Genomic DNA, 72,089 nt, shown 5'->3' with positions numbered 1-72,089 from the left:
GAAGGAGGTCAAGGACATAAGAAGTAGGTTGATCTTGAAGAGGAGGCATGTAGGAGGTCAAATACATAGAGGAGGAGGTTGATACTAAAGAAGAGGCAACTATGGCAAAGGAACCATAGAATGTAGTAAACTTCAAAACTCAAATCATTATTGAAGAGATCCATGTAGAGAAGGTTGAAGGGCCCCCCAAAAAATTATTATTCTTCCTACTTTGCCAAGCTTTCCCATCAAGGATAGGGAATATTTTGTGGTGTTAGATATTGACAAGATCTTCAACTTTAGAGAGGATTCTTGTTTGGCTATAATTGCAAAGTGTTATGCTATTGTTGATGGAGTCATTGATGTTGAAAATGATTCTAAGGAGGAATATCTTAAACTAGATGTCCAAACTTCAAAATGATAGGTTAATTGATGCAGCTGATGCCTTGTCTTTTTTACAGACTAAGCTAAATGGGAAGAGAGTGCTTTTGATAACAAATGGGAAGAACCAACTTTAAGAGAGGCTTGGAATTTCCAATTGTAGAAGAGAACTTATGAATGAACTCCCAAAATGGATTGTACTATTTCAAAAACTTATTATTATCTTTGAATTTATTAATGTGTGTATAGTTTAAACAAAAATTAATTAGTGCCAAATGAATGTTCTAAGTGCAACATGTCTAGTGGATTTCATGTTTTCTCCACATCTATATGAGGTTCCTCTAAGTGACACATGTACTCACTAAGTATTGTATTCTCTGATATCATTTGTCAAGCCCTTGTTTGGTAATTTTGTTTAGATATTACTAGTATTCGAGCATACTTTAAGCCTCTAGGTTATATCCTAACTTAATTGGTCATTATCCTTTCAATTGTCACCTTGGCTCTACATATATGGTCATACGTTGTTTGAGTGTATTCTCTCTCATGTCTTGAACCAAGGGCACACTTGTAAGATGGCTAGATACTAGATTACTTGTTACAACTAGTAAGACATTTCTCAATTATGGCTAATGATGATTTTAAGCCGTAAACTAGAAAGCTCAATGGTGATGACTTCCATTCATGGCAAGTGCTCATAAAATATAAGATGATGGAAGAGGACTATGGGTCTATTGTCAAAGGCACCCAAGCCATAAAACATAAAAATTAGAGGACATGGGAGATGATGAGAGGGTCCAGTCCATCAACATGCTACATCTTGATGAGTCACTTATTCATCATGTTGATCAGCTTACCATAGCCAAAGCTAAGTGGGATGAGCTAGAGAAGCTCTATGGAGGACCCTTAGAACTCTCTCAAAATTGAATTTTTGCTCATGATATTTTTTTCATATAATTCCACTCTCATTATTTCTCTCTCTTGTAATCCACATTGGGTTGGTATTTAATTGCAACATCACTCATGTCCATGTGGAACCAAACTTAGACCATGAGCTATGAAAGTGTTGCTAATAAGAAGAGAGCTTTGGAGATGGACATTTTAGCAATGGCATTGGGTGGAGATAGAATATAAGATAGAGACATTGTAGTACGATGCTAATGCATGATGGTATTCTTAGGCTCTCCATTGCCAATCGAACACATGGAGATGAGTATTCTTAGGCTCTCTAGATGGGATGAATAGTCTAATATTGACATCACGAAGGATAAGCTAGCTATATACTATGCTCTAATAACATTGCCACATATAGGTATGTTTTTGTGCACAAGGTGTCTAATTATTCAATTGTTTTGATATTGAAAGAAAATATAGCATAGGAAAAGATAACAACGAACACAAAGACAAGATAGAGAATAGGATAGAACAAAATTTTCCTCTTTTACCGATCTAATACAACTAATGGTTGAAGGATTTCTTAACCCACCCATGTACTCCTACGAGCTTTGATGGTGACCTAGAGGATAGTGAGTGTAGAAGCTATCAGTGCTACTCAATATCTGTGTTGTGAAGGATGGTAGCATTGCCTATATATAGTGCTAAAGATTGACTATTCATAGGCACACATGGGTGGTTCACCTTAACTCATTGTCTACATGGACCGACCGACCCATTTGCTAGTGCTCACATATAAGACTCTATGATATTCTAGGAAATACTGAGTTGGGGGCTCCCACCCTCGAACTCCTGCTAATGTGATTGCTAACCCCCTAAAAACCTTGGCCCTGGATCCCATGGACTAGGTGCATCTAATAACCCATTACCCAATGTATACCACTACATTCATTAACTCTTTCTTGCCTCTACGTAGGCCATCTCATAACCATTTGGTCTTCAAAGTTGGGCACGTTCCAATGTCTAAGCTAGGAACTGTGCCAATGCCCAATTTCCATCATGGCTTCTCCTCGTTGGGGGGGGGGGGGGGGGGGGGGGGGGGGGTCACAACAATTGGCACTTGGAGCATAGGCAAGTGACTAAGAGGTGGGCATTAGAGTGACCTCCAGTAGATGTACAAGTAGTAGTTGGGGATGAATAAAAAGTGTAAAACTTCTTAGCTTCTTAACATGTCCCCTAATATGTCTTAGAATGTAGGAAGAATGGATTTGTTCTTGTAATGAGATTTTCCAAACCCAAAGACCCCAGTGCACTCTATCTCAAGAATGCATATAAGTTTTATGACTACATGCGCAAGGAAGTCTAGTGGCATCATCTTTATTATTGAGGCTTGCTTACAAACAAAGATACTTGAGGTGTATGGGCCTACCTTGCCAAATGAATTCCAACCCTTTTTAAGAGCTTAAAGGTGTATGCATGTGCTCAAGCTCTACACACACTTACTTGGTAATGTTAAGAATGTAGGAGATGTAGAAAGGATGTCTAAGTTGCTGGTGCATTCCAACAAGCATTTGGTCTACATGTTTGTATTTATTATGAGTGGGAAAAATGTCACAAATTATTACTATGCCACTATGTTGTGTGACAAAAGGTACTTAAAATACATTGATGCCTTTGATGGAAGGATGGCTAGATCTACAGGGTGAGCACTACATGTACTCCATAACCATTTAGGAGAGGAGCATGACTACTTGGGAATGCCAAGAGTGCCCTTGGTTGCTAGGGTACCCACTAGGGGAGACCCCCAAACAAGAACTATATAAAAGTGATTATTGACTAAGCCCTTTATGCATTATAGATTTCAATGTGTTTTTCAAGACAATTTTACTTTTGATTTGTGCTTTAGGTTAGATTACCATTTAAGGAAGAGCAAAAGGTGGAGGAAGAGAAGGAAGGGAAAGGAAAAGGAATAAGAAGTAGAAAACCAAAGGGGAAGCACATTGCAGAGGAAAGTTCTTCAAGTTGCCACCCGATAGTAAATGGTTGTCATTGCGCTTGGGGCAATTTGAGCTTCTAGAGAATTCAGATAGGCATCCCCTCTAAGTGGAAAAAACGTAAAATAATCTACTACATGAAGCAATGTTTTTACAAGCCCACTCACAATTACCATCTAACTTATGTGTAACACCAAGCTTTCCATATTGAAAATCATAGAAGCTAGTTTAGCTGGAGTGAATTCTCTTGATGATTTACCTTTGGTTGTTATAATTGGTGTCATGCCCCTTTCATGATTAGATGATAGTCACCTTGCATTAGTCTTTTCTTTCTAATTGAATCATATGTAGCATTCAACAGTTCTTGGAAAAGAATAAGCATCACATGTATATGCTGAACAATGTTAAAGAAATTTCCATATTTCCTTGACTATTAAAGGGATTGACAATTAAGGTAATTCCAAATATTTTTATGTACCATTTAGTACTCTTGATTTATGTGTTTCCTACTACTTGGCATTGTTTATCTAATATTTGTTAGAGGGTGTGCGTAATTGAAAGGTATTCTCCACAAGACTTGTTAAGGGTATTAGGGAAGTACTAGACCCTCTTAGATCGCTAGGGATCCCATTGACATGTCCAAAAAACACATTTGAAGGGATCTATGATACAATGCTCAACCAAGTGCCTATTAGGTGATGGGACCTAATCCATATCTTCCCACATGAAAATAAGCTTTCCAATCCATGTTGTGTAGGCATGAAAAATCATTGCCTTTTGTGAAATTGATGATGCAAGCCAACTCCATTCTCTAGGATCCTAGTCCAACCCATCCAAGGCTTTGAATGTATATGATCAATAATTGCCACTCCTACATATTTGACCAAGCAATGTCTAGGTCAAGCTACCATGACTTTCCTTGGAATTCTATGACTATGGATCCTCCTCCAAGGAAGGTCAAAGAAAACTAAGCCATGTTGTCCTTTGTTTACTGCTAATCAACCTTTTCCTACTCCACAATGAAGAAAGCGTCTAGCAACACCTATGAATCTACATACTACATGCACAAGGATGTCCCTTAGAGAGGACTAGGCTACCCAAATGATGCTTGCATACACTCTTGATGGGGAGGGGCAAGGACACCCCTTGGAGGGGTTGGACTGCCCAAATGTCTCGATGGGGAGAGGCAAGAAACTCTGATGGAATCATTGCATCAATCTTAAGCCATCTACTCCCCTTTTGCTTTACACCACCTCTACTAAAGAATATCCAATTCTACACCCCTTTAGATGTCTCTCCAAACCTTAATGGAGGAGTCCAACCCAACCTCTCAAATAACCCATTGAATGTATATACACCCAAGCTATAATCCTCCTAACAACTTGGGGCATTTTCTCTACCACCTAGTTGACAAACAATAGAGCTTGGCCAACTAGGGGAAGATGAGCTATGCTCCAATAGTTCAAGATAAAACCTAGCATTGGCAAAATATGTTGGTTGCTGCAATATGGACCACCACTTGGAACCTAGGATATTTAATTGTTTGTCCTCTACTCATTGATTCGAAGCCTAAACAAACTCTTTCCCAATTTATGCTAGAGTCAGAATTTGTAAGAAAACTAACTTAAGTCACTTGAAATTTTCACATTTTGTCATGCAAAATGCCAATCTCACACTCTCCAATGTCAACTCACCATTCCCAAAATATAAGGTTGTGTCATATGCATACTCCAAGTCTAGGAATTCTACCTACATTTGCACACACAGCTTCAAAACCCTAGACCTACTAATGCTCTTGTGAGGAAAATATGACATCACCTCTAGAGAGAGTAAAAAGAGGTATAGATAGTGAAGCAAGTATGGTGCCCTATCGATCAACTTGGATAAAGGTAACACAATAGAGGTAGTAACAATGATAGGTATGCTTCCTTGCTCATCAAGTTGGATAAAGATAACACATAAAGCATGGGGAAACCTAAAAGCCCCAATGTTGAAGCAAAGTTAGACAATTTTGATGATGGATTATTGACAGTACCCAATTCTTTCAAGATAATCCAACGCAAGAAGAATCTTTTGAGAAGGACATTAATGAATTTTAACATAAGTAAGTTGAAGGAGTAGAAGGGCTAGAAGATTTTAATAGATCACAAGTGGAAGAGGAAGTACTTCCAACAAGTTTGGGGCCTCTTCCTAAAGAAAACATTATTGATAAGATCTCTCCTATCCCTCCTCCCCATCCAATCAATAATTCAAGAGGTAACAAGAGAGGATTGTCCAAGGGCAATCCAAGCACTAATAGCCCCTTGTCTAATAGCAAAGGGTCCAAATGTAAGAACACCACCCAATTCTCAATCTAGTAAGAAATGATGTGCAATATATTAAGAATTCTTTCATGTAACTCTAAGGGGCTAACTGACTCCACCAGAGCCAATATAATCAACACTTGGTTGTTTCAAAAGAACCTCAACCATGAGTTTATCTACGTCAAGGGGTTCAAAGTAATTGGGGCCACTTTACTCAATAACCTAAACCTAATATCTGGAGAATATGAGTGGGTTTCCACATAACATGAAGGGGGGTAATGGGAGAACTATAATTGGATATCATAACAAAACCATTATGATGGTTTTAAAAGTAAGGACCACAAGCATAACTAGGTGGTTATTCATCTGAACACAAAAGAAGAACTAGCCATCGTTTCATTGTATGTTCTAGGTGCCAATACTAATTGTGTGAGGATATGGATCTTCTTAAATAGCATAGTATGCCCTATCATCTTGACAAGTGACTTCAATATGGTAGAGACTCTTGCTAATCGACCTAATGGGCTAGGTAGTGTTGTTGGTGGTATGGAAAAGGAAGCTTAGGAAAGCCTCAAAGGCTTTCATGGATTAGTTTGATGCCAACCCACACTTGGGATTCACCCGGTTCAATAACCAAAACCCCCTATCTTAGGAAAGCTAGGCTAGATATATGAACTACCATCAAAAGTTACTATACACAATAGTCCTCTCTAACCATACACCGATTCTCGTAACCCTATCCCAAGATGCATCCTTGACACCTAGAATGGGATGGTTACGTGTGGACTCCGACCTCTTTAAGATTAGACATGTTTTTGTAGGTATGAAAGAGTTTGGGGAATCACATTACCTAGCCAAAGGAAGCCTAGTAGAGCTTGGGTGGTAGCAATCAAGGATTCCCAACACTTTCTAAGCCATGCTAAGCACACTCTAACCAAGGTTAGATAGGAACACAGAGTCAAGACCTATTTAGAAATAATCACTCTAGAAAAAAAGGTTGAAGAATGGGAGATCTAAATAAAATCCCAACTCCTTAATGCCAAAGCCAAGCTCAAGAAGGAGGGGCTAATAGAAGCCAAACACTTTCAATTATATGTTAGGGGAGTGGTGAGCTACCAAGGGTGATAGACCATCCAAAGAGAATTTCAAAGTATTCAGGAAAAAGCACGTACTAAGGACAAAATCCCTCTCCTTTGAAAGAAAGATGGAACATTTGCAACCAATCAGGAAGAAAATCTGGCAATAGCCTATGAACATTTTTTTGACATTTTTAGCATGCCTAAGGCTAACTTTAATCTTCAAACGTCAATGAAAGGCTGGGTATCTGTGTGTGTGTGCGCGCGCGCGCGCGCGTGTGTGTGTGTGTCAGGGATTGGGAGTGAACAAGCTCTCTCCATCTAATTCATCTCCTCTTCATAGGGCACTTGATGCAGCAAAGGAGCAACGGGAGCAAATCAAGGTGCACCATCTAGATTGTGTGGCATCACATGCTTGCAAGGGTAAAAAGGTGAGCCTAGTACAATCTTGTAGTTATTGCTTCTTTGCTTGCTTGGGAGAGTGAGAGAATATTGAAGGTGATGAGGTCAGAGTCAACCATATAATAGGTGGTTGATCCCATGAGCATTGAAGCTCTTGAAATAATAGGTGTTTCGTACAAGTGCGGCATGTCTTGAGTGTGGCTTTAATAGCAATGTGTTGAGTTAGAAGCATGAGTTTGAGCAACAAATGCAAAAGGTTACTAGAGTAAAATAGGATGAATTGGTCTTATTAAATACATATGATGAAATGACATTGAAGCCAGTCATGATTCGTGCTACCTTGGATCTCGTATTTTGTGATCAATTGGTTTCTGTACTTTCTTTATTTTAGGAGTTTTAGGATGCCTTATTCTAGGATTATTTTGATATGAATAAGTCAGATGCTTAGTTTTACCAATAGTCAATTTCTCAAGCAACCGAATTCAATCCCTACTCATGTCTAATAATACTATAGGGTAACTCCACAAATGGCAAAACTGTTTGAGGAGGAAGTCGATTCTTGCTAGGAGTCAAATTCATTGCTCTAGATGAGGATTGGGTAGAATGGGCATCCCCTTTTAGCATTGTTCTTGGAAAATCTAGAGCTTCAAATTTGTGTAGAGTATAGGAAAATCAATGAGGCTGCTATTCTAGATCTATTTCCACTCCCTTCCTAGGCATTATTTTGGATGAGGTAGTAGGTCATGAGATAAGCTCTTTTCTAGATGGATTAAATGGGTGTAATTAAATATGAACCCATGTTGTTTACTTGCATAACCAATTAAACAGTGGAAACATGAAGGAAGGTGACTCTATGGACATTTGATAAAGATCATATATATGAAGGAGTATCTAATTACTACATATAAGATTTTGTTAAACAATTCACTTGCACAAACTGTTCTCATCGGCCTTCTTGATTTTGATTAGAGTTTTATGTCTACTATTTGCTTAGTGATGAAAGGCAATCCCACTACTTTGTCATGTGATAAGTTGGTTTTGTTTTGCTAAAATAAGAACAATTTAATGAGGAATTTTTTGGTTTGCTAACAAAACAATCTCTGCAAAATAGGAACATTTTACATGGTATAGATCAAACCTTTGTGGCTAGTTAAAAAGTTAAAGGCATATGAAAGGCAAACCCAATGCTTTGCCATTTGATGAGTTGGTTTCTTTTTTGCTAAAAGAAGAACAAGAAAAATAGGCTCATTATGCATGTTACGAATCAAACCTTTGTGGATAGTTAAAAAGTTAAACAAAAAGTTGTCTTTTCTACTAATAAGTAGAAATTTGCAAATATTATTCAGATAGAAAAGTCTTAAAAGGACGAGACAAAAAATAAAAGTTAAAGTTTTTGCAAGTATTATAAGTCAAGAGATCATATAGTTAAGGAGTATCCTAAATTGTTTAAGAAAAAGGCTAAGAACTTAAGAGGATATTATGTTTTTTGCAAATGCCTCTCCTTCTATTTTGAGATCAACAAAAGTTATGAAAAATAAAGAGTGGGTATTTAGTATACAATGCAATTACGATCCTTGTTTACATGATCCTTGCATGTTTATTGTTGATTCAAATGTATGACAGTTTGATAATGGTGCTACAAAGCATATCACTTTGCAATGCAATTTGTTTAGTTCTTTCAAGTCTGCCCCTAATGGCACTACTATCACATGCACCAATAACTCCTCTTTTCTTATAAAAGGAATTGGTAAAATTGTGTTGATTATTGCTAATGTTAGTGCTTTCACAATTTCAAATGCTTTATGCGCCAAAGATTAAAAATAATTTCCTCAATTTTTTGCACTTGCCAAGATTGTTTTCATTATCAAATTTATGAATGATAGATATACTATTCATCACGATGTATCAAGTGGTGATCACTATATCATGGGTTATACATGCTCAACAATTATGGCAAATCTGCAAAACATATGTCATGTGTAGTTGCAAAGCTGTAGGCTATTTTAGGTATGAAACTTTGGCATCCACATTTTGGTCATCTAACTATGCTACTTTGGTACTCTACAAAAATCTAACATGGTATATTCATTGCCTACTCTTGAGGCACCTATAAAAGGCATTTGTGAGGGCTGCATATTGCGTAAAATATAGTGCGCTTGCTTCGTAAAAGATGGTTCGGTGAGAGTTGTTTCAGAAACTATACCTTGTACACAATGATATTTCTATTATGATGCAAACACTTTCTTTTGAAAATTGCCTATACTTTGTGACTTTTATTGATGATTTGTAGGGTGCCCGCCCATCGACTGTCTAGGCACGCTTTTAGCGGTTTATCGAGAAACGAATCTAAGCGTCACTGCCCAGCACTCCCATGGAATATTCCAGGTTTTGTCGCCTAGGGTTTTTCAAATACGCCTCGCAACAGAACGTTTACAGCTGAACCCACTAGGATCGACCTAAAATTTGGGCTCCTAGTGGCCAAGGTCTCCTAACAGCATTCTAGCGTCGGATCTTGGACATCCTACTTTACGCAGAGATACCCAAGCCGAAGCAGACCCATGCCGCACTTGGTTCAAAGAGAATGGAAAACGAGAGGGATGCACCGCTCAACCTCTCTGCTCGTAGGGATCCTACTTTACGCAGAGATACCCAAGCCGAAGCAGATCCATGCCGCACTTGGTTCAAAGAGAATGGGAAACGAGAGGGATGCGCCGCTCAACCTCTCTGCTCGTAGGGTATAGTCCCATTCCGGTCCCCTAAAACGGCATGAATCGAGGTTCTATCCTAACAATTTCTAAGGTCGAAGACGGTAAACCTTGTGAGAAGCCTCCCAGTTCTCTGGGACCACCCTGCCTTAGGATGGACCCGTCGGGGGTTCCGCCCACCCGCTTCCCTTAATAGCTTTAGTTTTCTAATTAGGTCCTACCACATTTATGTGCGACATTTAAAATCAGCTTCATTAATTAAGCCTTTTAGAGAACAGGGTTCGTTCACATAACTTATAGCACAAACACGAAAACAGAGCAAGCAATCTATTGACAAACAAGTTCAAACAAGTTCCTTAACTTATCTTCAAGTTAATCTTTGTCTCCCGCCCATACAGGAGAAATTATTTATCCCTTCTGTCCAATAGAAGTATCTCTTCTGCCCTGCAGAAGTAACTGGTTCAATTCACATGGCATCACAAACTCAATCCTTTATCTAGAATAGGATATCCCAACATACCCAGACGTTGGGGGCCACAGAGGTCTTCAACTCCATAAATCACAAGCACTTGGAATAATCATCCAAACAACAACTAACAACCAGTTGAATGTAAAAGTATTTAGGATGTTGTCCGATCAACTAACAAAACCAATTGCATTCTTTCCAAACAATGTAAGAATAGACGATATAACATTTCCATCGCATATTTGCTCTCCCCCTTGGGATCTAAGAGCAATACTATGCAAAATGTTTCTTAACACTTCCTTCCTTTGGCTAGGGCATATGTTAAGGGTTCAAACACTATTCATGATGTAAGTTCTATAGGTCACTTACCTTGATCAATAACCCAACCCTGAATTTGTATTGTCAAAAGTCGTCACTATCCGACGAATCTCAAGACATCTCAGTTTTAACCCTTATGATTAATTTCTTGTACTAGCTCTTAGTCGAGTCATGAGGAAAATAGGAAATTATCCTCATATATCAACATGTTGTAGGTATAACGTGTAAATACTTGATAAGATAAGTGCGAGATGATCTCAAGTAACTAGACTCCAACAAGCCTTGCCTTGAGCTAGAATCTAGTTCTTCTTAATATTTGGGCTCTTAGGCTAAGTACTTTTAAAGTATCTAAACTTTAAACTAGTACTCTCTATTCATGATTCTTAATATCATATTCTTTTAGCAATTATGCTATTTATAACCCTTGACTATGCTTTAACCTAGCACTTGTATGCACAATCTTTTAATGTCGTTCTTTTGACAACTATACCATTCATAATCCTTGACTAATTCTTCTTTGTAATTGCTCTACTAGCAAATAAGCCATATGCAACTAGGTGCAATTAACTTCCCTTCTATATGCACTTCACAAACTCCATCTTTCGAGTAGGTGAGATGAAATTTATCCTTTCCGATGACCTATACTCTGCATCATAGTATGGGGCCTAACGTATCTCATACGAGAATCAAAGCAAGCATCTATGAATTTAGAAATACATTACTTACGACCGGAACCGCAGTTGGATTGACAGTGATGCCTTCGCCCGAAGCTTCGTTTTGCTAGTTAGGATTGCAATCCGCACGCGACATTCTTCCCATCGTCCGCAAGTAGACTCAAGAGATTTAGAAGGCATAGTAGATTCGAGATGGGAGAGTGTAGGAGAAGATGACTAAGTCACAGATCAAGATAGAGGAAATTGAGCAGCCTCTCGGGGTGACTCTTCTCTCTCTCTCTCTCTCTCTCTCTCTCTCTCTCTCTCTCTCTCTCTCTCTCTCTCTCTCTCTCTCTCTCTCTCTCTCTCTCTCTCTCTCTCTCTCTCTCTCTCTCTCGGAGAAGTATCATTCTCTCTTCCTCTCTCTCGTAGCCTCTCGGGATCTCCTTATGCTCTCTTGTGCCTCCCCATGTCTCATATTTATAGTGAATTAGAGAATAGGGCTTGTGGGTGAGAAGTGGAGCTCTTTGTGGAGGGGGGATCTTGGAAAGATCAGTGATCTGATGCTCAGATCATAAATCTAATGGTTCCATTGGCTCCGAAAGGGGGGTAAAACCCCAAGACACTTGTTTAGAAAGCTCTCAGTTCACTCTTTTTTTTCTCTGTTCGAAGTGTTGTCTACCTATAGACTGTGATCGCGGCGCGCGCAATTTCGCAAATCCTCTCTTTGTTTTTTTCTTTTTGTAAGGATAATATCTAAAATATCTAAAATATACTAGTGTTGCCCAAAATCTAATATTTTTGGACCATCCAAACTATACACATTAATAATAGTGATTAATATAGCTCATAAGTCTCATTCACGTTGTAACTTACGTGAAGGGTGGCTACGGTCCTTGTGAATCCAAGAAAAATATCGGATTTATGACTCTCGATTTTTCTAAATAAAATATTTTTAATTAAATAAAAATTATTCGTTATTAATGTTAGTTAGCTTTTACCTTAGTTAGTCTTTAGTTAGCAATCTTACTAACTTATTATTTGACTAACTAACTTTCGAACTAACCAACTAACTTTTATTGCGTGGAAATATTACATGATTACTCTACATATGCATGGGTATATCTTTTAAAAGCTAAGTACAATGTCTTTGTACTTCAAACAATTCATCTGTATGACGAAAAATAAGTTAGGGTCTAAAGTGGATACTCTTCGTTCAAATTGATGGGGGAGCATATATATATAAAGAGTTTAGTGTATTTCTAACTGAATATGGAAAAAAACACCAATGTAAAGTGATGTATCACATTAGAACAAAATGGCATGGTTAAGAGAGAGAATAAATCTCTCATGGATATGGCATGATATGTAATTAAAGGTCAAGCTTTGCCACATGGTTCCTGGCTTGGGGCAATTATGTGCACAACTACAACCTATCACTCCATATATGGCTTCGCATGGAAAAAAACTATCTTTTGCAATTCACTTGGTTTTTTTTAAGTTGCCTAGATTCTACATTATTATATTCACAATATCACAAAAAATTGGATGACGAGGTTGTAAAATATACCTTCATTCATTACAATTCTAAAAGCGAAGGTTACAAGTTATATCATCCATAAACCAAGTGTATTTTGATTAGTTGTGATATGGTCCCTATTAAAGATGTTGTACAACCTTTACTTTCATGTACAAAGGAGATGAATGTACACTTACAAGACATATATAGTACATTGTTACCTCTTTTCAATTGTAGACAATCAAATGTAGCATCATTCGAGTAGTTTTTTAACCTATGCAAGTTTCTCATGAATCCATAGATAAGCCTATTTTTTATGTAGATGTAAATGATGCACTTGTTAAGGAGAAAGCAAAGATCAAGAAGTCTAGGGCTATGCCAAAATGCCTAGTATTGATGTTACGTGATTGTAAATTGGATACACATTTGTCTAGTCGTACTTGTTCTTGCTATTATAATGTCTTGTGCATTATACTATTATGCATTGATTATTTCCAGACTGTGTGAGCAAGATGAGTCTATTTCTTTTGAAGAGGCATAAAATTCAAACATTTGCATGGTTACTATGAAATCTAAGTATGGTGCTATTTTCAAGAATGGCACTTGGTTCTTGTATGACTTGCCTCTTAGAAAAGATACCATTAGTACTAAGTGGCATCACAAATTGAAACACAAACTAGATAGTAGAGTTGATCACTATTAAGGCTAGACTTGTGGAAAAGTATTATGCTTACCAGAAGGGGCTTTGATAACGCATTTGCTCCCACTTGTCATATGACAATAATTCATAGCATTTGTGCATTAACACCTCAAAATGGTTGAAATGTACATCATTTGGAAATTGAAACTACACTTTTGAATGGTGACTTTTATGAAGAAGTATATATGTTTCATTCTCATGGATTTCTTTAATGCGGATAGGAAAAATACAAAGTGTTTGGATTCAAGAATGAGTTGTATGATTTGAAGCACACAGCTCGGGCTTGGTACACGAAAATGCATGCATACTTGATTGCACTTGGTTTTTTAGAATAGTTTAACTAAGAGCACCTTACATGTCAGTTCACGTACCTCTAATCATTCTAGTTTATGTTGATGACATGATGCGCTATAGTTGTAATGGGATGCAACCGTTGATTTTAAGATTGATTTTAATTCAATTTCTGCTATGTTAGATTTGGGCCTAGTGCATCATTATTTAAGCATCATTGTGATGGAAATATTATTTTGTGACAAACAAAGTATGTTGAGACATTGTTGCAAAGATTGTCTTAAGGACTACACACCTATTGCTACTTCTATGGAGACAAGTTTAAAGTTGAGTCTTCATGTTGCTTGAGATTACTTCGATGCATCTCTCTATCAAATAAGTTGTTGGATGCTTTATTTATGTATGCATACTTGGTGTAACTTTCAATCCACAATTTCACATATGAGCAGGTTTATGCAAGGTCCAAGCACCAAGCATTGGGACGCAATGAACTCTATATTTTTCTATTTGAGTGGTACTCAGCATAGGCTCATTACCACCATACTTATATGATTTCTTATGCTTTTGACTCAACAGGTTGTTATGACACCCATATCTCCACAAGTGGTTTTCACTTCATGCTAGGTAATTCATGCATATCGTGGTTGAGCAACAAAAATTTTCCCACTCTAGCTACTTCTAGTTATGAAGCTGAATACATAGCAACCTTTATAACTACAATTGAGTATGTTTGCTCAAATGCATTCTCATTGATTTGGGTGTTAAACAACCACTTGCCACCACCAGCTTCCCTAGCAATCCAAGTGCATTGGCAACTACATGAAACCCAATGTTTCATGCTCGCACTAAGCACATTGAGGTGCATTATCATGATGATAGAGAGAGAGAGACTCTCTATTGAAGAGATCATCTTAACTACTATCCCAACAAAGGACAACCTTGTAGATCTTTTCATCAAGGCCTTTCTTGTGATAAGTTTGAAGATTTCCATAAAGCCTTACTTCCCTATATGGATTGATCATAGTCCATTGAGCTAGGCACTTTTCCATATAAGAGTGTGAGCTCTTGGCATTCGTGTGGACACACTTAGGACCTATCAAGGTACTTATTCCCATCACTAAAAGGTTTTTTTTTTCCTTGACCTTGCATATATGTCCATTTCACTATAGGGAAAACTTTACTTTCACAAAATCGCTCCCAAGGGTAATTTATTACCATGTTTTGATAGTGGTGTCTGGACACACCTAGAATTGTCAAGGCACTTTCTTCCATCACTAGGTCTTTCTTTCCCTTGACCCTGTATATATGTATGTTTCATTACATGGAAAAACTTAGTCTTGTAAACCTTCTACAATGATACTTATCACACTACACTCTGTTATGTGCTCTCAAGCTTGGTCTTATAAATCTTCTACATTGATACTTCTCACTCTACACTATGGTATGTGCTCTTTAAGCTATGTGTGCATATTCCTACAACCCTAAAACCTAACACTTGATTGAAGGGTTTTATAGCCAAAATTTCTAGAGCAAGCTAGATTTGAATGTAGAACTACTACCAAGAAACAAAAGACTTTCATAGCTTAGAGCCAATACACCATCAAGTGGAAACATCCCAATACAAATCAAGCTTTGGCACCTAATTGTTTGCTATTTAGACAATATTGTAAGAGATTAACATCATTGTGGTCTATTTTTCAAATACAAATCATGATCATGCATCAATTATGCAAGTCCATGACCATATGTGAATGCATCCAAAATATGATAGCTAAACAATTAATAATAAGCCGTCTAATTATCAGTTCAAGTACTTATAAGATAAAAACCTCTAACATCCCTATATCTCATAAGAAAGCATTACTAACATGCATGTGATTTTATAGAAAGCCTTACTAATGTGCTTGTTATAAAGTACAAGAGAAGAGAGAAAGACAAAATGGAGAGAGAAAGATAGGAAAAAACAGAAATTGATAGCCACCATGAAATGACAAAAGAAAAGTTGTTGAGAGTGAAAGGACAAAGTTCTATGAACATCTGCTAACACCATGTCGCCTAAATCTTAAAGACATCAATGTCCACCACCTTCTCTTCTTTCCAAATTCCTAAAGCTCAAGAAAATCAAAGTTCCCAATCCAACAAGAAGCAAGTACTTAAGAGTAATAGTAATGAGCATCGATCTTAAGCTTAAGGTCACCCAACATTATGTAACTCTCTTCTATTATCTTTCACTTATGTCTATCACACAAAGTTACACCTCACATCAAAAAAAACTTGCTTTAATTGCCCCTCGATCAAGAGCATGGAGGAAGTGAGTCTCCAAAGCTCAACTCACAAGCTATTGGCTATAAGTGTGCGTATGGCTAATATAAAAAGGGCTTCATAAGCATGTCAATGGGCTATTTTGCTTGCTTAATAGCAACAAAAGGCTTTCCATATTGAACCACCTACTTTTAAAGATTGCCATTTGTCCCCTACCACCCATAGTGCCCTCTCAACATTTACCATGAGTCTCAATGTGACAACCTAGGTATGCACATCAATCCACACAGACCTAGCTATCAACTCTTCAATCTGACAACACCACAAGCTTCTAACTCAAACTTGTGGTGTATAAAGAAGTTCTAATAAAATGCACAAAAACATCGAAGGTCTCCAATAAGCATATCAAAGCAAAGACCATGATTTATACGAAGTGTTGATGATCATCCTATGTCATCAAAACCTTCAGCCATTACCTTTGGGATGAGGCGTAATTTGCTATGAAACGGCTTTAAAATTGCATCATACTTCTACCTCCTTACTTAGGTTCTTTGTGGTCATGCCCATCTTCCTTTCAAGGAAATGGGATGACCTAACTTCTTCAACTTGCATTATAAGGGAAAAGAAACTCCCATGGTCCCTCTTGCCACACGAAACTTGCTTTCAAATCCTAATGCAGAGGAATGTGAGAAGACTAGCACAAAATGTCGAGAGAATATATAGGCAAGGATCGCCTAGTATAAGTTTATAATAATGATGGATTGGTCAATTATATCAAAACATTATGACTACTAACCATACAACCAAACACAACATACACTAGAAAGAATACTAGCTAGCACAATCCCAACCGTGACGAGGTTGTTTAGAAAAGAATTGTCAACTTCTTTATACTATCGATGCCAACAAAAACCTCACAAAACACGAGTCCTTATATTAAAGGCAATCCACGAGTTGACTATTCTAAAATTCTACTATTTTGACAAATTATACTTTGACATGAATTTCACATTACCAATCAAATTTCAGGGCACACCACAACATGAAAGCCATCCCCTTATCCCAAAACAAAGATTCCAATCTCAGCATTAACCTATACAAAGGTAGCACCTCCTATCAGTTGTTACGATACACAAAATCATCTAGTTTACTTCCCATGCCAACTCATTGTGATACACTACAACGTATGGTTCAATGGGAGGTTCAAAACCAAAAACTTCCGATTGGGCTCTTCACGTGCGTCTCAAACAATGGCATATATTGAGTGTCTACTTGATATGTGGCACAAAGCAATACTGAGAATTTCACGTTTTTAGCTACAGAGATTCTTTGGAAAACCGAGACATGCAGGAAGGGCCTTGAGTTGATGAAGTAGTTCATGCAACAAGAGCAACTGGTCTACCATGCTACTACCATTGTGCAATCGAATGCCGATGCTAGCCTTTGGGAATTGGGAATAGTTTTTGCCATCTTTGAAGCAAAATATCGAACTATCCTACTTCCACTATGCTCATTGAGAGTTGGCAAAAGATTCCTGTGCACCTCAATTGTACTCCTTCATAAAATGTGGCAAGCCGACTTCTTATGTAGGAAAGCATCCATTGCAGTAGAGTATCTCCCAAATCATTCATTGTTCAAGACCTGAGAAGAGCTTTTACTTCATGGCGAAAAAATGCCTTAACTTTATCGACGATGTAGTTGATGACAAGAGTCAGTGTTTGCATCTGTATAAACCTGACCAGCTTTATCCACATGCAAATGGTTAGTAAACCACCGCTCACTTGCCTCTGTATACCCTTCCATAAGAAACCATCATTGTCCCTTAATAATAGCATCCGTGCACTGATAAACCTTAGATGCCTCAATAGATCCTTATGAGTCATTTCACTTTATGATACTTCAAAGTGTGTGCATTTACACTGCTCCACTTTGTTTTAGCAAATCTTGTTCATGCTTTTAGGAGTGAAGGTAAGCATGTCAGCTATGGTGTTGCGTCCTTTTTCCAATCTGCCCCTGCTCTATTATGATCATACATTACCTTTCTATATGCCCCACCCATAGCCACTGCTTTTCGCCGAGCATAACACCCATACACCAAAAAATGAGGTACCTTGAAGATGATGACTTTGGTATGGATCGTTTCACTTCAGGACACTAGGGTGTGCATCTGCAACCACACTGCCTGCTTTTTCACCAGAAGCATAATTTTAACAAGCACTGAGAGTAGTCCAAAATCCCAAATGACAAGGTGCAGCAAAAACATAGTAAGAACAATTGATCATGTCAACATAGAACAGCTCCTTCACCAGAAAATACGTTTTTAGATACACTACAGAGAAGCAATCCAAAATCCTCAATTATGAAGTACAGTGGACGTTGAGTTTGATCAACAAAGTGTAGAACCCCAAAAATCAACACTTCGCACTATTACCTATATGGTAGAAAGAGGGTGTAACTGCTATCTCTTGTCACATTATTGGATGAAGGACCACATTAATGGTCACACAAATAGGACTCTTCTCGGGGCTTATTGTTGCTTTAGCAATGATTGTAACAGCTCATGCGGGATGTGGGGCTAAAAATGATACTCATAAAATAAGCAAGACCAAGGAAATACAAGAAGATTTCTAGCTGTAAGCCACACCTGCTCCCTTTACTACATGGCCAATTTCAAATATTTTTTTCTCTCCTTCCCTGGCAGTTATAGCTTCGGCTTTTTCAGGACTAGCCACAATCACCATGCCAATACCCATGTTGAAGGTCCTTCGCATCTCTGCATCTTGAACATGACCTGTCTGTACTCGTCAACAACCAGTTTTGTGGGTCAACTCCCTATTTTGAGGTACAAATTAAAACATGAGCTAAACTTTTGAAGCAGCACTTACCTTTTCTATCCACTTGAAAATGGGTGGTACTTCCCAGGATCCTACAGTAACCGATGCTCCTAGTCCATCAGGAAAGATTCGTGGTATGTTGTCTGTAAAGCCACCTCCAGTAATATGAGCTAGGCCTTTAACCTCTCCTCTGTTTACGAGGTCTAGAACCTGACAGCAAAGTCATTATTTCAAACATTGTGCCCAAAAGGAGTAAGCAAAATCAATTTCAGGTAAGTTCCAAGCTTGTGAGAACCAACTCTACCTGTTTTACGTAAATCACCGTGGGTGCCATCAGCGCCTCACCTATTGTAGTCCTGCCATCTGATCCTGGTAAGATGTCATCAAGTGAAGCTCCACAATCAGCAACAACCCTGTTGGCACAAAGCAAAAATTTTAAGATACAGCTCATGTGATCAGCTTTAAAGACCTCTAAAAACCTAATTCAAGAAACAAGCATCTTGTAAACACAGCAATCTTCAATTCTGCAAAAGAGGTGAAAATATTGATGGAGTTATGAATCTGTTGTGATACAGGGGTAGTAAAAAGAATTTCGATCAGCCCAACCTTGTCAGTATCCTCGACCCACATTAGACACTCATGAGAGAGACAAAGCATTGAGACAAATTGGTTACTAAACTAAGGAGCATCCTGTTACATCCAATAGCAAATTGCAAATTGCGAGAAGTGATTGCCCTGTAGAATGTTCGGGTACATGGAGGTTCCTTTGAGCAGTATGCTCACTCTGCTAGCACATGATCTTGTTCACAGCTAAATGGTGGCATGGAACCTTCAATGATGTACTTTGGGCTACAGCAAACAGTAAGTCTTTAGAAACACAGAATGCTGTATAGAAGGTAAGGGCCTCAGAGAAATAGAATCTAGAAGCCCAAACTGTTGCAAACTATCTAGGAAATGTTGTAAAAAAGTTTCAGGGAAGCCTAACACCATGCAGAAATGGAGGAATTGTCAAAGGTTACGTGGGAAAGTCTGAGTGATAGTAGAAAAGTTTTAAGGAAATTGGGAAGTGTTGTGGGGAAGCAGGAGGGGAGAGTCACATAAAAGACTTGGGCAAACTAGAAAACGTTGTAGGGAACTTGGGTTTAGGAGGAGCTACACCACCACGTGAGGGTGTGAGCACATGAAACCATGTGCACAAGAGTCGAGTAGAGAGATTGCTTGTGGACTGTCAAATGTCAAGCCTATCTTCAAAGAAAGACCCAAGATGGCATTTATGTGGGTGCCCAATTTAAAAATATCAACCAAGACATCACAATTAGGGGGAAGGCAAAGAGAAAAGCTAGCTTATGTTTTAGGGCAGACTTGTGTGCAAGTAAAATATAAAATATGATCAAGCATGTCTTGCAAGCAGATGATTCTTCTATTGGTAACCAACCATGAGACATCCAGGGATACATGCATATGTGACTTTAGCCCTAGACAAGACATTTCATTTGCTTAAACTGATAGAATTCAGCTTTAGGAAGAATCATTCACAGGAAATAAGAACATGGTGCATATATTGAATCACATAGTCTAATGTTTATTATTAACAGCCACGATCAGGCTTCAATAAGATAACTTCCAAAGTGAACTTGATACAGAGAACACCAGAAAATGCACATAGGCTATAAATAACAGACCTCCTTACAAGCGAGAAGCCGTTAGAATGTACACCACTTGATGGAATTCCAAGAAGCACATCTCCTTCTTTTATAGATTTCCCATCCACAACGTCACTTTTCTTGACAATGCCCACAGCAAAACCACTCAGATCATATTCTCCTTCAGAATAAAATCCTGGCATCTCCGCAGTCTGGAATCAGGTCAAACTATTCAAGTTTTAAAAGATGGACGCAATATTCTTAATGTGTGCCACCCAACAAACCACATAATAAAAACTTGTTGCCATTGATGTCATATGAAACTCCTGCAATGCAGATAAAAAAATCAAATAACTAATTGTTTGACAAGAGAGCTAAAAGTAGAGAAGTATGCCTCACTTTTTCTACCAAAACAGATTTCCAATATAAGATTTCTCTCTGACAAAACAGAGATCTGTATCTTGTGGCAACAGTCACAATGACCACAGATCCGAATAATCCAACGGTTTTTAAACAGCTCTAGAGCTTGGCAATGCACTCAAGCCACTGAGTAAATAGAGATCTGTTAGCATTCAGTGTGTCTCTACTATCAGCTCCTGGCTGTGGGCTCCAGCCATCAGAGACAGACAAAGACACTGGAGCTCTGTCCTGGCCACGTACAAATTGTGAATCCACCTCCAAACTGCCTAGCACTTCATGTTTGTCTACCCACCCTAAATTTGGCTGCCCCACCTTGTTTAAGGAAATGCATGCTGGCTGAACCACATCAATACGTCAGAAACTGAACTGTTGATGCAACAGGTGTGACTCTCTCTCTCTCTCTCTCTCTCTCTCCCTTGGTAAAAGGTAATTGTATTAATTACGAAAAAAGGAACAAGTTTACATGATTACAAGATACACGATGGCTATAAACTCCAAAAGAGTTACAAAAAGTCATGGCAACGACGCAGAGGAAATTGCCATATGCCAAGGAAGCAAGTCCTCCCGAGGAAGTAAGTCAGAGTGCCGAATGAGATCTATCTGCCAATGCAAGAGGCCTTTAAGCCTAGCAATATGTCCCTGAACATTGTAGGCTGAATCAAAAAGAAAAGCATTCCGAATGGTCCAATTGTGCCAACAGCCCCAGTATCTAGGAATCTCTCTCTCTCTCTCTCTCTCTCTCTCTCTCTCTCTCTCTCTCTCTCTCTCTCTCTCTCTCTCTCTCTCTCTCTCTCTCTCCATTCATTACTCGACTCTTAGGGTAACACGGGTATCAAGTGGCCACTCCATAGCTATCTCTCTCACAACCATTGCCATTAAGGAGTCCGTTCTTGTTATCATCAACAAGATTGTCAACTTCAATAAGCAAAAGGAATATGCTTTCTCCATCCAATTTTAGTATAATCCTTCTACTCATGATCAATGTTTATCTCTAATGCTGTTTCTATTTTGACAATGGTGCTTCTCAAGCTTAAGCACATTACCTCTTGTCAAAAATTATTTACTTCTCTCTCCCATACACCTAAGGTGGCCACCATTATGTGCCAACAATACCTCTTATGCAATAAACAGCATTGATCATGTGCACATTGCTATTGCTTTTGGCACTTCTATGACATCGTCGGATGGACTTTATGTGCCAAGCATTAAGAAGAACCTTTTCCATCTCAACTATTGCGATTTCCAAATATCGAGCTATTTATGATGATCCTCGATGTTTGGTTTACAATGATCAGATATGTTATTCCGTTGTATTGACGGCACTCACTTCAAGACTGTATTGTCTTCGTTCTTATGATCAACAATATGTTGAAATCTCTATTGATCATGCTCTTTCAGCAAGCAATTCTTTTATGACGCTTGTTCTTTCTAGGCATCATATTTCATAGAGGCTGATTTTTATCTCACGCATTGGTGATCTGCTTATTATTACGATCAGTGTTGTCCAAATCGCAACACTATAGCATAATTTACAGCATCCCCCTACTGTCAATTATTTTGGTATACTTCATCCTCCTTTGGCTGCCCAATTTGTCCAATGTCACCATTGACGAGGCATCCTTACATCCTCTAAACATTATTGAGTATCCTAGTCAACCAAGATATTTTACAGCCCTTACGTGAATCATTGGCAAGCAGTGAAGAGTGTATACATAGATGTCAAAGACGCCAAGGATTTAAACCTTCTCTTCAAGGACACTTTGACAAATCTTATTATGAAGGCTCTTCGTTCATCGGAGTTTCAAGCTTTGCAGCTATCTCTACATTTGATACCTTTTCAAACATGACCTGTCATTTATTGCATTGTCACAGGTTGCTACATCCATCAAGATGAACATGTGCGACCATGACCACATTTATATTTTCTAGGAATATCTATCTCCTCCTAGATTGGTTTGTCTATACTATGGAGGGCAATTGGTAGGCTATCTCATTGGCTACCCATTAATGCCCTTTGGTCAATGGTTGGGAAACCCAGCTGGCCTAAACTGTCACTTAGGACAATTACAATACTTGAGACCTTGGTACCTTTAGGGTTGGTGTTTCTTATGATGGTGAAGATATTACCCGATATTTAGGGCTAGGGTTATCCATAAATAGACACTTTGTGCAACTCTAGCATATTAAGAGTGGCATTATTCATTGTGGTCTATCAAGCATTGTACTTTCATTCAATCATTAATATGTTGCTTTCATTGTGATTGAATCACACACACACACACAACTACTCTACTCCTGGGTCAACATTTACACACACATTTTGATAGGCAATCTGGAAATTTGACTTTAAGAAAAGTACAATATCAATGTTCACAAAGAGTGGTACAATATCAATGTTCACAAAGAGTGGAACACACACTCAGGATGGAACACAATTAAGGTGAAATCCCAATACAAAATCTACTAGGACTATCAAGAGATATATTCTACTAAAACTTCCATTTCTCTGAGAAAATGCTTTCAGAAGCTCATACATGATAGATAAAATAACGTCAAACTACCACAATTGAAAAATTACAAGATTATCAGTTAAAAAAGATTACAAGGTTACCTCTCCACCTAAAAGGACACAATCAGATTGCTTACAACCTTCAACAATTCCTTTAATAACCTGCACAAAAGATGTATGAGACTACAAGTCAAAGTTACACATAACAAGAGGTATTGCAATAAATGACTGTGAATACACATTGTATAATTGCTAGTAAGCAATAGCCAAAAAGTAGTGTCATAAAAGGAGCTAACCTGCTCAGCCAAATCAACGTCAAGGTGACTCGTAGCAAAGTAGTCAAGAAAAAACAGTGGCTTTGCTCCTGATGTCACAATATCGTTTACACTCATGGCAACCTGGTTAGTGCCGATAAATATCAGATGAATTGACTATACAGTAATGTGCAAACAGACCATACAAGTCATACCAACAGAATACCAAGTCTATTCCAATTGTATCATGCTTTCCGGTCTCAAAGGCAAGTTTTAATTTGGTTCCAACTCCATCGGTGCCAGCTACCAAATATGAATCTCCTGTTCAAAGATCAAACAATTCCAATCCATCAAATAAATAAATATCGAAACTCGGAAAACAGCCCACTGTAAAATGAAGTTGAAGGCACCTTTAAAAAACAGCAATTCTACAAGACAACTTAATAAGTGTTCCAACCACCTAAATATGCTAAGTGTATGCAAAACTGTTAAGCAGACAGGGTGTTTGCTGTCTAAAGGGCAGCACTAAATGACTTACACCTGTACTTTTGCCCAAATTCTGCCGGCCACCTGCTGCATGTCCTGGTGCTTTGTGCAGCTAAATTTTCCCAAACAAAGCTGAATGAGAGAGCCAAATCTGCTGTTTTTGAACAGTTTTTCACAATCTTGCCCTTTATTGGTTGACTGCTGGGAGCACTGCTGATGACAACTCCCACAAACCATGATTTTAGGACTCCCCAGTGTAGTCTCAGAGAAGACTCAAAAACTGCATGGAGATCCAAACCACTAAACCCCCAACCCCCCCAGAAAAGATCTGCCCAGAGGAGTATTTGTGCTGCTTTATCTGTTGGAAAGATGTACAAAATGGAGCATCAAGAGCAACGTCAAGCAGAGTGGAGAGTGCTTTGGCTGAGGTCAAGGCAGTGTTGTACGCAACAGACTTTCAACTTGGCCTACATCAGAGTGATATACTTACCTTTGCAACCACACATACCATTAGCTGAAATCTGTCCTCTGTCATGCAGAAGGGAACGGAGAAGTGTTGTGTAAAATTACACAAGAACTTGCACAGAAGCACACAGCAAAGTGATGCAAGATGCATAGAAAACTCATGGTAGAGAGAATCTGAACATGGAACAGCAAAATATGGCAAAATGGGAGCAAACACAGAGGACGACCGATATACAGTGAAAATGAAAGCAGTTTCAGCACTGACCTGAATGCAACAGGGAGCACATTGGCACAAGAGCTGTACCTTTGAGTCTAAACTTCAAGCTGACACAACTGACAACAGTTTAAACAATTAGCAGTTTGGTCATCTCCTACTTGTCATCCCTACACTAAGGTCAACGAGGGACATTACTAATTCTGAGCTCTGTCCACTTAGGCCCCAGTCTTAAAGCACTGCCACTTTTTAATCCACTTGTGACAGACTAGTCTCCTAAGCACACAACCAAAAGCAAAAGGAGAATCCAGAGCAAAATGGTCCTGCTATTCATAGACTACAGCATTAAGACATTAGAATGACGTATACAAAGCGAAAAGGGCAGCCAACAGAAATTCCGCACTATGCTCCAGCCCTTATGCACTTCTACACACTCTTGCACTCCATATACTCAGAGTACCCTTTTTAACCACTAACATTAGTGCCTTGCACTAATCATAAATTACGCTGCATTGACCCTGAATTAGTTCTCCTTAAAACACCCCAAAAAGCAAGCAAAAGGAGAATCCAGGGCAAAATGATCCTACTATTCATAGACTACAGCATTAACACATTAGAATGATGTATACAAAGCGAAAAGGGCAGCCAACAGAAATTCCCCACTATGCTCCAGCCCTTATGCACTTCTACACACTCTTGCACTCCATATCCTCAGAGTACACTTTTTAGCCACTAACATTAGTGCTTTGCACTAATCATAAATTACACTGCATTAACCCCTAATTAGTACACCTTAAAACACCCCAAAAAGCAATTGATGCTTATTATCAAAAATTAATGGCTTTATTTTTGAACAGTAGGACAATGCACCAAAATCCTATGTAAATAGAGTCTGTTGTTAGTGCATCCCTTTATCCCTCATTATTACACTCAATCCCAGCCGTCAGCCCTCTACCCTCACACTGCTGCCAACACCCATGACATCATTCAGAGATGCTGCTGGTCCATTGCAGCCTGCTGCATGTTTGGAGGACATCTCCATCAGTGGAGGACACATCAGACTGCTGTCAGCCACAAACTGCTACAGTTTGTATTTTGGAGGCTGATCATCACCCAGAGCTCGTAGACAGGCCATCCTTGCTGCATATTCACTGTTCCAGTCTGACGACCTGCACAGATACCAATTAGACCTGCTGCCGACCTGACACAGTCACCAAGCTGCTGATGGTGTCAACCATCATCCCAGACCTGTGTTTTGCTACACAGCAGGCTGACCTGCCATCATTTTGCTGCCCAGCTGCCATACATGCTGGAGACGTCATCAAGATAATCCTCATACCTGCATTCTCTACTGCCATTTTAATCCAAGACTATCAAAGTCACTGGTGGACTGCTGTTGCTGTATTTCAGGATCTGTCTTGAGTTCAACACACTTCAACACCATTCTCAATCACCTCTGCCCCGATCCTTGAGACATGGATGTTTGAGGCGGCCTGATAGTATCACCCATATTCTCATTCATTCATTTTCATTCCACGTTCTACGAATAGTGTTCTACCTGTTGTCATACACTTTGCATCTTCTCTCTGTTTGACTTACCATTTCTTTACATCGTATAAGAGATTGATATTCTCTGTACATCGTATAAGAGATTGATATTCTCTGTACACTCCTAAGATGAAAAGGGTAGAGGTTCCTCCAAAGGAAAGCCTTCCTTACAAGCTCCACCAAGTGAGATGTACTTTCTCACCAAAACAGAATACATGTTTGTCTTAAGGCAAAGATTAGAGAGAGGTCGACACAAATTAAGCCCCCACACTCATGATCCACCTCTCACATCACCTTCAACTTATCACTCACTGATCAAGTCTACAATCTAGAGAAGCATGTGCATCAATCAGAAATCTATATTGGCGTGGATCCAAAACACTCAATTGAAAGAGGACACACTGGTTTGGGAACTAAGAGCTATCCTGTAATCCTTTTCATCAAATAACTACGATGCAAGGTATGTATGAATCATGATACAAATTTTGCAAGTCCTTTCAGTTCTCTCCTTGAAGCACAAGGAATGGGTATAACTAAGCATGAAGACCCAAACCCATACCAGTACATGAACACAATGAGAGGTGATTACAAAAGCACAAGGTCAAGTAATACCTCTATGTCACATGCTCATTCTAATGATTTTACTTTCGGTGCTTCATCACCACTTAATCAAAATCAACATTCACGATTTAAATTCCCGCTGACCCATTCAAAAAGTCCTTCTTCTTCTGCTGCATACACACACTCACCTTTATCACAGTTCTCCACATCGAAAGGATACTATTTCATCGGCATATATCCCATAGGTTTAAATCCTATCCCTCAACCGAGTGGTGATGATGCAACCATGGTGGCCCTTTGAAGCAGCCACACAATTTGGCAACACGTCAATGCTTAATGGGCCATCCCACACTTTGCCGCACATGCAACTCACAAATCAAACACCTTCCTTGGGGCAAACATCTAGACTCACCATGGCATGCCCTATGATGTTGCATGCAACATCTAGTCAATCACTAATCTATTCAATGCAGCCCACCTATCCAACACTTCCATTCATCCACTACAGCCAAGCATGCATTTACCGACAAGACTCCATCCATCAATGGGTCCAACTTCATAACCTGATCAAATTTAATACCGCATGCTTTGGATTTTCCAAGACTTGTAGGACCTTATTCAAGGGTTGGATCCCCAACCTAACTGTCATTGGCCTTCATATGAGGTAGTCCACTCTTGAAAGAAGAAAAACACCACACCTTGTCAAGCTGATGAAACATCTCATGCTCAAATTTCAATCACAATTACAACATTTCAAACTTGCATCTGTGCATTGAGCACATTTAGTTGACCACTATGTAGCAAAGTATCCAACATATCAATCTCGACCATAAGCTCCAAGAGTTCAAGATCACTGAGAGGTATGACTAGACAATCAAGTTGGTAGAATTTTGACTTTTTATTCACTAAAGTCACCACCACTGACCCACCAAAGTAAGATGATGACCAAGTCACTTTGTTCATGCATGAGCTACCCCCCCAATTATTCTAACTTCACACAACAAATCCTCTCATGGCCACAATAGCCCACCTTCTATGAATTTGAATATCAACTTTTGTATTTTGCAAGGTTGTTCAATTAGGTTTACAAGAAATCCCCTTTGCCACATTCATAGAGGGCCCTTGTTTCCACCCCTCAAAATGGGAAGTAAAAGATGAGAGAAAAACAACAATAAGTCCCAATCAAGTAGTGAGAAGCAAAGTAACTTGCCCCCATGATTGAAACCACGTTACAAAAACGTCTCTAAGAAAAATAAGTACTCCTAACATTGCCAAAAGTCTAGACACTTTGATGGTGAATGTTATTCACAAGGCAAGGACAATCCCACCCTCTACTCAACTTAGAAACTCGAGCGCATCAAGAGAGAACAATGCTACCCATCCTCCACTCCTTTTGTAGTGGGACCTCTTAACCTAACATTGAAAATGCTTTAGGTGCTTTATTGTTACACTAAAGAGCTCTAGTTACAAAACGGGTAATATCCTAACCCTTTTGTACTGGGAGCTCTTAGCCTAAGACTGAAGCATGTTCTATTGTCTCGTGTGGTGCTAATGCTTAATCCTTGTGTTTCAATCAAGAGCTAACAAATGTAAGAACTTAATGCTTTTTATCAAAGTGGAGACTCGAGTAGTTCAACAGCCCTTTATCAATTGCTCCTCTTTGTTCAAGACTGACATAGAGACTTCCCCTCTCAAGGCCAAGTTACAACCTTCCTTGAGGCTACCATAAGGCCATTTTAGCTTGATATGAACTTCACTTTTCTTCGTTAAATGCTTCTCCTTCCTCCCTTCAACATCGACACGATGGGTTGAGACATGGTGTCAACTTTCCCTTTCACCATCCAATGGTGAGAGTAGGATGGTTTCATACATTTGGTACAATGCGTTCAATACATAAATATGTACCATATGAAACATACACAAAAAATTTTAAAATAAAATACGTTGTTTCGTACATTCATTACAAAAATACCTATAAAATTATATATAAAATTAGCCTGCACATATAAAATGTGAAACTTAAAGATAGATCATGAAGAGACCTAGGCATTGTGAAGATGAATAAAAAGAAAGGAGGAGAGGGAGAGGAAGAGGGATTTGGAAAAGGGAAAGGGTGCAATATATATGAAAGATGTCATTAAGCTCTCATGAATCCAAATTTGGCAATTCCTAAAATTTAGGACGCTGCTTTTTTTAATAGTTATTCAAATAGAAATTATGTTCACGTCAAAGACTTTAGAATTTCAAGAACAATTTTGTCTTCAACAGCTATCTCAAATTCTTAAGCATTTGAGAGATTTCTAGAGTAGAAGGTTTAGAAGCTTCTTTCTCTAGAAAAGTGACATATGATATCTACAATAGAACATGGGTCATTTTAAAAAGATAAGGATCCTACACTTGTCATAATACTCAACGCTTATCATTTTCAACAAACACTTGTCATTTATAGTCTCTACTTTCCACTTTTGAGCACCCAAGCCCCATACCTATGTTTGCAACTCTCTCTCTTCATTTCCAACGAGCTCTAAGACTGAAATTTCAACGACATACTTTGTACTCTACTATCTATCACTCATCCAAGAAGCACTTTATACTTAGCTTGGTCAAGTCCAAAGCACTAAAGAAGAAAATCAGTTTGTTGCCTAGAGTGTAAAGAAATTAGGATTTCAAAACCCTAATTTTCAGGATAGCAACAAATAAGCCCATTGCATAATTAGGCTACTTGAAAAAATATATCATTTGCCTTTGCAATCCTAGTAGGCCCTTGGGCAGCCCATTGAAGCACCCTTGGTTCAATAATTTGGTTCCTTTTGGGTGGGACCTTTCCTCACTGTTCCAGCCTGATGGCTCCACAAGAGCTGATTCGACCTGTTGAAGACCTGATCTAGAGCATTCCCAGCTTGCATATTGCTGCCTGCAAAGTCACCCAGCTGCCGATGGCATCAACCCTCACCCCAGACCTGTGTTTTACTGTACAGCATGGTCATTTTGCTGCCTGGTTGACATACATGCTGCAAATGTTCTCAGGATCATCAGCATCCCTGCCATCTTCATCAGAGACTGTCAGAGCGACTTGTGGACTGTTGCTGCTGTGTTTCAGGATCTGTCTTACAAGTACAATGCACTGCAACACCACTCTCAACAGTCACCTCTGCCCCGGTCCTTGAAACACCAAAATTTGAGGCCCTGTGACTTTATCATCTATATTCTCATTCATTCATTTACAATGAGCATTCTATAGATTGTTTTCTACATGTTGTCGTACACTTGGCATTTTCTCTGTGTTTGCTATACCATTCCTTGACATAACCATGTTACCCAATCAAGGACAAATCTCCAATCTGCCACCAGCAATCCCAACCTGCAAACATCTAAATCCTCCAACCATGATCCACAATCTCAGCAACATCCTGCACTACTAGGTGTGAACACATGCAAAGGAAGTCATTAAAAACAATTGGCTCACTAACAAAGTGAGGACCAAAAGTGACCTTTAGTAGCCCAAAAACTCTGGTAAGTTGCAAAATACACCAAACTTTTAAAACTAATACAGCGTTGGCCACACTAGCTTTTTGACCATTAAAACTATCATCTACCACCACTTATACTATTTAAAACCTTTGGCTAATTAGTTGCTCATGGTCTGAAATTGTAGTAGAGTTTTGGCTTGTTCTTCAGTTCTAAACCAATCAGCAGTTTATTTATTGCAGCCTATGTTTACAGGCGGCTGCTGCTCCAACCAAGCGCCCTGTTTTGCTTGCGTTTTCTGCTGACGTCAACATCCGTACAGCCTGTGCATTCGTTTCAGCCTGCGTTTTGGTGTCTTAGCATCTCCTCCTGGCTGGGCGCTTGCATTATTAGGCCGTTTTTGCTGTTTCTGACAGCTTTTGATTGATTTTTTGACTTTTCACAGCAACTTTTGTCTTACTTTGGTCAGATTTTGGGTTATACTATATGTGAACTCTTGCTTTTTGCAGTCTGTGCTCGTGGTTTGGCTGTGTTCCCTCTCCAAATCTCTTCTTTTCTAAATCCTCCACAGATGGCTCCTCCCTGCACATCCATTGATGACAAGCTCCATGGCCCTAATTATTACACGTGGAGTGCGGTGATGAAGGCTTGGTTTATCCAGAAGTGGTCATGGTACGTGGTTGGCGGAGCTATGGCACTTCCTCAACAACCTTCTCCTATTCCATCTGATTTTGATAAAGACAACCATGAGGAGGCAGGGCCGTTACTCTCTATGGCCAGCTCCAGCAACTGAAGTTTGAACCCAAAGATACGATTCAATCATTCCTACTTCGTGTTACCTAACTCCAAGACCAGCTTCGCACTATGCAGTCTGTCCTATCAGAGGCACATCTTGTTGGTACGGTACTCTACAAGCTTCCTTGGGAGTTTGATGGAGTGGCGAATGCTTTACGGGCTGAGGCTACTTTGCAACTACAAGGGAGGCTTCCGTCACATTATGGAGGTTCAAGTGAGGCTCTTGCCGCTTTAGAGCGGGGTTTGAAGACAAAGAAGTAGAGGGCCCAGTGTTACCATTGTGGCAAGAAAGGTCATTTAAGGAAGGACTGCAAAGAGTTAGCAGCTTCCAAGAAGAAAAAGGAGCACAAGACGAAGCGGGATGCGGACTCCTCCGACAATCATCATCTGCCTCAGATTCCGACTCAACTCCTCCGACCAAGGCGAAGTCCAAGGCGCAAAAGGAATCTTCTTCTTCCGATCGTGGGAAGGACTTAGTGGCCCCTTCCTCAGCTGCTTTCTAGTGGTGGTGATCCCCAAAGAGGGAGTGTGAGAGGGTGGTGAGATGGGGCAGCCGTGCCTCATCTATATTTCTATACAGATGCACAGGATCCAGGGAGGGACATCCCTGACGCATCAAGCGAAGTCTGGCAGGTACAAATCCTGGAGCTGGGATTGACATTCGGGTTCATGATGGGTTGGTTCTTTGACAGAGAGCGGGTGGCTTTCGTCTGGACCTCACATGAGGGGACACTCTGGCGGTCTAGCCAAAGAAGGGGAATTCATGGCCATTTATGCACTGCGGCATTGGTGGCAGGATGGTCACGTGTGCTACTTCAGAGGCATTGTTGACAGACATTGAGAGCTGCAATGATCTTCTCTATCTTTAGAAGCTAGTACGATCGACATCGACATCGACATCAGGTTCATTCCGAGGCACCTTGGTGGTGGCTTGCGCACCCACTACTTGGGTATCCATGGTTCTACTTTGGTGGACATTGTTGTATGTACTATGATGCAACATTATCATTGTATACTTGATAGCATAGGGGTATAATTTAAAGGTATATGAGATTTCATGGTCATCTAAGATTTGGAAACAAGTATTTTACATGGAGATATTATCAAAATAGTTTGGATAGATCACATGGATGGGAATTTAAGTTAGAAATACAATTGTCTAGGACTAATGAAGCATAACACCCATGTGAAAGTGGATCAAGTTGTCAAGTGATCAATTGCATGAGAATGGGAGACCTAAGTTTTTTATGAAGGTCTATGATAAAATGCTTAAAGCTTAAAATATTGCATTCTTAATAAAATGCAAACTTTAAAGCTTGCGTAGCTCCTAGGATGGTACCAAAAGTTTCAAGGCGGCGATCATTGATGGCATCGAGGACTCAAGGATGCAACAATGCTACTTTTAAACTAGATAGCCTTCACAACAAGTGCTTGGATGCCTATAAAGGCGATTCGATGCTTATACAGTGCGCACATGGTGAGGAGGAGGTGATGCCATAGCTAGTGGCAATCGACTTATTGTTGCAAAGGGTATTGTTGAAGTACGTGGTGTTGGTGGAAAACCATGGAGAGGGTCGTATTGAAGAAGTATTCTTGTGAGTATTGTTGTTGTGATGGCTAAGGCCTAGATGGTGGCCCTCCATCCATTGCCTAATGGTGAAGAAGAGAAGCCAAGGCATAGGCTAAGGCTACTCGCATCAAAGGCTTGCTAATTTCAAGCATGCTAATGGATGTGCGGAGGCAACTTTTGGAGTGTAAGTCATTGCCAATTGGAAGCATCTTAGAAGAAGACCCACCCGAAGATGCTCTGAGGAGTTCTACTTGTCCACTTACTGTGGAGTTACAATAGAATTGTAACGTTGATACTCTTAGTCTATGAACCTTGAATAGAGAGCTTGATGCTTTTAGACAAAGACTAAGTATGAAGGTGCCATCATGTTAGATGTGGAGAGTTATTTTGTGTTTACTGTTTTCAAAGAGTTGGCCTTGCCAAGGAGTTATCCTCTTGGTGTGATAGCTATTAAGTTCATCAAAACGGGGTTATAATGTGGGCACACCCGTATAAACTATGTACCACTGAAACCTAAATAAAAAATTTGTAATGCTATACCCAATATAACATCCATCAAAAGTGTTTGTAAGCCATTCAAAATACAAAACTTCCTTAGCTAAGTAAACATAGTTACCAAGGACAAGGAACGGGGGACGAGGGACTCGGACTAGTATGGGGACCTAAAAAATGCATGTTTTTTAGACATAATTAAAATATCTGAAAAGAAACTATACAAATACAACAACTTAACTCAAAAACCTTCTAAAAATATCCCATAAAAGTTTAAAACAATGCATGAACCATGAGAGTTGCAACATAACGAATACTCAAATTAAAGAGTAAAAGCAATAATTGTCAATGCCAAATGGCGACTAAGAAATGTTGTGTGACTTAAAGACTAAAGTACAACAGTAAACACTAAACAAGAAACAATGCAAACTAACAAATATAGTAAAAGCTAAAATTGAGGAATCATAAATCCCATATGAGACAAAGACTAAAGTACGACAATAACCAACAAATAATGAGTCCTCGGACCAAAGACTACAAGAAACAGTACAAGCTGAGACACAATAGAACTAGTGGACTAAAGACTACAAGAAACGGTGCAAATAGTACAAACACTATGACATGTGGCATCCCCTCCATCCCATCCCACATGTCCCCCGTCCTGAGACGCATTCCCTTATGATGAAACATTGCATGGAAACGCAGGCATCAAATTGTCAGACACATATAGCTGCAAAACTAATGCCCCAAATGATACTATACTAGTGTTTATTTTTGCCACATTCACAACACGATTTCCATGACCAGCACTAGTACCTTGCATACCAACAAGCCCTTGAAGGCATCCCATGCCATACAAGGTCAAGTTCATTGATTGCTCTGGTGGTGATTCCCATGAGGCGATTGCTTGTGAGGTGAGACAATGGTTCCGAGGGGAGAATTGATGTTTCAAGTGTAAGCAAAGCAGTCTTATGTGTCACAATTGTCCTAAACGAGTGACATAGCAAAAGTTTGATACATGGGTTAGTTTAAGAAAGTTACAATAACTTCACATTAGATTCTAGTGGTAAATGAGGGTTTTATTGCGACAAGCACATGAACTTACTCTAAGACTTGGACACAATATACATTGCATTGGAATTTAATAAAGTGTTGGACATGAGCAAGGTCTTCGAACTTGTGGACTTTCAAAGGTTAAATGTGAGAGTTTTAATGAGGGCCAAGAGAGTGGTTTCTAACCTTCATTTAAGACATCATTGCCCAAGGCTCGAGCTAAGTTCAAGTGCTTGTCACGATCAAACCCTCGTTTGCTACAAAAAAATGTGTAGTATAACTTATAACTTTCTTAAACTAACCCATTAATCAAACTCTTTTCCTATCACTCATTCAGGACAGCCACAATGCATGAGACCACTTTGCTTATACTTGAAACATCAATTCTCCCCCTGAAACCATTGTCTCACCTCACAAGCAATCACCTAATAGGAGTCATCCTCCAAGCAATCAATAAAATTGACCTTTACCTTTACTTGCTTCATTGCAATCCCACCTCTCTTTTGTTTCTCCACTCTCGCAAGTAGTAGCCAACTCCATCACGTCCTCTAACATAGATTGCAACTATGCTTTAATATAAAAGCATCTAAAAAAGTCACAAAGTTTCAACACAACATCTTTCATGGAAAAAGAAAAAGAATACATGCACGAGAACTTTGAAAACCTTGTAAACAATATATCCATAAATTCATATACCTTCTAATTAAAGAATTCACACTACTTATGAAACCAATTCTCATGTTTACAAAAGTTCATGGAACCCATACCAAGCTAGATTGCCCCATCAAATTGGACGACCGATAGACCAAAATGCTAGCGCCCCTTGCGATATTTCTTTTCACATTAATCCCAAAACACTTGATGTACAACCAAGAATTAACTGAGGCAATTCTCCAACAGCATTTGGAACAATACGTTGTCTTCTGTAACCAACAACCACCAAGTTCGATTTGCCCCCCTAATCCAATGTGCATCCATGCACAAATTGGGTCTTAAACGCTTGCATGTAAGTCTCATATGACCAACCACATCATGCCCCATATTAGCCCTTAATTGTTGTATGCAAATCAACTCATGTATACATCCAAAATCTCATCTATTATACTATCCACTAATTGAATTTGCATCGAAAGCCTTCCTCAACCATAAAGACATGCATGCACACATTCCAATGCTCCTATGCAAACCCCAAATCCTTGTTGAGGCTCAACGATCACATTGAGATTGGTAAATCAACAATCACAAAACAATCAATTTCAAATCTAAGGTCAAATCTTCAATTTTCTTTACCATTTGGCGCATGCATCTGACATAGATGTGGAAAAGTGAAGCACAAGAGAAATTTCTACATTTACAATCCTAAAACAGTGACCAACATCAAAATCCCCAAATTTACTACTAATTTAAACAAATGCTGGCACAAATTATGTTTGCTACACTTGCATGCAAGTCACATTGGGTGTAGATGAGCAATCCTTCTCAAATCTACTACAATTTCTCAAATTTCCAACAAATCCTCTTATTGCAAGGTTAAGATTTAATGCCACACTTCTCAAGTCAACTAAGAAACCCTAATTTTTGTAATGATCCAAAGTTGTACCAACAACAAATTAGGATTGAGAGAACTCGCATCAATAGAGGGAAAAGTGAGGGAAAAGTGAGGTGTCACGAGGATGTGAAATTTCAATGTTGTGCTTGGTACTTGGCTTAGACATTAGTGAAATGTGCGCATGTGAGGTGCACACATGATGTGAAAGTCAAGTCACAATGATAGATCAAGGACCCCCACCTCGAGATGCCAATGGTGGCTGTCAAAGGCAAAAGTTGTAATTAGTTATACTAGTCAAATGCTAGGTAGTGCCTAGTATCAATTTTGGCCTTGGGTATTCAATTGACTAGTAAGTATCAATGGTGACACTAGGAACTAGGTATTCATTATCTAATAAATACTAGTTCGAGGATCAATTAATACACGAGGCTACCTGGGAGTCAAAATGGCCTAGCCAATTTAATTGTAGATGGGCATTACTAATTTTTTACACAATGACAAATGACTAAATTAATTTTTAGAATTATTAATTCTAAAGGTTAATTAAATGGCTTAAAATGTTATTTGGCAAAATCTACCCATGCAAGTGAGCAAAAGGTTGTTGGGGACTAGCTAAGTCTCATTCAAGCATTGTGGAGTTTGGAAAAAGGAAAAGAGAGCTGCTATTGCAATTTTTTAGCAAATCTTGATCAACCCAACCATTGGAGACTACAAAGAGCTGCAGCCAACTCTAACGCGACCATTAGAGGTAAGCAACAACCCCTATAGATCTACAAGCAAAGCAATATTAATTTTAGGGCCCATAGGGGCAAGTGACTGCATATGGGACTCTTCTTGGTAGTGGGCTACAATCATTCAACCATTCTTTACAAGGCAGTAGCAAATTTGAGCACTTTCTCACAATAGAAATTAGAGATTTCTCCCTTCTCAACTCTCTCTCTCTCTCCTCTACAAGAGATCCCTCAATCGATCTCAACCATAAAGGGTGGACAGCAAAGCCTTTGCTACTGTAAACCCTAATTTATAGCAAAAACTAGGGTTTAGTAACCACCTCGAATCTCGTGCCAAAAATTTGAAGGCTTGGTACTTAAAATCGGCAATTGGGATTCATGCAATGGCCAGAGATTTCAAAAAGCCAACCATCCCAATTGGATTTGGGGTTAGATTTGACCAACCAAGGGTCAATTGAAAGCCAATCCTTGGGTGAATCAAACGAGTTGTCCATCAGTAGGAAGATGGAGATGCAACCTCCGCCTAGAGCATCACATAGTACTCACAACCCCTTAGCTCTACTAAACCTAAATGAGCCTGATCCAACTTCGATTGAGACCCATACAAGCAAAGTGCAATACTAAAGATAATATGCCAAGTCACCCTTTTTTGCCCATTTCTCTCAATAGACGAAACAATCCTAAAATTTCACTAGGCAACACATGGAAACTTTACCTCCCCAAAACTTGCACCAGGTTCTAGGTCTTTTTCCAATTGGATTATACTAAGATTATTAGAGCTATCACATTGCTACAAAAATAATACATTTGCTATAATTCCAACTTGACAAAGACACAATATTGCACCTAGTTGACCAACCTCAATGTCATGTGTACTAGGCATGCCAAGAGCACCATATGCCTTGCCAAACATTCCAATGGGTTAGACATGAGATTTTACGCTCCACCAATCGTTCTAGGATACATTTGTTCCTCCATTTCATGCACTATTGACCATGTACCAAAAACGTTTGTGTCATATATACCAAATGAAGGAGTCTCATGATCAACAAAAGCATGAACATAGATCTTCCACAAGTGACGACAGTATTCCAAATGGCCCATATTTGGATACATGCCTTCCTGTCCAAAAGGTATAGTGTTTGCATTATCAAGATTCCTATGCATTTGAAACCTCTGTTTCTTATTGATTTTCACTATATCTATGCATTTAAGTCTAAATTTTTAAACGAGCATTTGCAACATACCGCTCATTCTGAGAACCCATACCAAGATTAGACATCGCATTACTTCCATTGTCTTTTGATGAGGCATCACTATAAAGCATTTCTTCATTGCTTAAGAAGAGACATGCTTGCTGAATTTTATAAAAATTGAATAGAATTTTAGCAAATTGCTTGCAATCCTAACTTGCAATCAAGTGCCTCAAGCCCATCTACTTGTGAGAATCAATGTGTCCTAATACTAGAACCTCGATACTACCCTTTCCTTTTACAAAAGGGTGGTGGAACCCACACTGAGCTAAATTGTCCCATGAAATTAAAATGAGCTAACACTTGATCGACCCCAAAACACTAGTCGCCTTTGCAATATTCTTTTCATATTAATTTCAAAACACCTATTGTACAACGAAAAATTCTTCAAGTTGATTCTCCAACAACATGTGGAATAATAAGTTCTCTTTTATAACTAACAACCACCAAGTTCAATTAACCCCTTGAATCTGATGCACATCCAAGCACAAATCGCATCTTCAACACATGTGCAAGACTCAAATAACCAACCGCATCAAGTCCCAAATTACCCTTAGCTATTGCAGCCAAATTAGCCCGCCTGTGGATCCAAAAGCTCATCTATTCTGCTATCCAATAACCAATCCGATTGGCATCAATAACCTTCCTCGATTACAAAGGCATGTATACACATTCAATGATGCCATGCAAACCCTAATCATTGTTAGTTACACGCTATGGTCAACAAATCGACAACCACAATATAATCAAGTTCAAATCTAAGGCTCAAATTTTCAATTTTCTTTACTATTTAACACAAGCATCTAACATAAATGAGGAAGAATAAAGCAAGAGAGAAAATTCTGCATTTCTAAACCTAAAACAATAACCAACACTAAAATCTCCAAATTTACCACTTAATTTTGAGCACATGAAGGCACAAATTGAATCTTCTACACTTGCATGTAAGTCAAATTAGTTGTAATCCTTCTCGCATCTACTTTAATTTCTCAAATTTCTAGAAAATCCTCTTGTTACATGATCAAGGTTTGATAGGATGCTTCTCAAGATAGTTGAGAAACCTTGATTTCTACAAAAAATTCAAAGATATACCAACGAATTAGGGTTGAGACAATTCACATCTACTAAGAGAGAAAAGATGAGCAACAAATTAGAGAAAATTTTGACTTTTCAAATGCTTACACAGCAATTGCCCTACTGTTCAAGCCCTAGAAAGTGTTGTAGATTATATCTCTTTGATATTCCTAAAGGCTCAACTGCACTCTCTCCAAAGAGCTTACCCTCATTAAAATAACATTAAATTGTCCCCATCCTCAGTTTTAAGTTCCTAACCTCTTTGAGCCTAAAAGTCTTGAAACTTTCCACAAACCTTAGTTTAGGACATTGAATCATTTAAATCTCTAACCTCCATGAGAACAGAAGTCATTTCCAATGAGGAAATTCAATGTCCCTAACAAAGATCTAATCTAGATACCCCACTAGCACGTGTCCACAACTCCTTCTACCAACATCTCCCACTACCAAAGCTAGGATTATCTATCACCATGACACTCATTTAACTTAATCTTGCAGGTGCAACTCAAGTGTGCACAACCTAAGTGTCCAAAGAGCATTAAGTTAAAATTTCATGTTCTCTTTACAACTTTCTTAGCCACATTTCGTAGTTCATTTGAGAAAAACTCACACTTTGGTACATTTTATAGTCTATCCATATGAAGTACTAGAGAATGGTTGAAAACATCTCAAACCGAGTGATACTCAAGTGCTCACAATGTGTATACACAAATATGAATCTCACCATAAAGCCACTCGATCTATAAGACTCTTCTATACATAAACAATCTTGAATCCCTCAAATTGTCCCACTAAAGCAAAGATATCATCCATTTTCTTCACTCAAAGGAAGACAAGTCTATCTTGGAGTCATGAGTTTCTTTGGTATTATCATTTATTGGTAACTAAGATTTGCGAAACCATTGAACCTATATGTTGTTTATGTAAGATACAAGATTATTATGTAGCAACTTTGTTTTCATTTACCAATCTTTGGCTCTTAGCTTCTTTCCCCAAGCACCAAGTTGACTCTCAAAACAGTTGTAAGACACTAATATTCTAAAATGCTCACACAATATGTGAAGTGAGCAAGACACAACCTCACAAGCTTCACAATAACAACATTCCAAGAAGCACAGCTAGCAAGACAATTAGTCTAAAGTAATGATGATGGATACAAGGGGAAAAGACTGACAACAATGGATCCATGTTGCACTCTTAACTCACATACCATCTTGCTCCCACACTCCTTATCTATTTTGTTCAATCTAGAACTTAACCATGTACTAGGGACCAAATTTGGCTTTAAATAGCCAAAAATATCTTAAATAAGTTACAAAGTAGACCAAATCATTCAATCCCTCTTTTTGACAAGCAAAGCACGAATTTATGGTCATTTCTTACCTCCAAAACATAGAGCAATTATGTACTCATGGTCTAAAATCATCTTTTAAAAGGTTTTGGCTCATTTTGTCACCACAACGATAGAAAAATTGCTTCCATGATCTTAGTTGCATTACACCACTTGGACTGCTTCCATCTCCTATCACCAACTTATCACTTTGCCTTTATATGGCAGCCTATACTCTGTATACTGCACTTCATACCCTTTAGCCACTTTAATCTACCATCCTTTCATATTTCCAAAATGAAATCAGCAAACTAGTTAAAATCAATAAGATGGCATAGTGATGAAAATTTGTACAATGTGCATAACAATACCCACATTGGGAGTCCCTAGTTATTAGGATCCTTGCATTGGCCTACACATCAACCCCACAAAATTTGGAAGATATACGGTTCTTAACATTCCAAAAATGAAAAGAGCCGCATGTGACAATGGGTAGGAACATTGATCAGCTAAAAGGGCACAATAAGATATGTTCATCCTTTCATGAAGCAACAAGAAACAGACTACCATTGCTCATTAGTAGAGGTAGAGTAAGAGGATGTATATGCAACAGCCTAAGAGGCTATATGGTTGAGTGAACATTGACTCTGTACAAAGGCAAAGAATAGTTCTTCTATGTGACAATGGTTTAGCCATAGCTATAAACCCAACACATTGAGTCTAGTACTTGACTCAAGAAGCCAAAATTTTGAACAAGTCCCTTTGTAACTAGGGTGCATGCTAGGACTACAGAAGTGACCCCTGATGAGCAGGTCAGCTGGTCTTATGGACTAACTGTGGGGTGGAATAAATACTTTTGGGACATGCAAGGTTGCCTCAACCAAAAGTTACTGCAAAACAGTTTGCATCGCTGCTCAGACAAAACACAAAATTGACCACCTAGTTTGAGCTAGTCAAATGGTCCTATGGACTTCGCCAAAGATAATCGTCTTAAAACATGTATCCTGGGCTTACATGTAGCACGCAGTGAACCAAATCCCATCATTTACTACACTCCCAGGATTGTCCCAGAAGACTCTAGAAGCTTAATGCTTATCCTGCTCAGTACCTGCCAACATTATTACCTCAGTGGGGTGGTGGCACATACAAAACAATCTTTGCCACTCCTCGACTAGCTCGTGCACAAATATGAGAAACGACACCTTCAAATGAGGTCTTCTTTAGCTCCTCGGACTGTCTATCAATTCTTAAAATCCACCATAATTGCTTCGATGTTAGATTGATTCCAATGCAGTAGCTTACCGAGGGGAAACAGGCCTCCAAAACCACCAATGCCTGGTGCCATTGCTGCGATCCTGCGAACAAGCTCACTTCCAGCATCGATGTCGACTCCTGCATCCTTGTATGACAGGCCAGTGCTAGCCCTGTCATTCATAAGGGCCCTGCAATGAAAGATGCCACTCGAACTGCAGGATGCGGCAGGTCTGACGGCAGAAGGATTGGCCCGAGCACAAGGGAAGCTCGAGAGACCGAAACAACGCTCAGGAGCTGTGGAGCACAGCTGACGAGCTGAAATGGCGAGGCCTTCCATTGAGAGGCCTGTGCAGGATATGAACTAGGGTTGCGGCTGGTACAGGAGGAGTGGTTCACTGATACGAAAGCCCGCCTTAAACCCCTGGCGCCAAAGGAAGACACAAGAAAAGGAGAATGGGCTCATGGGGAATGACAGAACGGAAGGCCCGGTTACGCAGGGCTACATTATTAGATTTGTTTTATTGTAATGCGGTCTTTCATAGTAACAAAGTAACCGCTAGGACCGCATATAAGTATGGGTGATTGGGGTCCTTGTAAATCGATGGTCCCCCTGCCCACCCACTAGCAAAATCTATACTATCTCTTATTTTCGTATTTCACGACTTGCAGATGATGTAACACACCATCGTTGGGCTCCCAAGGCCCCTTCTATTGTTGATGAAGTCTCACCCTTCCTTGTCATGCATATCCTTGGTTCTTGCCTTCTCTAGCACTCGCAAGGTGCATCACATCCTTCCGCTCCATCTATGAGCTCTATCAACCATTTCTGAGGGCCCTACAGTAGTAGCATGTGGTGCCTACCCATGTCATCGGACTTCTTCTTGACCATTCCCTGCATTGAGTCAAACCTCCTGCCACCTTGGTGTAGCCCTCGGTTGCAACGTTAGCATGAGGGTCTACCCACCCGTGTTGTCACCTCCTTCTTGATTGCTACCTACACCAAGTCTACCGCCCCCTTCTTGATCTCCTACTACCCTAGTGCAACCCTCGGTTGAGAAGCAAGTCAACCCCTACCTCGCATGGTTGGATACACAAGCCCATGCCTCCGTTGTCTTTGTGGCACTTGGTTTGAAGGAAAAGAAGACACGTGCAAAGGCAGAGGAGACATGTGTGATGGTGTTTGGTTGCAAGTGAGTGAGTGGGAGTTTGTGTGGGTCAAGAAATGCCACCACAGCACTAACGGGAAAGGTCCAGCTAGATGAAGGGGCAGAGTAGCTGGGGGCTACAAGGTAGAGGAGTTAAAATGTGTCAGCATTGTAAGCAACTTGCCCCCATTATCCACCATCGTTTAGATGATCAACCTCTTGCAAAGCTAGATATGTTGTTTAGCCATGCTTTGGTCAATAAGCACCTACATGTATGTGAATGTCTAATTGAATTTAGAATCATGTTTACAAATTATGAGCATAAGTGAAACCACATATGAGTATGGATGTAAACCATCAAATGTTTAGTTCTTGAACCCCTTAAAAAGTTCATGCCTAATTGGGAAAAATAAAGAAATGAGTGCAAGTAAGAGAATCTACAAATGTGTGTGTGTGTGTGTGTGTGTGTGTGTGTGTGTGTGTGTGTGTGTGTGTGTGTGTGTGTGTGTGACCTACACAATCTCATACATGAGGTAATTTGACATATTTATAAGATCCCAAAGAAGCACTCTAAATCTTTTGAATATTAAGTTAAGCAAGGTTAATACGTATAGATACTCACTCCATAGTTGACAAAATATTACATTCTCTTTCTACATTATGTAAAGGAGTGATAATGAGATTTGTTTTTGAAGGAAAACCCATTGCTCATCTTAGCTACAAATTTGCTATATGAGTGATTGCTTTGTAGAGAGAAATGAGTTGTATGTGCATATGTATGTGCACACCTACATGTGCACGTGTGTGTGCATGCCTACATGTGCATGTGAAATGCTAAATGCTAAATGTGATTACCTTGTAGAGAGTTAGTAACTTGTAGGTGCACATGTCTAGGTGTGCCCATGCATGCATCCATGTAACATCTATGGATACAAGTACCTCTTTTCATGCTTCCATTCTTATGGATGTATTTTACCACTCCCATTGATAAACACAATATAAGCACCCAATTTGATACCCAACATGTTACATTTTCTAGATAACATATCTATACCAAATACACATGTGTGACTATGTGCATAAACATCTTTATCTATTGTGGATCTTATCAATCAAAATGTAACACCCTGCCAAATTCCTCTCCTCATTGGAAATTCAAGTGTCTAACATTGATAAAGTAACCAAATGGCCCCAAAAGCAATGTATCTAATTTACTCATGCAAGGAAGGAAGTGGTGAGCAAGCTTAGATAAAGAAATGGTTGGCCTTAAGGTAGTTTGTCTTCCATATAAAGTTCTTTTAAAAAAATAGGTCATGCAAAATTGAGAAGGGAGGGAGAGTGTCTCTGTGTCCATGTGGTATGTCAAGGGATAGCTAAAACCACATGGCATATGCTTGTAGATGGAGTGGGGAGTTGTGCATGCATGGCCACATGCAACTTTTGTTTCATGTTTCAAGGTCTCCAAAATTTGACTTTGTAGTATTAGCCAAACCCATGTATTATTTACATAATAAGAAAACTATAATAAACCCAAAAACAAAGAAAAGGCAATGCACATCATTTAGGCCAATCTCACTCATGAAGATCAGGTGCAGCTTAAACACCATCGCTTTTACATGTGCCTTAACAACCCATTCTTGTGCAAGTTCTAGCACGGAGTGCTAGTATATACAAACAATACACCACCATCTCATCCTTTCTTAGTATTAATCAAAGGGCAAGGTGGGACACGTGAGAAGCCCCTCCTAGTTTGCTCGTCTATGCCACCATATAGCACCTTTGCACAATTTTATATATAATTTATTATTTTGTGCGTGTGCCTCTCTGTTCCTTTCCATGATGTGAGATTTTTCTCCAAAAAAAAAAAAAAAAGCACCCTTGCTTACATTTGTTTAAGTGTGCGTGAAGTGGGTAAGGTAGAGTGTAAGAGCATGAGATAAAGGCATCTCAATGAGAGATGGATAGGCCAAAAGTGATTGATGCTCTTGAAATAATAAGAGCATTTCATCATTGTCTCATTGTTGAGCTTGTAGAGTCCAACATTGCGAGGGTTCTATAAGTGACACATATTGCTTGTATGTTTTCCCATTTGAATTATTTAGTTCATTACATTATGCTTTAGGAGTTAGGGTGCTTCAAACAAATTGAGAACACATTGGGCAATTTTCCAAGTGAAAACCCTTACATTGTGTGTAAGCATATCTCCATTTTAGCTCTTCTAAATGAGTGGTTGATCTAGATCAACACGTGCATCGGCCACAAATCACAACATTGCCAAAATTCCCTTGTTAGCTTGGCCAAGACGTAAGAGGTGCAATTTAAACATGTGCTGACTTAAGACTATTAAGGATGCATGACATGAGACACAAGGTCATGGATGTGTCCCTTGTTAGCTTGGCCGAGGAGTTGTATGCCCTAAAGCCTAGATGATTGCACAACTTCTACAATTGCAAGGGAGGCTCCTTATTTTGAGGGTGCATGCTTTTGCAAGCTTTTGTGAACCTAACCTTGTGTACAAGTGTAAGCGCATGCATGCATGCCTATTCTTTTAATATGCATGGCCAAATAACCCTTAATTTGGTGATGGAAGCATGCTAGGGGTAGGTTTTAGTACTTGATAGGCCTAAGGCTACTGATTGTAAGTGTGGCATAAAAATTAGAGCTTGTTCTAGGTGTAGCCATTGCACCCAGGGAATTGGGGGAATGAGAATACTTGGTACATAAAACTAGGAGGTTACAATATGTTAGTGTGGGTGACTAAGAGGTGCACCTAGGGTTAGATGATCCCTAGCTAAGGCTACTTATAGATGGGTTACCTAGATTGAAGTGTAAAATGGTACTAATGTGCTAAAGACCTTAGGAGCGCCACAAGGTTCTATTATGGTTGATTCACTTACTTGATGGAATGGCTACAAGGTAGAGGTAGTGTCCCTAGGGTGAGACACATATTTAATGGAATGATGTAGTTGTGTGGGACCTAAACAAAGGTTATGGGGTACATGTGTGGTCTTAGGTTTGCAAGCATGATTAAGTATTTACATGCCCTTAAGGAGAGGTAGGTGCCTATGCCTAATATGTGAATGGAAACTATGCACAACGTGCTGAGGTGCTCCCAGTGCGTCACAGTAGTGTTGTTCGAGACACACTTCATGCAACAAGAGGGTTCTCACATAAGTATTGTATTTTGGTATTTTGGCTCACACACTAAATTGATTTTATTTCCCATACTCTAAATCACACAAAAACTATCATAAGAAACAATGTGTAATTTAATGTCGTGCTTCTACAATAATTTCATTATATCACACTTGTGTAACGTATGTGTGATACACATTCAGTAACACTTAATTGATCTCTCATCTATTCATGCCTTGAAATATACATCTCCCCCTCTCCGACTCAATGCACTTAGCTTGGCCTTCTACTATCCATCCCATACTAAGTGATTCATCCCTCTTGTGACTGCTAGCATGAGAGGTGGATCCATACTTCCCCCTTGAGTCTAGAGAATTAACAAGGTACCGTTAATTATCACACTTATTAAAGCATCTAATTAGTTAATGTATTCACATCTACACCTATCTCAAGTATTATCAAATCCTATCTCTCTACTATATGATATAAGCAATCTCTTTATTGGCATTTTCGATCCCATCGTTATACAACTTTTTTTGTGATAAGACCATGCTCAAAGGCAAAATGCAATAGCTTTTTGGCAAGCTCTATGGCTTCACAATCTTCTAATCATGTACAATTGACATGGTGTGAAGGGGATGATAAAGAGGTGGTCCCCCAACACTTGCAACCCATGGTCCTTACAAACTAGTGTTTTCAGTTGGCTTATAGGTACCAAGATCATCTCTTCACCATGTGATTTGTACTATGATTTGAATATTGTAAGCTTTTTTTCGCTATAAGCTTACATCAATCTTTAACTTACCACATAATTCCAATGTACCCTCCTATTGTGAATGATGGTTCACAACTACGAGCTTACATTTCATATCAATATTTATTCCTTGTACTTTATTGAAATGCTATTCCTTGAATAATTTGCTACAACTATAATGCAATCTACATTGTTAACTTTCTTCCTTGATATTGAGAGTAGCAAGGTAATTATATATTTTTAGTGATGAGCTTGCTAATAACACATACATGAGGTGAAAAATAGATGAGAGGGAGAGAGAGGACACAAACTTATGAGACCGCATGAATGGAAACACATACATTTAACATATGCATCCATATACCTATACACATATACACATGGATACATGCATATGTATATACATGCACATCCACGTGTACACATGCACGCACATACATACACAACATGTACACATATGAGGTGTAACAAGAGAGACAAGGGACTTGGGAAAAAAAGGAAAGGAGGAGAGAGAAAAATGATGAGAGAGTGTGTGTGTGTGCGTGTGCACTTATAAGACCACACAAATGAAACACACGTATTAAATAAACACATACACATATACCCACATGCGCTTGCATGCACACTCAATATATAGAAACGATAAGAGAAGGGAAAAGGAAGGGGGGTGGGTGTGTGTGTGTGTGTGTGTGTGTGTGTGTAGAGAGAGAGAGAGAGAGAGAGAGAGAGAGAGAGAGAGAAATCATGAGCTCATGAGGCTAGACGAATGGATACACACATATAAGTCACATACTTAAAAACATATACAATTGATTTCTTTATCTCAATCACCCACGAACCTTATTGCCACATGAAATGAGCATTAGAATGTAAAGTGTCCTAGTTGTTACTAGTTGAGCCTTGATATGAAGTGCCGAAAGAACAGTAGTATGAAGCACTTTGAGAATCTAGGTGTGGAGTGCCTAGTAATTATGTACATCACACAAGATTAAAGTTGGGTGTCTCTTGCCAAGTAACCACTACATAAGCTTCACCAATTTCTTGGCAACTACTTTGAAAACAAAATACTTACACTTAAGTTTCTTACACATTGTTACTATCTCCTTTTTGGAGAGACTCAAATCCATTACTATGGCCTTTGTAAGTATCCCTAGAGTGGCCATTATTATTTCTTAATATCCAAATGGACCAAATAGTTAGGCATCTAACAAGGTTCCATAGCTTGCAAGTCTCCTTGCTATTAACCTTTCCTTGATCACCAAAAGAAAAATTTTGATAATCACCCTACCACGAAATCCTACCATCTCCATCCATTTTGTTAGTTTAGACCATAAAGATTGGACCTCTTTGCACACCCAAAAGAGGTGTGACACATGCTGCTCCTATCTTTCACGTAGCAAACACAAAGCAAAAACCTCCATTCACTTGGACAACTTGTCCTTTATGGAAGCTGCAAGGTACTACTTTCTATAACAGGAGGTTGATTCCATGTGAGGGATTGGTAGACCAAACTCTCTTGAGCCTATGTTTCCAAGTCCTCCACTTGGTCTAAATGAATTTTTCTTTGCCACACCTTTGGCTACCAAAGTCTTCATAAGTCACAAGTCAGAAAAAAGGACACATTGCCCAAGTTAATGGAGGTTGATTCCATGTGAGGGACTAGTAGACCAAACTCTCTTGAGCCTATGTTTCCAAGTCATCCATTTGGCCTAAAGGAATTTTGCTATGCCACACCTTTGGCTACCAAAGTCTTCATAAGTCACAAGTCAGAAATGTCTTCCCTTACTAATGAACCATATATTAGATCATTTTATCTAGGCCTAATGTAGCATGTGGGCCATCCATCAATCAATTGTTCAAAGATAGCTTGAACCCAATCCTTCTTCCATAATGGACCGAATTTGGCTACAATCTCCTCAATTGGAAGGAAGGCCAACCAACTATTATGCTAGCAATATTTCCATCTCATTAGCCCCCTAATATGTAACCTTTGGATATGCAAATATTGGCTAGGATAGGAAACCAATTGTCTCAAAACGTTGAATTCTACAACTAGATAAAAAGCAATCACGATTTTTGCCAGTAGATTTATGCCATTTAAAGGTCTTCTAAGCTTTTAAAAAGCCTCGACTGCCTTAATTGACATGTTAATTGCACAAACATTTGGGCATAGAATTCTTGACCAGTTTGGGAGGAGGGTAAGACTCTTAATGCTCCTCTCCATTTCTTTGTTGTCAATATCTCTTATCAAAGTCTTAATGGCTATCACAAATAACAAAGGTGCAAGAGGGAAAACCTAACAAATGGATATTTTAAGTATAAAACTAAAAGTGAGGGGACCATTGATAGAAAACTTGAAGGTAACATTCCTATCACATAAGCCTAACCCAAGCTAGTTAATCACACTTAGAATTAAATTCCAACTAACCCTATCATAAGCTCTAACAAAATCCATGTTAATAACACCAATTTCCCCACCATTGGTAGAATCATAATCAATGGCCATCATGGTAGCATCATGACTTTTCTTGCCATGCACAAATCTACATTATCTTGGATGAAAAAATTTTAGGAAGCATAATCTTGATTCTAAAAGTTAGAGCCTTTTCCATGGCCTTGTATGCCACTTCAAGCATAGGGAGAAGCCTCAACTACTAAGAAGTTTCTTGATGATGATATTGGGAATAAGCTTCACAAACCCTTCATTAGCAAAAGATGGGATTTTACCACACCTAAAGCAAGCATTAATAAACTCACACAAATCATTGTTATCAAGATCCCATAACTCTTGAAAGGAATCTATCAATAGGCCATCAAGCTTGAGGGATATACCTTGCTTCATATTGAAAATTACATGTTTGATTTCTTATTGGCAAATGACTTCATTGATGGGAGCCTCCATGTTATATACTTACATTTTGAAGGTAAAAAGCGATTGTCATAAATGTAAGGACAACATTGTGAAATTGATCAAGTTAACTAAAAAGTTGGCGCAAAGACATGATGACTTAATCAAAATGTGGTTGAAAGTAGCATTAAATAGTTAGAGTAACATTAGTTACAATAGAAATAATTATCTATATATTATTTTCGTTGTTGTGGGTTCAGTACTGATCACAATAATGATCAAACCACCAAAATGATTCCGAACCTGACACAAGCTCCCAAATCTAAATTCAAAAATCCCCCCTAAAAAATAGTTCATTGTCTTAAATGCTTCTATAAGAGGCTTATTTTCTTTCTCTCCCATCTCTCTTTCTCTCACCATGCTCTCTCTCATGGCCATGGAGGGAGCTCTCTCTATATGTGTGTGTGTGTGTGCACGCACACGTGCACGCTGTGCAGGAACTAGGTAACAACAAATAGGAGTTGCAATTCTGTGTGTGTGTGTGTGTGTGTGTGTGTGTGTGTGTGGCAACAACAAAAAGGTGTAGTAGTAGTGGAGAGCGAGAGTAGCAAGTGAGTAGACATGAGCATAACGGACATAGCAGAACTAGCAGTGTGCAGGCAAAAGGTAGCAACAACTACTAATGCAACACCGGTAGAAGCAATAGAGTAGCAGTGGTGGGTGGTAGAAGTGGACCGAATGTCTTTTGTTGTGGATGTGTGTGTGTGTGTGTGTGTGTGTGTGTGTGTGTGTGTGTGTGTGTGTGTGGAGATAGATCTTCCATGAAATGTTTTTTCATTTTACTAGAAAAAAAGACAAAATTGAGAGAGAGAGAGAGAGAGGAAAAAAGGGGGGGAGAGAGTGTGTGTGGAAAAGAAGAGAGAGAATAAAGAAAAAGAAAAAAAGGATTGAGAGAGAAAAGGAAAGAAAAAAGAGGAAGGAGAGAGCGAGAGAGGGATGAAAAAAAGGGGGGGAGAGAGATGGGGGGAAGAGGGAGAATAGAAAAGAAAAGAAAAAAGAGGAGAGAGAGAGAAGGGGGGAGAGAGGAGAGAGAGAGAACATGGAAAGAAGCAAGGGAAGTGAAGTGCTTCCTTGGCATTGCCCTAGCATTTTGTGCTAGTAATAGGTATCGAAGGTAAAAAGAAGAGTTGAACTAGCTACAAGTTAAAAACTATGTTTAGGCAAAGGGTTAAAGCCCTTGGAATTTATGGTAGGGAGAGAAGAAAAATTTACAGCCAATGAACTGCTAGGTTCTAGACCTTCCCAATGTCATCTCCATTGTGATAATCATCTTCATCATCATAATTATCATCATCATCACCTTGTTACAAATAAAGGATGCATACATAAAGTGGGTTGCCATCCAATTAGCCATGCAATGCTAGCTACCAAGCATTGTGGTGATCGCCCCCATTGCCATTATGATCATCACCTTGACCTTAAAGAGCCATCATGCAAAAGCTAGCCACCAAGATCAAAGCTATCAACTGTTTTTCACTTCCCATTCTCTCCATAGTCATAATCATCACCCACCAAACATGCATTAATAACGAGAGTGAAATAAAAGCCTATAATGAAGGGTAATAGTAGGCCAAAATGGCTGATACTATTCTTTGTGGGTCATCATCATAGAAAGATAAAGAGTACTTAAGTTTTGAGCCTTCTAAGGCTAGTTACACACTAAATGATGGATGCCCAATCCATGCCTAGAGTGTGGGCATGCAATTTTTTGAAATTGGGTGTGGACATAGGCACAAAGCCTTTACAACTAAAAGGATATGTTTTGCAAAAAAGAAAAAAAATATGTTTATAAATTTTTAAATTGGTTGCAAAAATAAAAAGTGCACCCTTGTCCCTCACTTTACAAACTGGGCAAGGAGACTCCCCATACAAAAGGGGGCGGGGAGTTTACTTGTTTTGTAAGTAAACAATAGGTCATGTCCTCTCTAGTGACTACAGATGCCCAATTCCTAAAGAAGTACTTTGATTATTTAATACTTGCAAAATGGGCATCTGCCATTTTGTGTGTAACCCACCTAAGACTACATTAGCAAGCATTTTAACATATTGAATGCTGATCCCTTATTGCCACACTAGCTTTGTGTGTGTGTGTGTGTGTGTGTGTGTGTGTGTGTGTGTGAGAGAGAGAGAGAGAGAGAGAGAGAGAGAGAGAGAGAGAGAGAGAGAGAGAGAGAGAGAGAGAGAGAGAGAGAGAGAGAGAGAGAGAGAGAGAGAGAGAGAGAGAGAAGAAGAAGAAGAAGAAGAAGAAGAAGAAGAAGAAGAAGAAGAAGAAGAAGAAGAAGAAGAAGAAGAAGAAGAAGAAGAAGAAGAAGAGAGAAGAGAAGGATCCACCCTATTTTCTCATACAACATTCTATTAAACCAACCAAAAAGGAGAACTCGAGGAATCTTAGTAGTGCTCGTGGCTTGAGGATTTCTTATATGAGAGACAAAGCTTAGAGACTCAAGGCTTATGGGGATCATTGACAAGTTTAGAGAGGGAAAAGATGAAAGATGGCTGTGCATTATAGCATGGATTCAACCACCCTAGCAAATGGGACTACTTCGAATCTACAAATAGAGGAGAATCCTTAGGTACTTATCATACTCCAACTCCTACTTTTGATCTCCTAAAACCAAATATAGTCCCAATAGTTTAGTGATATTAAATTAAGTTATACTAGTTCAGTCATATTGGATTAAGAAAGAGAATGTTTATGGAATTGCCTTATATGGTAGCAAGTCTTGTTGCCTAATTTTACTACCATTGGCATTTGAATGGTCATGTTGAAAGGGTATAAATAACCCCATGGCTAAATTATCCTTGATGGGGTGCGATCAGCTAGTGTAGTACTAAGTATGCTTATAGGCAATTGCACTTAAGGAGGAACATGTCATTCATTGTGAAACATTCAAAGGGATTGTTTTGGTCTTGTTGAAATGTTTTAAGGTATGCTTGTTTTGGTCTTAAGATATACTTTGTTGTAACGTTTTAAGATATGTTTGTTTTGGTTTTGTTGAAATGTCTTAAGACATGCTTTGTTGCTTTGGAAAATAAACGATTTTCTAATTTTGAAGATAGCATGTTTTCCTTGATTATGAGTGAAATTTGAGAGTTCTCTAAGGAAAAGAGGGCTATACTCCTTTAGAGGTTCATGAGACAAGGGTTTGGTGCAAGGGTGGATTACCTCCATGATTGCAATGCGAAAAGATACCAATAAAGGCAAGAAACCTAGAAAGGCATTGCTTGATACAATAGCCCAAGACCAAGTGGTGAGAAGGTCACCATAGAAGGCAAGAATAAAATTTATTTTGATTGAAATTTGAGAATTTCCTAAGAGAAAGAGAGCTATACTCATTTCAAGGGAAGAGCGTTTGATACAAGGAAGGACCATCTCAATGATTGCAATATGCGGAAAGATATTGATAAAAGCAAGAAACCTAGAAGGGCATTGCTTGATACAATAGTCTAGTAAAGTGGTGAGAAGGTCACCATAAAAGGCAAGGATAAAATTGATTTTGATTGAAATTTGAGAATTCTCTTAGGGAAAGAGAGCTATACTCATTTCAAGATTCATGGGATGATGGTTAGATGTAGAGGTGGATCACCTCCATGATCACATTGCAGAAAGATGTTGATAAAGGCAAGAAACCTAGAAGGGCATTGCTTGATACACTCGCCTAATGTATGATCATAGCTCATAAAGCCACAATCTAAAGGATGGACCAAAATTGTTAAAGGGTGAAAGCATAGTTTGGTGGTGGTACAAAAGTCATACCTATTTTTAGTTTGCCCCTTTGTTTCTTTTTGGAAAACTTTGAGGGAGTTTGGTGTTTCTTTTTATGTACTTGAAGAAACCTTTGTAACAAAAAGTTGGAATTAAAAAGAAAAAGAGGCAGGAAGCCTAATCATGGTATGGGCATCCAATAGTTTGGATGTGTGGTAGTGGTGACAACATGCATGCCGTTACATTGTCCATTCACTCATAACAAACCCAAACTAATACGCTTTCACATAGGATTTTAATGGATGTAGGAAGTTAGAATGCCTAGTAAGTGTTTTAGGAGATAGTGGATTATCATGATCCATGGGAAAAGGATTTATGAGTTTAAGAACTTTAGGATGATTACCAAGATTGTTGCAAAAATCTCTTAGATGAGCAAAATTGGGTCAAATAGATTTTTCCTAGTGCATATGTAAATGGGCAGGGTGAACAAGAACTATATCGGAGAACAAGCATATATCAGTGAGAACAGGGCCTAAAGCAAATATGTTTGATCCAATTCAAGTGTAAAAATGAAGATGGACAAGTTTATGACTTTGTGACTTTAAGATTTTAATCTTAATAAACAAAGCTTAAACTAATGAAATGTCTATGAACACAAAATGTAGATGCCTATGATCTCTAGAGCACCACTTGAAATGAACTATACGGTAGTGACATCGTGGAGAACATACTCGTTTACTACAACGATGGCTAGGGGAAAAGTAAGAGCTTCCTAAAGAAGTTTTATCTTATGACTTTTTCAAGGAAGCTTGTGATTTTGGGGAAAAGATTAATCATGGATAGATCTACTCTAAACTAACCAGAAGTTGCTTTTCGAGCTTTCTTAGACTAAGATATCCATCTCAAAATCACGATAATACTAAACAAAAACACATAATTAAAACTTGCTAATATGCTTTTGAGTTTATGGGCAGTCAAAACATGGATTAATCTAGAGCAATATAGAACCATTGAAGATTGGTAGAAACTTGGGCAATGTAACAAAGAAGTCATATGCATTGGAGTTGAGGATCAAGTGGTTTCTCTTTGTTTCAAGTGCCTTTGACCTAAGAAGGCTCACCCAAGATATAGTTTTTTTACTCAAGGTACTTCAAGGTTTTGTTTTCATCTTGAAATCTTATAATAGGCATTTTGGATTGAATGAGGTTATGCTTCATCCTAATAAGAGATGCTCAATCGAAAGTCTTGAGACAAGTGTTTGTTTAGTCCAAATGGACATCTTGCAATGCACGGATGTGTATTAATGCAAGAATGTCATCCCGTAGCTTATTCGTCGTGAAAGCTAAAATCTCATGAGAGGAATTATGCCACCCATGATCTGGAACTGCTAGCAGTGATCCACGCCCTTAAACTTTGGTGACATTACTTGCTTGGTAACAAGTTTTCTTTGATCACAGACCATAAGAGCCTTAAATGGATTTTCACCTAGACCGACCTCAACATGAGGCAACGTCGTTGGATAGAAGTCCTACAGGAGTATGATTTTGAGATCAGGCGACCCGGCAAAGAGAATGTGGTCGCTGACACTCTAAGTCGCAAGGCATTCCTCAACTCTCTTATTATGGAGGAACTCTCGATGGCCGAATCTTTGGCAACTATGGTGTCAATGCCTAGCAACCCTATTCTTGAACTAGCCAAGGAAGAAGCTAGCCATGATTCGGAATATTTGGTGACGATAGAGGAAATTTTGGGGAAGGACCAAAACCCAAAACTTAAGGTCAAATATCAAGAAATCTCCATTAATGAGGGACTTGTCTATTTCAAGACAAGATTATGCATACCCTCCAGCAGCAGGAAACTCAAACAGAGAATACTTTGGGAAGCACATAACTCCCCCTTTTCAGGCCATCCCGGATATGTCAAAACCCTCAATACGGTAAGAAAAAGCTACCATTGGGGAAGGCTTAAGGGAGACATGCTTAAATATATCATGGAATGTTTGTCTTGCCAGTGCATCAAGGCGGAACATGTCAAGATGCCTGGGAAGCTGCAACCTCTTGACATCCCCCAAATGAAGTGGGAATTTATCAGCATGGATTTTGTTGGGGTTACCCTCAGTGCAAAGGGGGCTACAACTCAATTATGGTTGTAATAGATATGCTCACCAAGGTTGCACACCTCATTCCAGTCAAGACAAATTATAATGCTTCAGATATTGCCTGACTGTTCATCAAGGAGATATTCATGCTCCATGGGTTGCCTAGAAGGATCATTAGTGACCGCGACTCCCTCTTCACGTCTCACTTTTGGAGAGGGATATTTGGGGCCATTGGGACTCAACTCTATTTCAGCACAGCCTATCACCCTCAAACTGACGGCCAAACAGAGAGGGTCAATCAAGTCATTGAAGATATCCTTAGAGCTTATTGCTATCGCGAACCCAAGAAATGGATTCAATATCTAACATTAGTAGAGTTCGCCTATAATGCTTCCTACTAGCAAAGCATCCAAATGACACCTTTTCAAGCATTATATGGGCATGATTGTCGCACCCCATTGAACTTCTCAGATCCTTCCTTAAGAGTAGAAGCTTCTAAGGAAATGCTCGAGGAAATGGATGAGCAAGTTAAGACCATTAGACAAGACATTAGAGCCGCCAAGGATAGGCAGAAAGCCTATGCAGATCTAAATAGATAAGAGCGACTCTTCAATGAAGGAGACATGGTTTTTATTCGTGTACGGTCCAAGAGGAGTTCCCTATCATTGGGGGAATTTAAAAAATTGAGTCCAAGGTATTGTGGACCCTACAGGATCCTCAAAAGCCTAGGGCCCAATGCCTACAAACTCCAACTCCCTGAGAACGTAAAGGTTCACAATGTATTTCATGTTAGCCTGCTCAAGAAATATGTACCAAATCCTAGCCATATACTCGATGATCAACAAGTTGTAATGCCAAGCTAAGGAGTCCTTGAGCTCTAGCCATCTAGAATCCTAGACATTCGAGAAAAGAGATTGAGGAATAGAATCCTCAAGGAGTACCTCATCCAATGGAAGGACTTTCTAGAAAGAAGATGCCACATGGATTGATGAGAGTTCTCTCAACCAACAATACCCCCAATTCCTTTCGAGATGAGGACATCTCGATCCCCTTAAGGGGGGAAGAATGTAACAGACCCGCTATAGGACTCCCCTCCCCCCTAATAAAATGATTTTTTTATAAAAAAAATTAACCCCCTGGTATGATGCCACTGGGGGACGGCATGAGGGGAGGGGGGCGATTGTGTTGACGAACCAGCCAGGGGGGACTGTCGGGAGGTTGCCACAGCCATAGAGGTGCCAAGGGGTGCTGCCATGGCTCACGAGAGAGGCGGGAGGGTGCCACGACCATGGGGAGGTGGCAAGGGGGGGCTGCCATTACTAATCCCCGCCCCCCCATTTCCTATACCTCAACATGTTGTGCTGATTGAGTGAGAAGAAGGAGAGGAGGGAGAGAGAGTAGAGAAGAAGAGAAGAATAAGAACAAGAGGGAGAGAGAGAGAGAGTAGAGAAGGAGAAGATGAAGAAGAAGAAGAGAAGAAGAAGAAGAGAGGGGGAGAGAGCGGAGAAGAATAAGAGAAGAAGAAGAAGAAGAAGAAGGAGAGAAGAGAGAGAGAGTAGAGAGAAAAAGGGAGAGAGAGTAAAGAAGAAGAGAAGAAGGAGGAGGAGAGAAGAGAGAGAGAGTAGAGAGGAAGAGGGAGAGAGAGTAGAGAAGAAGAGAAGAATAAGAAGAGGGGGAGAGAGAGTAGAGAAGAAAAGAAGGAGGAGAAGAAGAAGAGAAGAAGAAGAAGAAGAAGAAGGAGAGAAGAGAGAGAGAGTAGAGATGAAGAGGGAGAGAGAGTAGAGAAGAAGAGAAGAATAAGAAGAAGAGGGAGAGAGAGAGTAGAGAAGAAGAGAAGGAGGAGAAGAAGAAGAGAGGGGGAGAGAGAGGAGAAGAAGAAGAAGAGAAGGAGGGGAAGAAGAAGAAGAGAAGAAGGAGAGTAAGAGAAAAGAGAGAGCAAGAGAGAGATAGAAAAGACAGGAAAGGGAGGGTAAGAGAAGAGAGAGAGATAGATAGAGAGAGAGAAGGAAATTGTTTTTCTTCCCTCATTGAAGAACTCGGATCTTGCCATCTCTCTTTCCTTCCCCCCCCCCCTCTTGGAGAAGATCCTCACAGACTAGTCCCTTCCGCAAAGAGCTATCTCTCTCGCAATCTAGGTGAGTAGCTGCAAAGCAAAAGCCAAATCATACGATGCCTCCCAAATAAAGTAAGGTCCAACCAAACATGAATCCCACCTCAACCGATGGAGCCGTGGGGTAAGGAACCGCGTCACTTGGTAATCAGGTGCATTCCATACACCCTACCCTGATGGGGAGTCTTAAGGACATAGGCCGACTTCCTTGGGAAGGGAAAGCTATTTAGCGAAAGTCTATCATAACTAACCACCATTTAGTTTACATATTTTTTTTAAATATTGGAAATTGTGCTTATTTGCAATCTGGTATGTTTTTGAATGAGTAAATTGCATAGGAGATTTTGCATTATTGCACGCAAAAAGAAGATGCCAAGACCTTATTGATTATGCTTGTAATACTTTAGATTATGCACTAACATTAGCATGCTTAAAAAAGGGTTGTTAAAACACTTATTCATATTCATCAATTAAGCAGAAACCATACTTTTTTTCTTTCCATCACAAAACTTGTGAAATTGGAAAGGTAGAAGTGACGGTTTGAATCAAGTACATGAAATTCCTAAATTGCTACGATGATGCTTAAGTATATTTAGGCCATTGCAAGACTAAAATAGGCACTAGGCCCCTATAAACCTTTAGAGGGGTGTGTTTGCTTTTGCCTTAGGACTGATAACTCCACTTACTCCACCCAAAAGGAAAAAAAAATACAAGTATCTATTCGTGTTTTGCATAAGCATGTTGAAATGAACTCCCAAAAGCAAAGGCCTGTTTTGCAGCATTGTATTGCCTGGGAAAGATACGCCTCCAAAGTGCATGGCATCATGATCAGTTTAGTTGCGCTGCTAGGGATTCATCTAGAAGATAACTATCAACCGCACTTACGAAATACAAAAAATTGTTCAAGAGCCGTTCAATAAAAATAAACCCTATACACACAATGATAGGGCTCAACTCAACTTATTTATGGTTTCAAAGAAACTAAGCCAATCTATGGTTACTTCATAGGGGGACGGAACGAAGAAATTCCCTACCCTTCGAAGGATATTGGAAATTACCGCTAAGGCAAGAAGGAAAAATGCTAGGGTCAAGAGAGAGACCCCACCTTAGCAGATGTCTCGAGCACTCACCTGCACCTTTGTTTATGCTTGTAAATTTAGGAACACTGTTTCTAAATTTTTTTTAAAAAAGTGATTGTGTAATCCCAAACTCATAAATGAGTATAGTGAATCAGGTTGAACTTTTGGAGGGCGTGCCAAACCACCCCCAGCTGGCTGCCAATCCTAGCCAAGGGGGTTCTAAATAGCCGTGACGAGAACATGGACTGAACCCGCCACGAGAGGTCTCTCTGCGGATTGGTTTGAACGTAGAAGGATGCTTGGATGCCAGGGGGACTCTGGCTGTAAATTCCCTACCTCCGGGCCCTACTCAAACTATCAGCATGACTCAGAATAGATTTTTGAGAGCCCTTGTAACTAGTGTAAGACAGAAACTTGGTGGAAATAAAGTGCATTCTTACGGATTGCGAATATTGTCCCTTTTGAACAAGACTTGTAACTCTGATAATTTGTTGATATTAAGTACTTCGAACGAAACTGTTCGAATTTGTTTTTGTGTCAATGCCATAAGATTACGTGAATGAGCCCTGTCCTCTAAAAAGGTTAATCAAGGAAGCTGTTTTTACATATCACACTTAAAAGTGATAAAACTAATTAGACAACTAAAGTATGCCAAGTGAGGGAAGCGAGAGGGCGGAACCCCCAATGGGTCTGTTCTATGGTAGGGTGGTCCCAGAGAACTAGGAGGCTTCTCACAAGGTTTTATTGACGACCGACGCTTAGAAATCGTTAGGCTAGAATCCCAACTCATGCCATTTTAGGGGACCGGAATGGGACTACGCCCTATGGGTAGAGAGGTGGAGCATTGCATCCCTCTAGTTTCCCATTCTCTTTGAACCAAGTGCAGCATGGGTCTGTTTCGGCTTAATTATCTCTATGCAAAGTAGGATGTCTGAAACCGACACTAGAAAGCTGTCAAGAGACCTTGGCAACTAGGGACTCAAGTTCAGGTCGATCCTAGTGGGTTTGGCTATAAACATTTTGTTGCGAGGCGGAGTTAAGAAACCCTAGGCGACAAACCCCGTGACATTCCATGAGAGTGCCGGGCGACGTCGCTTAGATTTGTCTCTCGATGGACCGCTAAAAACGTGCTTTGACAGTCGATAGGCGGCACATTGCATTTTTGCTCTCCATCACTCCGGTGCTCGTGAAATATGATGTAGTATTCAACAAGATCCAAAATTAGTATTTCTCTCTCCTCTTTCTCTCTTGCCATAAACATGGTTCCTACCATATCAAGGAGATCATTTTCCTACCGCTCGATAATTATTGTCTAGCGAGAATATTCTCAAGTTGTTGCAGAAGTAGACCCAAGATGTGTTGGACCCTAAGAGGGTTATTAGTACTTTGGGCATTAGTGTGATCTCTAATCCTGTCTGGAAGCAATTATGCCAATTCCTTCAGGACAAGTTTATGGCTACCAAAACGCCTTCTAACTACCTTTCAAAGGAGTTATTCACAACTTTTTGAATGATGTTAAAAGGAATTACTATTGATTAGAGTTCCTATCTCTTGTCACAGATGGGTCAACATTTTGTCAAAGCCACAAGGGGTAATGTGACTAATATCACATTTGGTTCCTATCTTTCTATTTTCTTGGCATATGATGCCTCTGTAAAGGAAGTTCCTATATTACTAGTTGATCCTCCTAAGGTTCCTCTTCCTCCTATTGAAAGCACTGATGTTGTCATTGAGGATCTTGATCCCCTCCCACTTGTGGTAATTCAAAGGAAGTGACTTAAGTGAGTGACTGAATCAGCCTCAACTCCTCCTCCAGTTTCCATTTGTATTCAATCTAGAAGTCAGCTGTGAGCTTTCCTTACAATGTTGAATATTTTCAGAGCACATCAAGATGGTACTCTAGAGATTTCCATTCCCTCTGGATAACGCTTGGTGTGATAGAAGATGCAATTCGTTTCTTATGCAAAGACATCCAAACTTCTATTGAACTCTCGGTGACTGCTTGTATCCAACAGCTCTATTCTTCTTATTATAAAGAAGTTCAATAAACCAAAGAAGAGTTGAATAAAGTGAATAATGAGTTAGCTTCTACTCAAGAAAGGTTTTCTGAGCTTTGTACCGAGATGGATCAATAGACTAAGATTATTGATGCCCAGAATGTGGAGATTTCTAGCTTGCAAACTCACTTGGCTGACACTAAATCCCAAGTGGTTACTGTGACTGAGGAGAGGGATAGATTATTGCAAGAGTCTCAAGAGGTTAAAGCTTTGATAGCCCAGATAGAAGAGCTTAAATAAGCTAATACCACCCTCACATAGAGCAATATTCAGATTCAACAACTTAAGGAACAGTTGGCTCGGTCCCATTCTACTTTGTAGAGTCCTACTATATAGCCAATTCCTTCCTTATCCCCTGTGGATTTGGTGATCCTTCAAAGGAGTGCTACCCTATGCCCCTTATTCCAAGCCAAGGTGGAAAGACTTCAATCTAGAATGGATTTACTGTGGACTTCATTTGAGTAGCTTCAAGAGTTTGTTCCTCTAGACAACTCTTTCTTTGTTCATTATCAGCAACACAAGATGTCCTTCTATATCAAGCTTTCAATGACGGATTGGCCTCTTTGAAAGGATGGTTGGAGCTTGGTTTGTATTTACTAACATCCTTTTTAATAGATTCTCCTAAGTTCTTAGCTAATCCCTCTTTAGAACATTCTTTCTTTTATGATTTTTCTTACCCACCCCTTCATCCTTTTTCATTGGTTCATCTTCCCTCTCCTACCACTTCTATTCCTCAGTCCCCTCAGTTGGTTAGTGAGTATGAAGGCTTTGATCAGAAGATTTCTAGAAGATGAGGATGGAGTGTAGGAGATTCACTTATTAGACCTTAGATCAATTGGCCATTGATTCCAGGAGAATGGATGACTGCTAGCCAAGCTTTCTAAAACTATCTTTATTTTTCTTAGCAGCATTCACAGTCTTCAGATCCTTCAGTGTAAGATTGACTGCTCACTTAGCTTGGTATTTGGCGTATATGCATAGGCATTTACATAATGATCAGAAGTCGATATCAAAGCTATGCATGAGCGTGACTTTGACCATTGATCCTCAACAGTTGGATATCTTGTACTTTCATGCCCTTTGTTTGCCTAGCAAATATCTTGTCTTGGTGGAGAGGATGTATTGTTTGCAATTTTTCCAAAATCCTCCCAAAACTTTTATAGAGGAATCTTTATCTATGGATCACTTCCGTAATCACCAAGCCTTCAAGAGGAAGCATCTTCATTGATACCCATGAATGTAATTTTTTATGATTCATAATGATATCTCTCTTTTGGAGGTGCCATTCAGATGGTTGTTTTGTGTAAGTGTGTGTGTGTGTGATGGTTATTTTGTTCTATGATGGTGTTGTAGTGGTCGGAGATTCAACACTATTCTAGAAGCTATCTTTTTGAAGATTCATGGTGATAATGATGCTAAATGGATAGCTCAAGATGCAAAAGTTACAAAACCTCTTGTATCCTTTAAAATTTTTTCATGCTTTTCTCTTTCTAAGTTAAGATAATGGATAATTTAAGGTGTTTTCCTTTCGTTGCAATTCTTTATTAGCTACAGGTTATGAGCTGGGGTTATGTTCGGATGGTGTTTATTGAAGATGCTATAGAAGATCGAGATGAGATATATTTTGAACTTATATTCTCTTTTTCCTAGGTTGTGAGGACACTCCCTAATTAAGTGTAGGGATAAGTTGAGGGTTGAAATAACTTGATTTTTGGTTGATTTTTGTTGTTTTTGTGGATTGAATGGTTGATTTTTGATGGATTTTTTATGATGATTAGTTGTTTTGGAAGTGTTTGGGAGTGTTTTGGATGAGGAAGATTGTGGTTTGAAAGCCCATGATATTTTATAATGGAGATATGATGTTTTGACATGTTTTGTTAATGTCTAGATTGTTGATAGTGTCTGATTGGTTCTGATTAAGTCTATTGACCTTTTGTTTTGCTCTATTTTCCTTCTATATGAGGGGTTAGAATAATGATCGATGAAGTTTGAGAGTATGTTAAAGCTTATTGGTTGATTCTTGATGGTTTTGAATGATTTAAGTTGAGCTAAAGGCTTTCTGATGACCTTCTATATGGAACTGCTAACCCTCTTGAAAGGGAAGTGGAACCCAGGAGGAAGAAGCTTGGCGGTGAGAGCTATGGGCAGATGAAGAGCAAGAGCAAGCGAGAGAGTGAAACTCGAAGTGGGAACTCCAACAACCACAATGTATGGCCAGGCCTTCCTTTGTTCAAATTGTCACTAAAAGAATAAAGAATAAGTGACTGACAGGTGCCCACCACTTGCAGTGTGTAGTGGCGGGTATTGTCAGTGTAGTAAAGTGTAGTAATACACAGGCAGCTAGGCAGAGGCGCCTTTACCCCCAATAACCTCCCACTTAAAGGTGAATTTGCCCCAGTGAAAGAGAAAAAGAAAAGATAGTACAACATGTACACATGTACAACAGGATGAGGAAAAAGACGTCATCTCATCCAACACCCATCAATCTTCTGAAGAAGGCAAAGCGCTCTGTAGTGAGGCTCTTCGTGAGCAAGTCTATAGGATTCTGCTAAGTCAGAATCTTGATAAGGTCAATAGACCTATCCTCAACGACCTCGCAAATGAAGTGATACCTCACCTCAATATGTTTCCTCTTCGCATGGAAGACCGGGTTCTTGGCCAACTGAATGGCACTCATAGAATCCGAATGCAATGTAGGCATAACATCTATCATACCAAGGTCTGCAATCAAACAGCCTAACTAGATAGCCTCTTTGCAAGCCTCTATGGTTGTAATATACTTGGCCTCTGTAAGTAGAAAGGGCCGTACACTTCTACTCCCTAGACATCCAAGAGATAGCCCCTCTAGCATAAGTGAACACATAGCCAGAAGTGGACTTCCTATTATCTGCATGTCTTGCATAATTAGAGCCAGCGTACCCCATGACTCCTATATCCTGGTTGCCGTAGCAAAGACACGTATTTGATGTGCCCTTCAAGTACCTCATGATACCCTTCATGGCATCCCAATGTTTCTTGCCAGGTGTAGCCATATAACGTGCCGCAACCCCGACTGCAAAAGCAATATCTAGACAGGTGGCTAGCATGGCATACATAAGACTCCCCATGGTTGATGCATAGGGAATCTTGGCCATCTCGGCCCTCTGCTCATCTGTTTGCAGACAATCGGCCTGTGAAACCTTCACATGAGAATGTAATGGACATCCAATAGGTTGAACATCTTGCATACGGAAGTGCTCAAGGACTTTATGAATGTACTCCCTCTATGACAGATAAAGTATTCCCTGAGATCTATCACACATAATGCACATACCAAGTATATGAGAGGCATGTCCCAGATCTTTCATCTCAAAGCTCTTCTTGAGTTGAACCTTAAGAGCATCTAGCTCTTCATGAGCTGTCCCTGCTGAAAGCATGTCATCCACATAGAGTACCAAAATTAGTAAAGAACCATCACGGGCTTTCTTCGTGTATAAGAACGGATCCATAGCATTGCGACTGTAGCCCTGCGACTGCATGAATGAATCAAACTTATGGTACCATTCCCTAGGTGCCTGCTTCAAGCCATATAGACTCTTATTTAGCTTGCACACTAGGTGTTCCCTGCCAGGGCCTACAAGCCCTTAGGCTGCTCCATGTAAATCTCATCATGCAAGTCTCCATGTAAAAGGACTATCTTGACATCCATCTGGTACAAGTCCAGGTCAAGCTATGAAACCAAGACCAAGACTAAGCGTAGGGTGGTCATCTTGACCACAGGAGAAAAGACTTCATCAAAGTCAACACCATGCTCCTGTTTAAAACCCTTAGTAACCAATCGAGCCTTGTATGCCGGCTTGGGATGCCTAGGGGTACTTTTCAGCTTGTACACCCACTTGCATGGCAAAGCCTTTTTACCCTGAGGCAAGGAAACCAAATCCCAAGTCTGATTCTTATGCAATGAGCCAAGCTCAGACTGCATAGCCCTCTCCCAAGAGTGACAATCATCCCTGTGAATAGCCTCATCATAAGTGAGAGGCTCTCTTGCATCTCTAACCAGTACATAATACATAGAGGGCGCAAAACGGTCAAGAGGTCGGTCTATCTCTAGTAGAATGCCTCAACCTAGGCTCTACTACCTGACCAACATCCTTTCTAACATCAGCATGTCTAATATCTAGGCCATGAGCATTAGGTGATGATGCACGCTGTCTAGTTGGCCGTGGAGCGGGCTGAATGGGAGTAGGTGGCTCCTGCTGAAAGATAACTCTGCGTACCTCAACCACTTTCTCAGTTTGCATATGCATTTTGTCCTCATAAAATATGACATCATGGTTTTTCCGCACGTGCGGATCCCATAGATGATAACCCATCTCTCCTGCATCTCCATAGCCAATGAAAATGCATTTGACAATTTTAGGATCTAGCTTGTTGCATTTGTCATTGGGCACATGGCAGAATGCCTCACATCCAAAGACACGCAAATGATCATAAGAGGGGGGCTTGCCTGCCCATACCTCCTCTGCAACCTGAAAGTCAATGCCACTACTAGGCGACCTATTAATGAGATGCGATAAGCCAGCCTAGCTAAGCATGCTACAAACCCTTTCTTGGATGGTCCTATTCATGCGTTCAGCCATACCATTCTGGAGTGGGTTGTAAGGGGCAGTCAACTAATGCTTAATACCCCGCTCATTACAAAACTGCTCAAAAGCACATAATACATACTCACCCCCATTATCTAACCTTAGGCATTTTAGCATTTTTCTAGACTGGTTCTCTGCTAATGCAAGCCAACGCTGAAATGTATCTAAGACATCAGATTTTCTCTTTATGGGATAAGCCCAAACCTTACGTGAGCAATTATGTATGAAAGCAACAAAGTACTTTGCCCCATCGGGTGACTGACAGGGGATGGTCCCACATACATCTGAGTGCACAAGAGCCAAGGGCTCACCCAGGTGTTTCTTACCAGACTTTTTATGCATATTTCTAGTCTGCCTGCCATACAAACAATGATCACAATAATCAAAATGTGAAGAGTCAAAAGGTGAAAGATACTGCGAAGCACGGAGCATTTTCATTCCTTTAAGGGACATATGCCCCAAACGAGCATGCCAGAGGGATACATGGGGGATATAACCCATAGACAAAACATGATCCAAGGTAGCTCCAGATATAAGTAAGGGATTGAGGCTACTAGACTTGGCACCTCTTGCAAGCACAAGCTTGCCACAAGTAATCTTCCATGTCGAGTCTCCAAAAGACACAAAATACCCTGCATCATCAAGCTGTCCAGTTGACATAAGGTTGCAAGTCAACGCAAGTACATGGCATACAACATCATGCAAAACAAAAGAACTGCTAGAAGGAAACTGCAGCCTAACACCTCCAATGCACACAATGTTAAGAGACCTGTCGTCACCAAGACGCATAGAACCAGAGATTGTACGATAGGTATGAAACCAATCTCTACAGGGTGTCACATGAAATGATGCACCCGAATCCAAAAGTCATACATAGAATGTATCTCAGAAGCCTGTAAGGCATTGCATGAAGAAGCTACAAGTATGTAATCTTCATTTGAATCAATGGCCTGCGTGACATTAACCTCTTCTATCTTCACACTAGACTTTGCAGGTACAATATTGCACTCAAAAGACTTTTCCTGCACTTTCTCTTTTCCCTTTTCCTTGCACTTATCATCGCGCATCTTATGGCACTACGGCCTAATATGTCTTGCTTTTCCACAATAATTATAGGTAAGATCAGACTTCCATCCACGGGACTTATTGTGATTACGTGACTTGGACTTGGACTTCCGAGAGTCCCTGCCCTTATGATCATTATTATGCTTGCCATGTCTACCACCTCTAATGGTCAATGCATGTGAAGATCGGGAAGCATCATTGTTTCTCCTGTTGATTTCCTCAGTCAATAAAGCAATCTCAACATCTTTGATTTTTAGTCCATCAAGCTTGTTCCTGCATATGGCAGTACAGAAGACATCCCATGATTTAGGCAAGGTGCCAAGCAGAAACAACGGGTGCAAGTTGTCTTTGAACTTGATACCTTGTGACAACAGATTCTTCATGATAGCATGAAACTGACTAAAATGAGATGATAGGGATGCCCCCTCCTTCATGTGAAGGTCCATTAACTGCTTCAGCCAATACATCTGAGACACAGGACTTTGGTGCGCATAAAGCTCCTGAATATTCTCCCATAAATCCCATGCACTCTGATTCTCATCTTCAACAACATTATGATGGAGCTCTTTTGAGAGTGACAAGATAATGGTAGACTTGCATAGCTCATCAACTTTCATCCAAACATCATCATCCATGTCCTCGAGTTTAACACCCTTGAAACACAAGGGTTTAATATGCAATTTCTACACCAAAACCTGCCATATCTGGGACTTCCAATACCCATAGTTGGTACCATCCAACTTGGCAATGTTAAAGAGAGTTGTGTCTTTCAGATGACCAGCCATAGAGCAAAATTGCAGGTTGTTGTAATTAGCAGAAAATGCACTAAAACCACTGCTAAAACTGGCTAAAAGAGTGGATATCACCAAGAGAACCACCTGTCCACCAAATATGACCAAGATAAAATCAAATAGTAAGCATTGTCCTCATACAAGTGCTCAAAATCTGCAGATTTCAACTTGCTGGAATAAATTATAGTAGTATGTAAAACTGTCTCAAAGTGAAGCAATCATTGATACATATGTCACTGCAACTGTGAGGTAACAAGATACATCCAATAGTGAGTGTAAAGGGGCAAGGAGGTACCAAGAACTGTCAAACCAATAACCTGTTAGGCAAGAGACATCTCATAGGTCTAGAAGTCATGCATATAATGGGTCTCAAGGTAAGAGAAGAGACTAAGCACAAGCGTAACTGATAGAGCAAGAAGCTCAATGCATAACCATCCAAGATGCATACAAAACTGACAAACTTGTGATAGAGATAGATGCCTGCCCCAATAGGCGTATTAAATTAGCCCACTACAGACTAACTGTAGACATAAAGCTCTCAAGAGAGCAAATGCATGTAATTGTCCCACAAGCTCAAGCTCAAGTGTAAGTAAGACTGTGTACATCCGAATATACCAAGAGGCTCCCACTGGAAGAAAAATCAGATGCAAATAGAGAAAGAAATGCTCAAATATATCGAGTACATAGCATCAGACATGCCAAATCCTAGTAGGGCACATCCAGAGCATAAACCCCAAGCTATCTCAGACCGGTAAAACATAAGCTTGAAAGCATTCAAATAGCATGTAATTGACAACGAAATGTAATGCCCAGTAGGTCCAAAATGCTCAAATACATCTGAAGATGAAGCTCTAAGTGATTGTCAAGCATGGACAAACCAAGTGGCATCCATATCTGACCAAAGCATAAATGCAAGAAGCCTAAATGTCAAGCAATAGCCATAAACCGGTCCAAAGCATGCCAATTGAAGCCAAATGCCATTGAATGATGACCAAGACGGAGCCTGATCCAAGCTCAAAAGCATTTTGAAACCAAAAAGAAGCATTTGACAATCTCCAAATATATCGGTACGATCATTCAAATCTCCGGTAAGCACCTCGGATCCAAGAACCAATGCATATGAGCTTCAGCCCATTGTATTACAACAACATATTTACTGTTAAATGAAGCTCAATCGGTGCCCAAATCTGCTCCAAATCAGTCCCAAAGCATAGACATAGCATCCCATAACATTCGAGCATCACTGGGCATCAATAGGCATTAAACAGGCAATGCCAAGAAGCATCAAATAGTAAATGTCAAGTGCTTCCTTGTTTTGACAGTCCTGGGACTGTGTATACAGCAATGACTGAAGATGGAAGCACTTGAATCGATCGTCGAGAGCCAATAACTAATTTCAAACCGACAATGATCGGGAAGGTTGCCAATAGTGTGGGGAAGCCAAGGAAGAAGCTGGAAATGCTAGGAAGAGATCAGCCCCAGCCCCCTAAAAATGCACCACATTTTACGTTATCTATTCCTAGGGGACTGGGGGGTCTTTAACAGTGCTCTAGAGCACCTGGCAATGTTGAGGGGGACTCGGATGCAGCCCTGGAAGGTGCCAATGGAAGGCCTGAAGCTCAGGGAGGAGGCGGGAGATCAAAACATACTTGCAAATGAAGGTCTCATGGATGCCATTGAAGCTCAGGTTGAAGCTCTTCAAATCCGGGCTGAAGAGAATGCCGGGCAAGCTCCAATGCCTTTGCTTTGATACCAGTTGAAAGGGAAGTGGAACTCAGGAGGAAGAAGCTTGGCGGTGAGAGCTATGGTGGATGGAGAGCAAGAGCAAGAGAGAGAGAGAGAGAGAGAGAGAGAGAGAGAGAGAGAGAGAGAGAGAGAGAGAGAGAGAGAGAGAGAGAGAGAGAGAGAGAGAGAGAGAGAGAGAGAGAGAGAGAGAGAGAGAGAGAGAGAGAGAGAGAGAGAGAGAGAGAGAGAGAGTGAAACTCAAAGTGGGAACTCCAACAACCACAATGTGTGGCCGGGCCTTCCTTTATTCAAACTATCACTAAAAGAATAAAAAATAAGTGACTGTGATGGGCGCCCGCTACCTGCAGTGTGCAGTGGCAGGTACTGTCAGTGTAGTAAAGTGTAGTAATACACAGACGGCTAGGCGGAGGCGCCTTTATCCCCAACACCTCTGTTAACCATCTGTAGAGCCTCTGTCTCTATTTTATTTTGTTCTGTATGCCTTTGTAAGTGTGATGATGGATGAATGTGTAGCTTGGGGAAGTTTTCCAATCTTGGGAAGAGATGAATATAATTTTAAATTATCTCAAAGAAGTGGAAGAAGTAGTTGCTAAAGAATTGAAGTAAAGACTGAAGTGACAATGACATTGATGATGTACAAAGAGACATTGTAGTGGCTCTGGTGACCTTTCATATCACACATACCTCTCAGGAGGGGTATCAATGACCTGTTAGATATGATCAATGCCCCACCCTCATTAGGTGCTACCAATGATCCATGGTGCTCAAAGTTGTAAGGCCCCCATTATGAGGAGAAGCCAAATGTGAGCCCGGACATTGGTTGAGTCCTGACTTGTATATCAGATGAGGTCTATGTGACCGGATGGCAAAAGAGGTGACTGTTGTGGGTCTAATCTTTGGGTTAGACGGAGTGGTTAAGCTGGTAGCAACTCGAGGCACATTGCATTGAGTTGCGTGGTAAGGGAGTTAAAAGGGGCCCCTATTGTGGGGTCCGGGGGCCGCGGAAGCGGCCCCTGGCTGGGGGGTCCCAGGGGGGCCAGCGGCCCCCCTGGCGGGGGTCCGGGGGCAGCGCCCCCGGCCCGATGGTAAAGGGAATATTCCCTGGCCGACTAGTGGAGGCTCATATGGTAGGTCGGTCAGCAGGCCGACCTAACGACCTTCGCGGGCTATAAAAGCTAAACCCCTTCGCAGCCATCTTACACTAATCTTTCACCCAGTCAAAGTTGTTGTTCCAGCTAGCCTTAAACTCTTCACCTATCTTCTGTCTAGATCGCCATCTAAGCTTCACTCAGTGGAAGCGCACGGGTGGACAGAGCCATCTTTGTATCAGTTGTTTGGAGTTAAAGAATTTTACTGATTCTCCTCTTATCTGTTGTGTACTCTCTATCTCTTTCTCAGATTCTGTTCGCTGCGCCGTGTAATATTTTACATGGTATCAGAGCCCAGGGGGCTCTAGAGATCGGAGAGAGTGCAAGAGGCAAAGGCTTCAACAGCAAAGAGAAACGATGTCGACTCCGGGAAGCAGTTCTGGCGCATCAGGAAGCGGTGCAGGAGGTGGTGCTGCTGTACCGGCTATTCAAACACTGAGGATTCGTCCACCAACCTTCAGCGAAGGCAAGTTAGATGGTACAAACTACACCTTGTGGAAGTTCAAAATTACTACTATCCTTGATTCTTATGAGCTTCTGGAGACTGTGCTGGGGACTGACGCAGAACCACAGCCTACCCCCGACCCATCAAATCCTAGTGTGATGATTCCTCCGAATGCAGATCTTCTACGAGCTTGGAAACGAAGGAATGCAGATGCATTGTGTGCCTTAGTTACAAGCTGTTCTGACAGTGTTTTGACTCTGATTCAGCATACAACCAAAGCGTCAGAGGCTTGGAATGTACTAAGGACTCAATATGAAACACGAAACCAAACAAGGATTCAAAACTTGGAGAATCAACTAGCAGCGGAGAAGTTTGCTGAAGGAGAGACGGTTGAAGCATTCATCACTCGGATTAAGAATCTGCGCGACCAGATGGCTGGCGCTGGGATACAAAAGACTAGCGAAGAGCTAGCTCGGAGGTGTCTTCGGATTTGTCCACAAAAGTTTGATGGACTAGTAACTGCCCTTAATACTCAGGTGAGACCTCAAGCTTTGACTTTTGAGGAGTTTTGTGCATTATTAATGGAGGAGGAGTTGAGGCTGAAAGCCCGAGAAGGAAGCAACAATGGAGATGCTGCATTCTCTGCCAATGCAAAAGGCAAAGGTGTTTCCTCCACCAAAAATGATGGTGACAAAAAGAAAAAGGGCGGCAAGAAGAAGTTTCAAGGAGAGTGCTTCTACTGTAAGAAGAAAGGACATGCAATTGCAGATTGTCGTGTCAAGAAGGCAGATGAAAAGAATGGTACCCTTAAAACTAAAGGGAAAGAGACAGCCAATACGGCTGAAGCAGAGTTGGAATTATTCATGGCGACCGTTGAGGAAGTGTGCTCCTCGGCGCAAGAAGAATCTACCACTGACTCTTGGGTGTTGGATAGTGGGGCCTCCCGTCACATGACCAACAAGAAAGGTCTATACAGTTCTATGCAGCCTCTACAAGAATCCATCACTGTGACGGTTGGAAATGATGCTAAATGCCCTGCTGCGGGCACAGGTACTATTTCTTTTGTTGCTGCAAATGGTGAAGTCAAAAAGCTTTCAAATGTGTTGTATGTTCCCGAAATCAGGAGAAATCTCTTATCAGTTGCTGCCATAACTGATCTTGGTCATGAAGTAAGGTTCAAGAAGACAGGTGCAGAAATTATTGATAGTGCTGGCACAATTGTTGGCAAAGGAGAAAGAAGGAACAACCTGTATGAGCTAAGTGCTCTTACAGCCACCGCTGGAGTGGGCACAAGTAAGCTTTGGCATGAAAGGTTTGGACACATCGGATTTGCAGTATTGAAGGAGATGCAAAAGCAAGGTATGGTTGCTCACCTACCTACAATAACTGAATTGAAGGAACCATGTGAAGCTTGTATGATGGGCAAGCAACAGAGAAAGGCATTTCCACAAGAAAGCAAGAATAGAGCACATGCTCCTCTAGAGTTGGTGCATGCTGACTTGTGTGGTAAGATGCCTACACAGGCCTTGGGGGGATCTTCTTATTTTATGTTGATTGTCGACGACTACAGTAGGAAGATGTGGGTGTACTTCCTTCGTGATAAGGCTCAAGCTTTTGGTAAGTTTAAAGAATGGCTAATACTTGTTGAGAATGAAACAGGGAAAAGTGTGAAGAAATTTAGAACAGATGGTGGTGGTGAGTTCAACTCAAAGGAGTTTGAAGGCTTTTGCAAGAGCAAAGGGATCAAGCGTCAATTGACGACGCCTCACACACCTCAGCAGAATGGTGTTGTGGAACGCAGGAATCGTACCATTGTGGAGATGGCAAGATG

At 40.0% G+C, this 72,089-nt stretch overlaps 1 protein-coding gene across 1 annotated transcript; it reads right to left on the bottom strand.

The window, feature by feature from the left end:
* Positions 1–18,226: 18,226 nt before the first annotated feature.
* Positions 18,227–41,976, bottom strand: PUR5 (phosphoribosylformylglycinamidine cyclo-ligase, chloroplast / phosphoribosyl-aminoimidazole synthetase / AIR synthase (PUR5)). Its single transcript, XM_087682740.1, has 8 exons — positions 41,495–41,976; positions 23,830–23,924; positions 23,646–23,747; positions 23,452–23,511; positions 20,460–20,632; positions 19,082–19,190; positions 18,829–18,987; positions 18,227–18,738 (listed from the first exon to the last, which is right to left on the bottom strand). The coding sequence occupies exons 1-8, from the start codon at positions 41,781–41,783 to the stop codon at positions 18,571–18,573; spliced, it is 1,155 nt and encodes a 384-aa protein (XP_087538866.1). The 5' UTR covers positions 41,784–41,976; the 3' UTR covers positions 18,227–18,570.
* Between the last annotated feature and the right edge of the window lie 30,113 nt (positions 41,977–72,089).

The sequence above is a fragment of the Lygodium microphyllum genome, chromosome 8 (assembly GCF_053477565.2).
Source record: "Lygodium microphyllum isolate KBCC chromosome 8, Lygodium_microphyllum_v1.1.10, whole genome shotgun sequence".
NCBI lineage: Eukaryota > Viridiplantae > Streptophyta > Polypodiopsida > Schizaeales > Lygodiaceae > Lygodium > Lygodium microphyllum.
Note: the sequence above shows the minus strand (reverse complement) of the source record. Positions and strands in the feature narration are given on the sequence as shown.

What these genes read in the sequence shown, in the direction of transcription:
- PUR5 (XM_087682740.1), bottom strand. Translation starts at nt 41,783, where the DNA reads ATGGAAGGCCTCGCCATTTCAGCTCGTCAGCTGTGCTCCACAGCTCCT. An exon ending in TGGAGGCCTGTTTCCCCTCG is followed by an intron (nt 23,925 to 41,494) that starts GTAAGCTACTGC and finishes ATCTTTGAACAG; the next exon opens with GAGATTCATATTTGGTAGCT. An exon ending in TTTTCAAGTGGATAGAAAAG is followed by an intron (nt 18,739 to 18,828) that starts GTAAGTGCTGCT and finishes TGACGAGTACAG; the next exon opens with ACAGGTCATGTTCAAGATGC.